Genomic DNA, 56,799 nt, shown 5'->3' with positions numbered 1-56,799 from the left:
GTAATTTGTAAATCATATATGACGTCAGTAATAAAAACGCTAACTGTAGTATATAAATAAAATTTTAAAAAGGGAATTCCCTCATTTAAAAGTTCTGGTCCAGATCGCACACATAAATCAATTTATCACAGTTTGAGAATGTCTTTATCACTATAGTAAAATTGAATAGGTAATGTAATAAAAACAATTTGTTCATACCCAGATGAATGTAACAGAAATAAACAATACTTATAACTAAATTTCAATCAAACTTGCTAATAATAACACTAAAAGTGCATACTTTATTTTGAATTATTTTTGGTCCATAAACAATAACGCTCAATAAGAGAACTTGCCATTATAAAATGACGTCATCAGATATGATGTTCCCTGACGACATTCATCGAGATATGAACAGACTCCCATTGCTATGTCTGGACCAATGGGATGACGTTATATTGTAAGGAATGTAAGAGACATTTAATTATGACAACTTGCCATTATAAAATGACGTCATCAGATACGATGTTCCCTCACGACATTCATCGAGATATGAACAGACTCCCATTGCTATGTCTGGACCAATGGGATGACGTTATATTGTAAGGAATGTAAGAGACATTTAATTATGACAACTTGCCATTATAAAATGACGTCATCAGATACGATGTTCCCTCACGACATTCATCGAGATATGAACAGACTCCCATTGCTATGTCTGGACCAATGGGATGACGTTATATTGTAAGGAATGTAAGAGACATTTAATTATGACAACTTGCCATTATAAAATGACGTCATCAGATACGATGTTCCCTCACGACATTCATCGAGATATGAACAGACTCCCATTGCTATGTCTGGACCAATGGGATGACGTTATATTGTAAGGAATGTAAGAGACATTTAATTATGACAACTTGCCATTATAAAATGACGTCATCAGATACGATGTTCCCTCACGACATTCATCGAGATATGAACAGACTCCCATTGCTATGTCTGGACCAATGGGATGATGTTATATTGTAAGGAATGTAAGAGACATTTAATTATGACAACTTGCCATTATAAAATGACGTCATCAGATACGATGTTCCCTCACGACATTCATCGAGATATGAACAGACTCCCATTGCTATGTCTGGACCAATGGGATGACGTTATATTGTAAGGAATGTAAGAGACATTTAATTATGACAACTTGCCATTATAAAATGACGTCATCAGATACGATGTTCCCTCACGACATTCATCGAGATATGAACAGACTCCCATTGCTATGTCTGGACCAATGGGATGACGTTATATTGTAAGGAATGTAAGAGACATTTAATTATGACAACTTGCCATTATAAAATGACGTCATCAGATACGATGTTCCCTCACGACATTCATCGAGATATGAACAGACTCCCATTGCTATGTCTGGACCAATGGGATGACGTTATATTGTAAGGAATGTAAGAGACATTTAATTATGACAACTTGCCATTATAAAATGACGTCATCAGATACGATGTTCCCTCACGACATTCATCGAGATATGAACAGACTCCCATTGCTATGTCTGGACCAATGGGATGACGTTATATTGTAATGAATGTAACACAAATTTTAATTATTACGTACTTAAATATCACTTTGTTGATTAAAACTTTTAAGTGTGGTGTTGTTACTTCCAGTTTCAATGTCAGGTTCATTGAGACTACATCCGGGTTTTTTTTACGTCCAATTTTCACCAGCCTTTATTTCACATGGAATACAGCTTCACAAATTTTATTCATATATTAAAATAAAGTATCTTACAGTATTTCGTCTGAATAACCCAACAGAGGGAACTCTGATACATACACAGAGAAAGAAAATAAACGAAATGAATACAAATAACAGATCAGAGAATGGTTTGGTTTTTTTGGGTCATTACCTAAAGCTGGATACAGATGGCCAGGAGCAGCAGGAAGACAACACAGAAGGAAGACGACGACAGTGTAACACCTTGACTGACATCTACAACAGAAACAAACATGTGTCCAATATCATCGTCATCAATAAACAAGCATTTTCACAGTACTGCCAAAGCAATACCTGGCTTTTAGACTGCATCAAAGTCATGGCGAAAAACGTCATACCTGAAATGCACATGCTTAAAACAATCGCGCCCATATTAAGTACAAACGTGCTGACCTCAAAATATTTCACCTCAAAACCACTGAAATGTTAAGGTTAATTACATGTACATTAAAATAACTTGAAATACATTTCTGAGTACTGACGACTCTACAGCATGTGTTAATGGAAGTACTGAACTATAGGTAGTACTATACCAAATAACTTCCAGCTGGGTCAAAGTTCGAGGTGCACCCAACTTTTGATAGAGAAGTGAACACCACAAGTCCTGTGATTGGTTATAAATGTGAGTGTGTTGGTTGTAAAAAATAATAGTTTCATCTGGGTAAAATAAATGTGCAATTTTATTTCATCTAGTACCAATGTGTCAAGTAGCCTTGTGCTTGAAACATGTATGGGGTACCTGTGAAAAAAAGTACTCAAATTTTGTGCGAAACTAGGGTAGTCATAGACGCTACCCGTTATCTCAGAAACGAGCAGCTTGACCCCCATTTTTTTCTGATTCACTTTAAGTGTAAGGGGTGGTAGTATTTATATCTGTGGTGTTTATGTCGGTTGATACGTTGCAGGTAGGAGTTTTAGCCGCATATGTTACTATTGTCGTCTATGGGATTTGATTTGGTAGTATACACCCTATAGCACATATTCAGTGCATAATAAAAAATATTATGATTTTGTCATTTTATTTAATTAAACTATACTGGTTGATTAATTAGCCATCACTCGATCATGCAAGTTCACAATGACCTTGACCTTGACAATAATCTCTGTACATGGCTCTGAATGGAGTTTGAATCAAAGTTAGCACTGAAGAAAAGTTGGTTTGGCCTATAATTCATACTGTAAAGATTTCAATAATTTCTTTTTACATGGTATTTGACTTGCCATATACAACTGCTCTTAAATATGGTATTATATATAGGCAACCTGAACTAAGATTTTAATAGCAATTTATTTTTATATTAAAAATAGCATGTGCCAATAGTGGGTTAATGTCTTTAGTTTCCATTAACATTGTTAATTTTTTATGTATGAAATTCTGAAAACTCAAATTTGTAAAGAAGTTGATTTTTATTGTCATTTTGACATATTTATAGGGTGCTAAGTTATATTTTAGACAAATTTGTAGTTTTATGCAAAATTTTAAGTAAATTTGAAGAAAAAATTTACCAAAAACATAATTAAATTTGTTGTCACTATTGTGCCTTCTGTTCTTATTTGTACATAACAATAAGGTTGTTAAACATATACTTAGATCTCCAGATCATTTTTGTTTCTTAATAATCACTTAGTTAGCTCTCATGAAAAGCATTTTGAGTTTATACTAGATTCAGAACCAATTTTTTCAGATTTGATTATCTGCCTTGGATTAAGTTGATAATTTATTTTATTGTTAAATCTGTATTACCTAATGTTACTAGCTAAATAAAATGCTGGATTACAGATTGTAGGAATACATCTAATGTACATATTGTATTCATCCGGATTAGAAAATAATGCAAGAAAATAGATGTTCGGGTAATTTTGTCATTTAAAAATAGTTTTTTTCAGTAATTAATCAAAAATAAATGTGTTAAAGCTGCATGATTATTCCAGATATCACAACTATTAAAACCTCCCAACTACAGTAGGCTATAAATAAAATATAGTCAGGAATATTGGTGGCTGCCAATGGTTTTGATGGTTCATTATGAAAATCAGCATGGCCGATGGATTTGAAATTCCCACACCGGGTAACTTGAAGACACCCACACCCAGCATACAGGATTTCCTCCCAACACTAATGTTCAGGACATTAAATCATTACTTCATACTGGTACAGTCATGTTTGTGTTTCCTTCCTCAGACAGTGTATTTTTTTAATACTGATATTTCTTTGATGTGCCTGTTAAGGTCTTCATAATCTAGGGGTCAATCAAGTGCATGTGTTTTAATGGCATTCTTTAAAGGGGTAGAGGTACTCTGACTATCTTTGTTGTCTCTACATATATACCTGAGTACACACACCCAACTGAAAGTAAATATCTTCAGGAGTTTTATTTTAAAACATTTTTTTGTTTAATATGACATATTGCATTTTTACAAAACTATATGCAATATATATGCTTTTTGAGGTGTACATTATATTAGGTTGCACTGTAGAAACAACACTTTCAGTGAGGTTGTCAGTTTATGTCAGAATACACCAGATGCTGGTTGTCATAAAGACACATAGCTGGACACTTTTTGAAAAATGTATGTTATCAGTATAGGTAGTACTATACCAAATAACTTCCGGCTGGGTCAAAGTTCGAGGTGCACCCAACTTTTGATAGAGAAGTGAACACCACAAGTCCTGTGATTGGTTATAAATGTGAGTGTGTTGGTTGTAAAAAATAATAGTTTCATCTGGGTAAAATAAATGTGCAATTTCCAATCAAAACCTATTTCCCATTTGTTTAAAATTTATTGAAGTTTTGTTTCATTTAACGACACCACTAGAGCACATTGATTGATTAATCATCGGCTATTGGATTTCAAACATTTTGTAATTCTAATACGCAGTCATCAGAGGAAACCTGCTACATTTTTCCTAATGTAGCAAGGGATCTTTTATATACAGACAGGAAAGCACATGCCACAGCCTTTGACCAGTTGTGGTGCACTGGTTGGAACAAGAAAAATCTCATTGAGCTGAATGGATCCACTGAGGTCGTTAGATCCTGTTATGCAAGCACACCAAGTGAGCACTCAACCGACTGAGCTAAATCCCGCCCCAAAATGTACTGAATGCGGAGTCCTAGCAATTTGTCTGATAAACAAAGAGAAAACAAGACTTTGAAATTTTTAATGTTAAAGTTCTATTTAAATTTAATACAAATTCAACATTATCCAATCAAAACTTTAGAAGATAAGACTTTTAAATTTTAAATTTAAATATCTATTTTAATACTTGAAAAATTGAATAAAAATTTAAACAATCGAAATTTCTGAAATATCTCTCTATTAGTTTTTGAAGACTGCCCTAGAGAAATATAGTACCAAGTTTTAGAATTATCGGATTAAAACTCTAAAAGATTATTGACTTTCTAATTCTATCTTTAATTTTTTTTAATTGAATAATTCAAAATTTCTGAAATCTCTCTCTATTAGTTTTTGAAGACTGTCCACTGGTGTAGGTAGAGGCAGCAATGATTTTTATATATTTATAAATGTATTTATTTATTTTTTATCTATCTTATCTATCTTATCTATCTATCTATCTATCTATCTATCTATCTATCTATCTATCTATCTATCTATCTATCTATCTATCTATCTATCTATCTATCTAATCTATCTATCTATCTATCTATATATATACAGTCAAATCTATCTATCTATCTATCTATCTATCTATCTAATCTATCTATCTATCTATCTATATATATACAGTCAAACCTGCCTCTATCTATCTATATATATATATATATATATATATATATATATATATATATATATATATATATACAGTCAAACCTGCCTTCGCGGCCACCTCCATATGGCGGCCACCTGTCCATGGCGGCCACCCTGAGGTCCCCCCAATGAATTTTACTATATATTTTACCTCTATATGGCAACCACCTGCTCAACGCGGCCAGCGGCCATACTTTTGTCATAAAAAAGCGAAAATGAACCTGCTATCGCGGCCACAATTGTTTTTTTAGTGCAAGTTATAAAGAAATGTCGGCAATCGTAAAAAAAAACGTAAGATGTTTTTGTTGATATAACCAATTGGCTTGATAAACAGCGGTCCTTCAAAGGTCGTTGGTCGCTTAGCTGTGTTCGTTAATTAACAAGTGTTTTTAATCTGGATTAACGGTGCGATGTACTAGTCATCGGCGGTGGTCATTAAACGCAGTTGATAAGAGGGTATTTAGCCTAAAACAACTGGAGTTAAATGTGTCAACTCTAGAAGGAATTAAATACTGCTGCAGTTTATTTCTGATATTTATTTTCAAAATGCCACCTAAACCCAGTAAGCAAGATATGTGACTTCTTTAGCAAGTGAACATTAAAGGATAATCAGTGACTTTAATGCGCAGAACAGTGCTCCATTATTCTGTTGTTTGTTAAATATTCTCTTTTTCACTTAATAAAATTTCATATAGATGATAATTTTTTGTCTTGTTTTTAATTACGTTTTTGCACATGTATATGCCTCCTAAATAGTTCTATTGCAACATACTTGTAATTGTTTTTAAAAATTCGGACTTATATATGACCTGCATACGGCGGCCACCTCTCTATGGCGGCCACTTTTGTCATGTCCCACTAGTAGCCGCCATAGACAGGTTCGACTGTATATATATATATAGTCAAACCTGCCACCCAAGGAACCTGACAAAAGTGGCCGTTATAGAGAGGTGGCCCTTATATATAAGTTCAAAATTACAACCCATATATTAAAGAATATCACAACTGTCATAAAAAAAAGATGTTGCATTTTTAAACCATTCCCACACTAGCTTGTTTATGTCATCATTGCCTGTTGCTTTCTTCTGCCTTTTTCTTTCGGCTGAAACATTATTGTCAAAATCGGCCAGAACATCAACTTTCCTTTTTTAAAATAGAATTAATCTGAAAACGTCCTACACCAAAATGATCGGTGATCTTTCGCGCACTTAAATTGCCTTTCTCAGATTTGTTAATAACGTTGATTCTCTGTTCTAACGTTAAAGCAGTACGATTTTTTGGTGGCATTTTGCATACAAATGTATTCATTGATATATTTCACAAACGCTAACATTGACTTGCAGAAGATATTTTGTGTAATTGAAGGTTATTACCCATGTGGCATGTTTGACCCGCTAATCCTTCAGTGGAGTTTGATGGTTGATTGGGCAATGGGCAACTCAATTAACGTGCCCCTATCCACAAGGGTTCAGGCACGCCCGCCCCGGATCTAGCCTCTGACTTCGCCAGTGACCACCTCCGGGGCGGGAGATGGTTGATTACAGCTGAATAAGATCAGGAGTCACTTAAATAATCTGAACACGGGACATCTGCAATGACCGCCGCCTTCAGCAATTCATGTTTATTTACCAATCATGTCTGGCTAGAAACAATGAAACACCTAACATAATACCTCATTTGTTTTGTTTCTCGAGAATCAATAGAGTGACCATACATACAGATTACATTATGTACAGCCAATGGGAAGTCGACTGAGAACCAATCGAATTACACCACCGATAACTGTGTGTCACGGAAGTTACTGAGTGTCCGTTTGTTTTTCAATTACGATCAGAGAATTACAATGGAACTTTACTTTGACAGAAAATAAACCCAAAGCTACAGACATGGCCATATAAACACATTTAATTTATAATTTTTAAGATAATTGAAAAAGTAAAGACATAACCAGGGTCAAAACATAAACCAAAAAACGTCTTTACGACGATCATCTTGTGACCGTTATAGCAGGTTCAACCTGTGATTTTGCAGTCCTTGGTTTTTGAAAATTATAGGCGAGTAAAAAATTGCACACCTCAATATGCTAAGGTGAGTGAAAAATTACTCTCCAAAATAAATAAAATAGGCAGCGTAGCTCCGACTGGATTTTGACTGGTACGTCTACAAAATTGTCTATTAAACCAGTATTTCCCGATTTGTTCAATACAGAGAAATACCAGTTTAACGACTGCATGGAAGCCACTGCCATGTTTTTAATTTTTATTGTTTTAATAAAAGGACCTTCCTATCAACTGAATGAGCTATGAAAACTGTTGATTTTTGTAAACAGTGGAAATAAATACATGTACACCCATCTATTTTACGTGCGCCATTTGTTGAGTGTAATGTGCACTGTTTTTTACATTCGTCAGATTGAAATTACGTGCACTGTACGAGCACGATTGCACCCGCACACCTTAAAAAGCAAGGTCTGATTTTGGGTGAAATATAGTGACCGCTGGCCGTTATGGACAGGTGACCGTTATGTACAGGTCAAATAAGGAAGGAAATGCATTGGGGGATTTATAGTGACCATTATGTACAGGTGACCGTTAGACCGGTGACTATTATGTACAGGTGACCGTTAGACCCGATTCGACTGTATGTTTGCGTGTATATATATATATATATATATATACAGCGGACTGTCTAAACCGGATTCTGTGTAATCCGGATCTCTACGTAAACCGATCCATTTCTAAAGTCCCGTCCAGCTACCGTTTATCTCTTAGGTATAAATCTCTGCCTAATCCGTACTCTGTCTACACCGGACTCCGGATAAAAAATCAAGAACGAAAGAACCATTCATGCATTAATTACCTCTGTCTACACCGGATTGGGATTTGACTGAACGACGGGCTGCTTAATAAGTTAAACAATGATCGTCAATTGCCAAGTAATCAGGACGCCGTCGCAAGATCAAATACAAAATGTAATCACACTCGTGTGAAGTTTACTCTTATTGCGGTAGGCCGTTAGATCAATCGGATTAACATTAGTGTGTGTGTTGATACCTAAATGATTTCACTGTTATGAATTCGGCGAGATATACTTGTCAACCTAAGGGACCGTAACAAAAGTATATTGAAGCCAGAGAGACTAAGTCACTTAGTCTGGGGGGAGGGGGTTTACGATTTCAACATCTCCATTTAGTCTTTTTATCACTTTTGGCTTCACTTGCTTTGAACTTGAAAATCATCATACAAACACAACCCAAAAGGCTTCAAAACACTGGCCAAGGTATTTATTGTCGACCTACTGCCCATGCAAACCAGGATATCAAGGTGGTTAGGTATGTATTATAGTCAACTCTCGTTATAACGGCCATGTTGGTACCACACAGGTCTTGCCGTTGTAACGATCGTAAAGAGTTGGCTCTCTTAGTATGATAAGTGGTTTGGCAATCATGTGTAACACTAATAAATAATAAAGTAATGAAACAAACAAAACAAAAAACAAACAAACAATTGTTGTTATACATCTTGAGCGTGTTTAGGATGATTTTCTTTAATAAGAGTCACTTCTCTTTTTTCACTTATCGAAATTTGCGTGTGGCGTCGTGTCGCGGGTGGGTGTGATATTTTCTCCCAAAAAACAGCGCATTAAAACATTTCACGATATATTGTAACTTCTAATTAACAAAAAGAGACTTGACAGGAACAACTCAACTCTGCATCAAGATATTAACAACAATACAAGTTGTTTAAAAATATCTACCTTGCACATCAAGCGCTGTGCGATCAGCCGTATACTAATCCGGTTGGTGCCAATCGTCTCTGGTCCGCATGCGGCCCGGTTCGGCTCAGTTTGGCAGCATATCAAAATGGGAATAAAATTTACAGCTTTTTTAGAGCAAGGGTCTTGCAAATTAGCAGTTATGCAGCCTTCATGTCCAACCTCTACAGACAAGGTGGACACAGTTTCTCCCCAACTCCTGATCCGTCTTTCCCAGACCATTACATGACATACATTGGTATGAAAGGTAATCCAGCTGATCCTGGAAATGTGGACAAAAACTGTCCATCAATTCGGGGTCATTGGGAAGCATGCACCTTTGGCTGCAGCTATGTGTTTTTGTCACCCGCTGAGAAAGACAAACACATAAAGGTATGTCACTACCTCCAGAATAGAGCCGAAAAATGGCAATTGCAACAGCAAAAAAGAAGAGAAAAGAAGCATAAATTATCTTAAATTGCTGGAAAATATGACTTGAGAAATAGGCCAACTTGGAGCTTATGTCATTGGCGTCTGATGAAAGATACCAATGGGCATATTGTCATTGAATGTATAGTTTAATAGTTACAAAGCCTTTCAGAGTGCCTTGGTTGGCCTCATATCACTGTTTAAAAACATTGTTTCACTATGTGCATTCATGAATAAATACTGTTTGTATCTTTTATATACTACTGTCTTCCTTTGTTCTGTAACGTCAATTTGGATGAAGCTAAAGTCAACTGCCCATTTAGTCTTTTTGAGGGGGGTGGGGGGTCAGAATCAAGACTAAGTGACTTAGTCTCTCTGGCTTCAATATACTTTTGTTACGGTCCCTAACGCATGTATAAATAGTTGCGAGTAGCTCGTATATTTTGTGTTATCTTATTTCATTTATAATGGCGGAACGACCCAAAAAAACTAAAGTCTAATTAATACAAGAATTTGATTCAAATCTACAGTCAAAACGAATAACAAATGGAAAGTTTGAAAATCTGAATGGTTTGTTGCACCAGTGATTTAATCAGGCAAGATCTAAAACTACCAATTTCCAGCCCAATTTTGAAAGAAAAGGCTCTTCAGTTCGCCGAGCAGCTTGGCATAACAGACTTTAAAGCATCAGAAGGTTGGCTGATGTCGTGGACAAATTGCTGCAAACTCAGGAATGTCACTTTAAATATATTTTTTTATGTCTGTGAAATAATCGATTGCAAGTCTGACTTGTATGACTGTGTTTCCAAACCATCCATGGGATCAAATGTCATTGTCGATCATTCAAGAACCATAACTCTGGGTGAACTCTGTCTAAACCGGTCCTCTATGTAAACCAGACTATTTCTACGGTACGAAGTGAGTCCAGTTTAGACAGAGTCCACTGTATATATATATATATATACTCTTCAAAAGAAGAAACGCAAAACCACATTGTCGTAACATTTGGAGAATTGATTTAATTATTGAATGGTGAGTCCGATAATTACCAAATGTTGCAGGATTGTTCACATTTCACTCTAGTCCATTGTGAGTAAGTGATAGGACACACCACCAAGGTCAAGGTCATCTGGAGTCAATACCGGGTGTGGCCTCCGCGTGTGTTGACAACTGCCTGGCACCGCCTGCCCATTGAAGCAACCAGAGTACGGATGACGTCCCGGGGGATGGTGGCCCACTCGGCCTGCAAGGCTGCTGCCAGCTCGGGCAGGGTCTGGGGCTGTGGTTGTCGCTGTCGGAGGCGTCGGTCCAACTCGTCCCATAGATGCTCAATTGGGTTCAAATCCGGTGATGGCGATGGCCAAGGAATGACATTAATGTTGTTGTTCTGTAGGAAAGCCGTTGTGAGACGTGCTGTGTGAGGCCTGGCGTTGTCATGTTGGAACACTGCGTTGGCGTTGGCCATAACTGGAACGATGTGTGGCCGGAGGATCTGGTCAATGTAGCCCTGTGCATTCAGGTTGCCCTGCATGTGGACCAGGTCAGTTCTGCCAGTGTGTGAGATGGCTGCCCACACCATGACACTACCCCCGCCGAATCTGTCCACTTCCTGCACGCAGTTTGCCGCATAACGTTCACCACGACGCCTATACACGCGACATCTTCCATCATGACGTCGGAGCAGAAATCGGGACTCGTCACTGAACCACACCTGTCTCCATCGCAGTTGAGGCCATTGTCGATGAATCTGGCACCACTGCAGTCGGAGTCGACGGTGTTGTGGTGTTAAGATGACACCTCGAACTGGACGTCTGGCACGAATTCCTACCTCACGTAGGCGGTTCCGTACGGTCTGGTCGGATATCCTGCGCAAACCTGGTATTGCTGCGGCTGTGGAGGTGGCAGTAGTCAATCGTTCCCGAAGGTGGCGTACCCGGATGTAGCGGTCCTGCCCTGGGGTAGTGACCCGTGGTCGACCGGATCTAGGGAGGTCACGTGTTGATCCACGTTGCTGGTAACGGTCCCAGAGTCTGGAGATGGTGCTTGGGGGACACATGGAATGCCCTGGCAACGGCCGTTCTGGATTCGCCTGCGTCTAGTCGGCCGATGGCATTGTTTCTCTGCGGTTCACTGAGACGTGGCATGTCCTGGATTGTCAACTGTCGGCCAGATACAGAGGCCAGGCAAGCGAACACCCTGCACTTTTATACTGTCGGTGTTCATGTTGCACGTGCAGACAACGCACGTGCAGTGGTGACATGGTTTGCACGTGGCTGCGTTTTTGCGAATATTCACATTTTGGAACTTTATTGTACAGTAGCTGCGTTTTATCGAATGTAACCGTAGGAATGTGTTTGGGACATGCAATGACCTTATATTCACAAAGCATGAACCGGTAGGAAACATAAAATCGGAGTTATAACCCATTTGTACCCTTTTGCGTTTCTTTTTTTGAAGAGTATATATATATCATATTTATCATATAATATCTTACATTTTCAGTGCAATCAAACTATGTGATATTTTTCTGATCACATACTTTAACAATTTGATAACTTTGCAAATTAGATGTAAATTAATGGAGGTCACGGCACTAGGTTTATTGACATTTAAGCAAACGCACATGGGTGACACTCCATAATTGACGCATGCATTTATAGTCATCAAATAAAAACATTTCAATAGCAATTTTACACTGAAAGCTGTCCAGCGTTCAGAAAACAAAAAACATTAGGCCCTAGTTTATTTTGATGTAAGGACATCCAAAATGACCTCATTTGAGTTTGACGTCATTTCCATTCAAAAATACACTGCGCCACATATTCTTACGTCATTTGAATATCGCGTAATGGCTGACTGGAATTAAAGTTGCGTGTACCGTTTACAAAAACACGTTATATTAAGCTTGAGATTATATGAGGCTCGCATAATACAATTTTTATTCCTAATATATGATATTGACGATACCGAAAAACACTGCTAATAACCTATATATATATATATATATATATATATATATATATATATCAGGGGTGGAGAAAAATAAAATTGTCAATCAGTCCCACGTGATGTCATCACTACCGGGGGGGGGGGGGGGGGGGGGGGGGGGGGGGGGGGGGAAGAAGAAAGGAATAGATACAAATTATAAAATCATTTAAAAGGTGATATTTGCCAAATAGTGTTTTAAAAATCATTGTGGCATTTGTATATTTTTATCTTTAATCATGAACGTGAAACGATAAACATCAAAATATGGAGAAAAAAAAATGTTTGATCACATCAGCGAAAAAAACAAATTATATATATTTTACATAATGTAATAAATAATATAAAAAAGGAATAAAAATTATGAATTTTAACTCCCATATATGTATAAAAAGTACCAGTATTCAGTACTGTCCTGCAAATTAATAAACAATAACACCATTGGAGCGTTTGACAACTTAAGCTAGCACACATTGCGACAAAGCAATTAATAACGTTGTCTCTGATTGGATGGCATTTGACCTCTACTGGCTCTAGAAATAGCCAGTTTAGCTATTCCAGATCACTCCCACTTGTAACAAAAAAGGTGGAAACGTTTTTTTAATTTTAAAGTCCTTTATAATTATTTGATACACTACATTGAACAGTCAACAAGAAATACATTTATAGATTATTTCAGTATATTTTATGCTATTTCAAACAGTTTGTATTTCACAAAAGCCTCTTGCCTCGGACTCTGACACTCGACCCGGCAGAGCTCCGTACACAGGCGTTGACATGTGTTGATTGTGACCAGTAGCAAACTGTGGGTCCTGTGTTTTAATTGGAGTGAAATACCTTGGTAACTTTATCACCAAGAATGATGTTATTGTTAACGGCTGTTTTATCTCGTGACCAGCTCAGCGACTTTGACAAATGTCTAGCCTAGTGGCAGTAGATTTACTGTAGGTCTGCCTTATGGCAGACTTTAAAATTACAGACGTCTGAAACACCAGTCAGTTTGACCACTATTTATTTATTTATTATTATTTTAAATCATGCACAAGATACCAATGTCTGGGCAGGCCGATCCAATTGGCGGATAGGAATTTGTTCCAATAATAGAAATGGATAGGTGCTTCGGACCGACAAGAATGACAAAAGTGGGACCGGCAAACGCACATTTTTTAAAAATAATTTCGGTCTCAGATATCGAGAATCGGTCCCAGACCGGTAAAAAAGGGCTTTTCCCCACCCCTGATATATATATATGCCCATTTTTCAGCACCTTCCTATACCCGTGCTGCCCCAGAGAATCATTGTACCAAGTTTGAGAATAATCTAATGAAAACCAATGGGAATGGGAATGGGAACTCTATTTACGTGCCCATATCCACAGAGGTTCAGGCACGCCCACCCCGGACTTAGCCTCTGACTTCGCCAGTGACCAATTTCGGGGCAGGATGGGAATGAAAACCAATGGTCAAATCGGTAGATAGGAAACCTATATATGCTGACAAATGTCACTGTAGAGCTACTAAAGACTGGTTCCTAGCAGGATTTATGTTGGTTTACTCTTGTAATAAATAGGAAGTCCGAACATTTACTACATGTATAACATTATGAGGGTACTTCCGCATCTTTATAATACTCATAATAATAATAATTTGTTATTGTAATAATTACTACTACTATTCACGTCACCGTTATGATCCTTGCTGCCCTGGTCCGACCTCTTCGGAGAGTCCGTAACGTTCTTCTGGTCCTTGGTATCTAAATGTAATTAAGGATCGTCCGTTATTTCTTTTACGTTCATCAGGATATCATAATGATGGGGTTGAAAATTAACATGAAAATTGTGGTCGCCAGCAGGGCCAGTTGAAGAAAAATCTTGCTGTCCCTTCTTAAATTCAACTAGCCCATCAATTATCACATTGAAATTTAACTGCACAGCCAAAATCAAAACTAGAATGTTCTTTGTTGAATAATAACCATGTGCTAACCCTATATAGTCCATTTGCGTCAAAAGAAAACTTGATGAATTGGCATTTAACTTCATAATGAATAAAGTTGAAATTCATATAAAAAAACTTGTCATAAAGTTTTAAACCATTACCAACTCAAAAAAAAAAAAAAAAAAAAAAAAAAAAAAAAAAAAAAAAAAAAAAAAAAAAAAAAAATCCTGTATAAATAAAAGTGTTACTTTACAAAGTACCATTAAATTATACATATTAAATCTCATTTTTTTATGGGGTGAAGTAAAAATGCTACAACAGCCAAGGTATGCTGCTTGACTTGCATTGTCTCTGAAGTAAAAGATAATGCAGTACAAAGAGACTAAAGGTAGAACTGCGCATGCTTTAGTGAACTAGTCTTGGAGTGGCAGTCCTCTTTGTGGCAATGCAAGAGGGATGGAATAAACTTATGGCACTGCCAGAAGGGTGACATCCCCAGTAAATGATTTCCTCGGGAGTGGCTGTTCTCCTATACACGAGGCACCAAAGAGAGACTCATGGAATCACCCACTATTGTGACAAATGCCCATTCGACTGCTTTGTGCAGAGATACGGCCCTGCATACAGTCAGCACATTCCATCTTCGAAGGAAGTCTTGACATGTTGCTTGTTGGTTGCGGAATGGGTCTTTTTCCCCACAGTATTTTCCTTCTCATAGGCAGCTTGTCAACCATGACTTACAAATGCTGCCTTTTCCGGGTGATTTTAAGGTTGGGAGTATACCTTCTCCTAGACTGGTTGCCTTATGCACTTAAGGTGATCTTAACACCAACATCGCTTCGTGGAACGGGACCCAGAAGTGGAAACCACATCACGTTCCTTCAGTCCAGGCGAGCAACCCTTGCAATTAAGAAAATGTCCAGGGCAAAAAAACAACCTGAATATAATCCAAGGTAAAAGGTTGCTGTGGAGAATTAAAACTCCACGGCATTGCCGACTGCTGTAGGCAATTGCAAGGGTAGCCGAGTAGAAATCACAGGGGTTATTTAAATGATACAGGTCCCACTGGCATTAATTCTAATCCTCCCGGTGACTTTTCTAGGCTGCTAGTATTTCTAGGTCAGTGGAAATATCAATTAAATAGAGGATAAAAAGTTACCAATTATTATAAAATTTATGTCCCAAGTAAAATAATGTTCAGTTGTCACAAACTTTAGCAAGTCACCAAATTAATGAAAATGATTTCACAATTGACATAAAGTTGCTAATAACTGGTACTGAGTTTATTATTCTACCTCAGTCATTTTTTCCTTTAAGAACCATCTATTTTCATTAAAACTACATTTATATAAAACAACAACTTTACACACTATTCAGAGTATTTCTGACTTTGTATTTTATTCACGATTGCAGATAATTTGTAAAAACTAATATACTATTTATTTTGTGACATTTTTTTTTAAGGAGTTGTATTAAAATAGCATTTTATTAAAATTTTAAAAATAAAAGCTGACAGATGTAAATGCAAATGCTTTCAAAGTATGTGACATCATTGTGTATGTTTGCCAAATCGTGATGACGCCATCTTTAGTACCGGCAAAGTCATTGGTTTGAAAGGGTCAAATCACCCAATAATGATGTATCTTCAACCAATGCATTATAATTATTTCTCAGTGAGAAAATATGATTGTTATTTCCCTGGTTACGAGTGCCCGCTGCCAAGGTAATAATATGCTAACTTGACCTCGTGGCGGGTGTTTACCTGGCGTTTCTATCTTCTGACAGTGCTGCTCTCTAATGATGACATCGTCCACCACCAGCTTGTAGCCTGGCTCACACGTGCACGTAATGTCTTCCGTTTTAGTGCAGTTCGTCGGAATTTGGTGTTCATGTGGACACCACTGACGACATTTCTCACAGGATTTTGCCTTTGTGTATTGTGAAGAAAATGTTCCATCAGGACACTCAATACATGTCCCTTCGGTGAAATGTAAATGACAATCTTCTGCCACATACTTTCCCGGAGGACACTTCTTACAGATGGTATTGTCTTCACTGGTGTATGTTTGAGAAACGTCCTGTAAACATATACACAGATCTCACTTCACCAACTCAATGTATTTATATCAATTACTCAAAGCTTTACATCTCACTAAAATGGGGGCAACACAGTCAGGGCTTTAAATCTCACTAATTTGGGGGCAACATAGTCAGGGCTTTAGATCTCACTAAAATGGGGGCAACATAGTCAGGGCTTTAGATCTCACTAAAATGAGGGCAACATAGTCAGGGCTTTAGATCTCACTAAAATGGGGGCAACATAGTCAGGGCTTTAGATCTCACTAAAATGGGGGCAACATAGTCAGGGCTTTAGATCTCACTAAAATGGGGGCAACATAGTCAGGGCTTTAGCTGGTGTAGAGTTGTCAATATTAAGAAATGCAATTCAAGTTATTTTAATCTAATTAACCTTAACATTTCAGTGGTTTTGAGGAGAAATATTTTGAGGTCAGCATGTTTGTAGTTAATATGGGCGCGACTGTGTTGGACACAGCGTTTTATCACCTCGACTTTGATTTAACCCTGATGGTTAAGTGGGGTCAATAAGACTGCCATTTTTGGAATCATGCAGCACCACTTCTGTCAACCCTTCCTTACCAAACATTCTGATTACTCTCGAGTACCAAATAAACGTACACCAATGTTTATTAAATTTGTGAAAAAATTTCGGTGTTTACGCTTATTCAGCACCCTACATTCAATTACATCTGAAAAAATGTTTTAACCCCCTACGCTAACTCGGTACCCAACGCTTATTACAAGTCTTAATTTATCAAATACTTTTAAAATTAGGGAGAAAAATTAGACAGAGTTACGTCCCCTAACCGCTTTCCGCTAACAGCAAGCAGAGCAGATTTATGAATGCCAGCCCTTGGCATCATAAATGTCCCCACCCATACTTTAAAAATAAACAAATGATACAGGCAAAAATTAAGTTGATGAAATTGTGTTTTGTTATAAATGGCCACGAGTTAAATATAGGAGACGAATCTAGCGAGTTGTCACCCACTCTGTTTTGGTTTTCCTGCATGGAACTTTTGAAAAAATTTCAAAGCTGCAATCTCGCCTCACTTTAATTATGTCCCAGGCACACGGACAACCAATTTGTGTACCCCTGATGCTAATTCTGCACTCAACTCTTTATTGGGTTTTTATAAAATTTCCACACCCTACGTTTAATTGAATTTAGAAAATCTTCCAGACCCTATGCTTATTCAGCCCCTATGTTTATTAGGCACTTGAGAGTAAATTATTAGGCACTTGAGAGTAAATGATGTTATAATATGGTGAAACAAGATTGCTGTTTTAAAAAGATTACATGTACATAAACATATGTGTGTGTGCAATAACAGCTTGTTCTGAATGTGTGTATTAAAAAGGATATAAGTACATATACATGTGTGTGCTATAACAGCTTGTTCTGAATGTGCACATTAAAACACTTGACAAACTTACCTTAATAGAACTAGGCGTCTCAACTGGAACACAACAAATAATTATTGCTGTTAAACTGACAAGACCTTTCAAACTGTTTATCATCTTCTGAAATGGATAAAAAAAATTTAATAAAGATAGTGAAAAAAACCCTAGTTTCATGTATTTTGAATATGCATACGAAACCATTAGTTAGGCAAACTGTACCCATAATTTTTCTTAATTCTGCAGAAAAAAATGTCTATCAAAACAATAAAATGATTCCATGTCACAAAAAGATGCATCTATCTAAAAAATATGTTAGTTCATCTCAATACATGTTAAACAAAAATGTTTAAATATATTAATCTTCACATTAATTTTATAAACTAAATTATTTATTACAGCCCACTGTTAATTTGTCCATCTCGGAGCCAGATGGCGCCTGCTTCTATTTTTATATATAGATACTACAGGGCTCCACTCCCATTACTAGTGATACTACAGGGCTCCACTCCCAGTACTAGTGATACTACAGGGCTCCACTCCCAGTACTAGTGATACTACAGGGCTCCACTCCCAGTACTAGTGATACTACAGGGCTCCACTCCCATTACTAGTGATACTACAGGGCTCCACTCCCAGTACTAGTGATACTACAGGGCTCCACTCCCAGTACTAGTGATACTACAGGGCTCCACTCCCAGTACTAGTGATACTACAGGGCTCCACTCCCATTACTAGTGATACTACAGGGCTCCACTCCCAGTACTCGTGATACTACAGGGCTCCACTCTCAGTACTAGTGATACTACAGGGCTCCACTCCCAGTACTAGTGATACTACAGGGCTCCACTCCCATTACTAGTGATACTACAGGGCTCCACTCCCATTACTAGTGATACTACAGGGCTCCACTCCCAGTACTAGTGATACTACAGGGCTCCACTCCCAGTACTAGTGATACTACAGGGCTCCACTCCCATTACTAGTGATACTACAGGGCTCCACTCCCATTACTAGTGATACTACAGGGCTCCACTCCCATTACTAGTGATACTACAGGGCTCCACTCCCAGTACTAGTGATACTACAGGGCTCCACTCCCATTACTAGTGATACTACAGGGCTCCACTCCCATTACTAGTGATACTACAGGGCTCCACTCCCAGTACTAGTGATACTACAGGGCTCCACTCCCAGTACTCGTGATACTACAGGGCTCCACTCTCAGTACTAGTGATACTACAGGGCTCCACTCTCAGTACTAGTGATACTACAGGGCTCCACTCCCAGTACTAGTGATACTACAGGGCTCCACTCCCAGTACTAGTGATACTACAGGGCTCCACTCCCAGTACTAGTGATACTACAGGGCTCCACTCTCAGTACTAGTGATACTACAGGGCTCCACTCCCAGTACTAGTGATACTACAGGGCTCCACTCCCAGTACTAGTGATACTACAGGGCTCCACTCTCAGTACTAGTGATACTACAGGGCTCCACTCCCAGTACTAGTGATACTACAGGGCTCCACTCCCAGTACTAGTGATACTACAGGGCTCCACTCCCATTACTAGTGATACTACAGGGCTCCACTCCCAGTACTCGTGATACTACAGGGCTCCACTCTCAGTACTAGTGATACTACAGGGCTCCACTCCCAGTACTAGTGATACTACAGGGCTCCACTCCCAGTACTAGTGATACTACAGGGCTCCACTCTCAGTACTAGTGATACTACAGGGCTCCACTCCCAGTACTAGTGATACTACAGGGCTCCACTCCCAGTACTAGTGATACTACAGGGCTCCACTCTCAGTACTAGTGATACTACAGGGCTCCACTCCCAGTACTAGTGATACTACAGGGCTCCACTCCCAGTACTAGTGATACTACAGGGCTCCACTCCCATTACTAGTGATACTACAGGGCTCCACTCCCATTACTAGTGATACTACAGGGCTCCACTCTCAGTACTAGTGATACTACAGGGCTCCACTCTCAGTACTAGTGATACTACAGGGCTCCACTCCCATTACTAGTGATACTACAGGGCTCCACTCCCATTACTAGTGATACTACAGGGCTCCACTCCCAGTACTAGTGATACTACAGGGCTCCACTCCCAGTACTAGTGATACTACAGGGCTCCACTCCCATTACTAGTGATACTACAGGGCTCCACTCCCAGTACTAGTGATACTACAGGGCTCCACTCCCAGTACTAGTGATACTACAGGGCTCCACTCCCAGTACTAGTGATACTACAGGGCTCCACTCCCAGTACTAGTGATACTACAGGGCTCCACTCCCAGTACTAGTGATACTACAGGGCTCCACTCCCATTACTAGTGATACTACAGGGCTCCACTCCCAGTACTAGTGATACTACAGGGCTCCACTCCCAGTACTAGTGATACTACAGGGCTCCACTCCCAGTACTAGTGATACTACAGGGCTCCACTCCCAGTACTAGTGATACTACAGGGCTCCACTCCCAGTACTAGTGATACTACAGGGCTCCACTCCCATTACTAGTGATACTACAGGGCTCCACTCCCAGTACTAGTGATACTACAGGGCTCCACTCCCAGTACTAGTGATACTACAGGGCTCCACTCCCATTACTAGTGATACTACAGGGCTCCACTCCCAGTACTAGTGATACTACAGGGCTCCACTCCCAGTACTAGTGATACTACAGGGCTCCACTCCCAGTACTAGTGATACTACAGGGCTCCACTCCCATTACTAGTGATACTACAGGGCTCCACTCCCAGTACTAGTGATACTACAGGGCTCCACTCCCATTACTAGTGATACTACAGGGCTCCACTCCCATTACTAGTGATACTACAGGGCTCCACTCCCATTACTAGTGATACTACAGGGCTCCACTCCCATTACTAGTGATACTACAGGGCTCCACTCCCAGTACTAGTGATACTACAGGGCTCCACTCCCATTACTAGTGATACTACAGGGCTCCACTCCCATTACTAGTGATACTACAGGGCTCCACTCCCAGTACTAGTGATACTACAGGGCTCCACTCCCATTACTAGTGATACTACAGGGCTCCACTCCCATTACTAGTGATACTACAGGGCTCCACTCCCATTACTAGTGATACTACAGGGCTCCACTCCCAGTACTAGTGATACTACAGGGCTCCACTCCCAGTACTAGTGATACTACAGGGCTCCACTCCCAGTACTAGTGATACTACAGGGCTCCACTCCCATTACTAGTGATACTACAGGGCTCCACTCCCAGTACTAGTGATACTACAGGGCTCCACTCCCAGTACTAGTGATACTACAGGGCTCCACTCCCATTACTAGTGATACTACAGGGCTCCACTCCCAGTACTAGTGATACTACAGGGCTCCACTCCCAGTACTAGTGATACTACAGGGCTCCACTCCCATTACTAGTGATACTACAGGGCTCCACTCCCAGTACTAGTGATACTACAGGGCTCCACTCCCATTACTAGTGATACTACAGGGCTCCACTCCCATTACTAGTGATACTACAGGGCTCCACTCCCATTACTAGTGATACTACAGGGCTCCACTCCCAGTACTAGTGATACTACAGGGCTTCTAGATTATGGTAGCTCCACTCCCAGTACTAGTGATACTACAGGGCTCCACTCCCATTACTACTGATACTACAGGGCTCCACTCCCAGTACTAGTGATACTACAGGGCTCCACTCCCATTACTAGTGATACTACAGGGCTCCACTCCCAGTACTAGTGATACTACAGGGCTTCTAGATTATGGTAGCTCCACTCCCAGTACTAGTGATACTACAGGGCTCCACTCCCATTACTAGTGATACTACAGGGCTCCACTCCCAGTACTAGTGATACTACAGGGCTCCACTCCCAGTACTAGTGATACTACAGGGCTCCACTCCCAGTTACTAGTGATACTACAGGGCTCCACTCCCAGTACTAGTGATACTACAGGGCTCCACTCCCAGTACTAGTGATACTACAGGGCTCCACTCCCAGTACTAGTGATACTACAGGGCTCCACTCCCAGTACTAGTGATACTACAGGGCTCCACTCCCAGTACTAGTGATACTACAGGGCTCCACTCCCAGTACTAGTGATACTACAGGGCTCCACTCCCAGTACTAGTGATACTACAGGGCTCCACTCCCAGTACTAGTGATACTACAGGGCTCCACTCCCAGTACTAGTGATACTACAGGGCTCCACTCCCATTACTAGTGATACTACAGGGCTCCACTCCCAGTACTAGTGATACTACAGGGCTCCACTCCCAGTACTAGTGATACTACAGGGCTCCACTCCCAGTACTAGTGATACTACAGGGCTCCACTCCCAGTACTAGTGATACTACAGGGCTCCACTCCCAGTACTAGTGATACTACAGGGCTCCACTCCCAGTACTAGTGATACTACAGGGCTCCACTCCCATTACTAGTGATACTACAGGGCTCCACTCCCAGTACTAGTGATACTACAGGGCTCCACTCCCAGTACTAGTGATACTACAGGGCTCCACTCCCAGTACTAGTGATACTACAGGGCTCCACTCCCAGTACTAGTGATACTACAGGGCTCCACTCCCAGTACTAGTGATACTACAGGGCTCCACTCCCAGTACTAGTGATACTACAGGGCTCCACTCCCATTACTAGTGATACTACAGGGCTCCACTCCCAGTACTAGTGATACTACAGGGCTCCACTCCCATTACTAGTGATACTACAGGGCTCCACTCCCAGTACTAGTGATACTACAGGGCTCCACTCCCATTACTAGTGATACTACAGGGCTCCACTCCCATTACTAGTGATACTACAGGGCTCCACTCCCATTACTAGTGATACTACAGGGCTCCACTCCCATTACTAGTGATACTACAGGGCTCCACTCCCATTACTAGTGATACTACAGGGCTCCACTCCCAGTACTAGTGATACTACAGGGCTCCACTCCCAGTACTAGTGATACTACAGGGCTCCACTCCCATTACTAGTGATACTACAGGGCTCCACTCCCAGTACTAGTGATACTACAGGGCTCCACTCCCAGTACTAGTGATACTACAGGGCTCCACTCCCATTACTAGTGATACTACAGGGCTCCACTCCCATTACTAGTGATACTACAGGGCTCCACTCCCAGTACTAGTGATACTACAGGGCTCCACTCCCATTACTAGTGATACTACAGGGCTCCACTCCCAGTACTAGTGATACTACAGGGCTCCACTCCCAGTACTAGTGATACTACAGGGCTCCACTCCCAGTACTAGTGATACTACAGGGCTCCACTCCCATTACTAGTGATACTACAGGGCTCCACTCCCATTACTAGTGATACTACAGGGCTCCACTCCCATTACTACTGATACTACAGGGCTCCACTCCCATTACTAGTGATACTACAGGGCTCCACTCCCAGTACTAGTGATACTACAGGGCTCCACTCCCAGTACTAGTGATACTACAGGGCTCCACTCCCATTACTAGTGATACTACAGGGCTCCACTCCCAGTACTAGTGATACTACAGGGCTCCACTCCCAGTACTAGTGATACTACAGGGCTCCACTCCCATTACTACTGATACTACAGGGCTCCACTCCCATTACTAGTGATACTACAGGGCTCCACTCCCAGTACTAGTGATACTACAGGGCTCCACTCCCATTACTAGTGATACTACAGGGCTCCACTCCCAGTACTAGTGATACTACAGGGCTCCACTCCCAGTACTAGTGATACTACAGGGCTCCACTCCCAGTACTAGTGATACTACAGGGCTCCACTCCCATTACTAGTGATACTACAGGGCTCCACTCCCATTACTAGTGATACTACAGGGCTCCACTCCCATTACTAGTGATACTACAGGGCTCCACTCCCAGTACTAGTGATACTACAGGGCTTCTAGATTGATGGTACAGGGCTCCACTCCCAGTACTAGTGATACTACAGGGCTCCACTCCCATTACTACTGATACTACAGGGCTCCACTCCCATTACTAGTGATACTACAGGGCTCCACTCCCAGTACTAGTGATACTACAGGGCTCCACTCCCAGTACTAGTGATACTACAGGGCTCCACTCCCATTACTAGTGATACTACAGGGCTCCACTCCCATTACTAGTGATACTACAGGGCTCCACTCCCAGTACTAGTGATACTACAGGGCTCCACTCCCATTACTAGTGATACTACAGGGCTCCACTCCCAGTACTAGTGATACTACAGGGCTCCACTCCCAGTACTAGTGATACTACAGGGCTCCACTCCCATTACTAGTGATACTACAGGGCTCCACTCCCAGTACTAGTGATACTACAGGGCTCCACTCCCAGTACTAGTGATACTACAGGGCTCCACTCCCAGTACTAGTGATACTACAGGGCTCCACTCCCAGTACTAGTGATACTACAGGGCTCCACTCCCAGTACTAGTGATACTACAGGGCTCCACTCCCATTACTAGTGATACTACAGGGCTCCACTCCCAGTACTAGTGATACTACAGGGCTCCACTCCCATTACTAGTGATACTACAGGGCTCCACTCCCATTACTAGTGATACTACAGGGCTCCACTCCCATTACTAGTGATACTACAGGGCTCCACTCCCAGTACTAGTGATACTACAGGGCTCCACTCCCATTACTAGTGATACTACAGGGCTCCACTCCCAGTACTAGTGATACTACAGGGCTTCTAGATTATGGTAGCTCCACTCCCAGTACTAGTGATACTACAGGGCTCCACTCCCATTACTACTGATACTACAGGGCTCCACTCCCATTACTAGTGATACTACAGGGCTCCACTCCCAGTACTAGTGATACTACAGGGCTCCACTCCCAGTACTAGTGATACTACAGGGCTCCACTCCCAGTACTAGTGATACTACAGGGCTCCACTCCCAGTACTAGTGATACTACAGGGCTCCACTCCCATTACTAGTGATACTACAGGGCTCCACTCCCAGTACTAGTGATACTACAGGGCTCCACTCCCAGTACTAGTGATACTACAGGGCTCCACTCCCAGTACTAGTGATACTACAGGGCTCCACTCCCAGTACTAGTGATACTACAGGGCTCCACTCCCATTACTAGTGATACTACAGGGCTCCACTCCCAGTACTAGTGATACTACAGGGCTCCACTCCCATTACTAGTGATACTACAGGGCTCCACTCCCATTACTAGTGATACTACAGGGCTCCACTCCCAGTACTAGTGATACTACAGGGCTCCACTCCCATTACTAGTGATACTACAGGGCTCCACTCCCAGTACTAGTGATACTACAGGGCTCCACTCCCAGTACTAGTGATACTACAGGGCTCCACTCCCATTACTAGTGATACTACAGGGCTCCACTCCCATTACTAGTGATACTACAGGGCTCCACTCCCAGTACTAGTGATACTACAGGGCTCCACTCCCAGTACTAGTGATACTACAGGGCTCCACTCCCATTACTAGTGATACTACAGGGCTCCACTCCCATTACTAGTGATACTACAGGGCTCCACTCCCATTACTAGTGATACTACAGGGCTCCACTCCCAGTACTAGTGATACTACAGGGCTCCACTCCCAGTACTAGTGATACTACAGGGCTCCACTCCCATTACTAGTGATACTACAGGGCTCCACTCCCAGTACTAGTGATACTACAGGGCTCCACTCCCAGTACTAGTGATACTACAGGGCTCCACTCCCATTACTAGTGATACTACAGGGCTCCACTCCCATTACTAGTGATACTACAGGGCTCCACTCCCATTACTAGTGATACTACAGGGCTCCACTCCCATTACTAGTGATACTACAGGGCTCCACTCCCATTACTAGTGATACTACAGGGCTCCACTCCCATTACTAGTGATACTACAGGGCTCCACTCCCATTACTAGTGATACTACAGGGCTCCACTCCCATTACTAGTGATACTACAGGGCTCCACTCCCATTACTAGTGATACTACAGGGCTCCACTCCCATTACTAGTGATACTACAGGGCTCCACTCCCATTACTACTGATACTACAGGGCTCCACTCCCATTACTAGTGATACTACAGGGCTCCACTCCCAGTACTAGTGATACTACAGGGCTCCACTCCCAGTACTAGTGATACTACAGGGCTTCATTCCCAGTACTAGTGATACTACAGGGCTCCACTCCCAGTACTAGTGATACTACAGGGCTCCACTCTCAGTACTAGTGATACTACAGGGCTCCACTCCCAGTACTAGTGATACTACAGGGCTCCACTCCCATTACTAGTGATACTACAGGGCTCCACTCCCATTACTAGTGATACTACAGGGCTCCACTCCCAGTACTAGTGATACTACAGGGCTCCACTCCCATTACTAGTGATACTACAGGGCTCCACTCCCATTACTAGTGATACTACAGGGCTCCACTCCCATTACTAGTGATACTACAGGGCTCCACTCCCAGTACTAGTGATACTACAGGGCTCCACTCCCAGTACTAGTGATACTACAGGGCTCCACTCCCAGTACTAGTGATACTACAGGGCTTCTAGATTATGGTAGCTCCACTCCCAGTACTAGTGATACTACAGGGCTCCACTCCCATTACTACTGATACTACAGGGCTCCACTCCCAGTACTAGTGATACTACAGGGCTCCACTCCCATTACTACTGATACTACAGGGCTCCACTCCCATTACTAGTGATACTACAGGGCTCCACTCCCATTACTACTGATACTACAGGGCTCCACTCCCATTACTAGTGATACTACAGGGCTCCACTCCCATTACTAGTGATACTACAGGGCTCCACTCCCAGTACTAGTGATACTACAGGGCTCCACTCCCATTACTAGTGATACTACAGGGCTCCACTCCCATTACTAGTGATACTACAGGGCTCCACTCCCAGTACTAGTGATACTACAGGGCTCCACTCCCAGTACTAGTGATACTACAGGGCTCCACTCCCATTACTAGTGATACTACAGGGCTCCACTCCCAGTACTAGTGATACTACAGGGCTCCACTCCCAGTACTAGTGATACTACAGGGCTTCTAGATTATGGTAGCTCCACTCCCAGTACTAGTGATACTACAGGGCTCCACTCCCATTACTACTGATACTACAGGGCTCCACTCCCAGTACTAGTGATACTACAGGGCTCCACTCCCATTACTACTGATACTACAGGGCTCCACTCCCATTACTAGTGATACTACAGGGCTCCACTCCCATTACTACTGATACTACAGGGCTCCACTCCCATTACTAGTGATACTACAGGGCTCCACTCCCAGTACTAGTGATACTACAGGGCTCCACTCCCATTACTACTGATACTACAGGGCTCCACTCCCAGTACTAGTGATACTACAGGGCTCCACTCCCATTACTAGTGATACTACAGGGCTCCACTCCCATTACTAGTGATACTACAGGGCTCCACTCCCATTACTAGTGATACTACAGGGCTCCACTCCCAGTACTAGTGATACTACAGGGCTCCACTCCCATTACTAGTGATACTACAGGGCTCCACTCCCAGTACTAGTGATACTACAGGGCTCCACTCCCAGTACTAGTGATACTACAGGGCTCCACTCCCATTACTAGTGATACTACAGGGCTCCACTCCCATTACTAGTGATACTACAGGGCTCCACTCCCATTACTAGTGATACTACAGGGCTCCACTCCCATTACTAGTGATACTACAGGGCTCCACTCCCAGTACTAGTGATACTACAGGGCTCCACTCCCATTACTAGTGATACTACAGGGCTCCACTCCCATTACTAGTGATACTACAGGGCTCCACTCCCATTACTAGTGATACTACAGGGCTCCACTCCCAGTACTAGTGATACTACAGGGCTCCACTCCCATTACTAGTGATACTACAGGGCTCCACTCCCATTACTAGTGATACTACAGGGCTCCACTCCCAGTACTAGTGATACTACAGGGCTCCACTCCCATTACTAGTGATACTACAGGGCTCCACTCTCAGTACTAGTGATACTACAGGGCTCCACTCCCAGTACTAGTGATACTACAGGGCTCCACTCCCATTACTAGTGATACTACAGGGCTCCACTCCCAGTACTCGTGATACTACAGGGCTCCACTCCCAGTACTAGTGATACTACAGGGCTCCACTCCCATTACTAGTGATACTACAGGGCTCCACTCCCAGTACTAGTGATACTACAGGGCTCCACTCCCAGTACTAGTGATACTACAGGGCTCCACTCCCATTACTAGTGATACTACAGGGCTCCACTCCCAGTACTAGTGATACTTCTATTTTTATATATAGATACTACAGGGCTCCACTCCCATTACTAGTGATACTACAGGGCTCCACTCCCAGTACTAGTGATACTACAGGGCTCCACTCCCATTACTAGTGATACTACAGGGCTCCACTCCCATTACTAGTGATACTACAGGGCTCCACTCCCAGTACTCGTGATACTACAGGGCTCCATTCCCAGTACTAGTGATACTACAGGGCTCCACTCCCAGTACTAGTGATACTACAGGGCTCCACTCCCAGTACTAGTGATACTACAGGGCTCCACTCCCATTACTAGTGATACTACAGGGCTCCACTCCCATTACTAGTGATACTTCTATTTTTATATATAGATACTACAGGGCTTCTAGATTATGGTAGCTCTACTCCCATTGCTAGTGATACTACAGGGCTTCTAGATTATGGTAGCTCCACTCCCATTACTAGTGATACTACAGGGCTTCTAGATTATGGTAGCTCCACTCCCATTACTAATGATATTCAACGTAGGGCTAGTAAATAACTACTATTGTCATGCCAGGCAGGCCTTCTAGATTATGGGAGTGGAGCTACCATAATCTAGAAGCCCTGCTGGCATGACAATAGTAGTTATTTACTAGCCCTACATTGAATATAACTAGTAATGGGAGTGGAGCTACCATAATCTAGAAGCCCTGTCTGGCATGACAATAGTAGTTATTTACTAGGTTAAACTCTTGGTTCCGGCCAACAGGATTTAAAAAAAACTAAGAAATTAATCTGTACTGAGACAACATCCTATCATGACAGGTGTAACCTAGTTTCACTGACCTCAGTGGAGGATTTTTCATTACCAGCTCCAACCCAGAGTGACTGTGAGTTCACCACCAGCCTAAATGGGGAGATGTAAGGCCATATACACATGGCCTAAGGATGAAACAATTCCACCCCCCCCCCCCAAAAAGATATTTCTAATGCAAGATTTTGCACACACCCCCACCCTAAAATATAGCACCCTAGGCCTGAGGAAATGTGGGCCTGTGCACTAGTAATAAGTAGTATGGTTGTGTTAAAGGTCAATGCTTATGGCATAGTATTAATACACAGTATATAAAACAAATACATAAAAATTACAGTATTAAAAAAAACCCCAAAAACCCCCATCCCAGTTATTAATAAAGTGGCTTTTTGAAAACGCTTGTGTAAAATAAAAAAAACACTGCTCAGTCGATTTGACCTACATCAGACCTGTGAATCAGCAACCAGCATTCTGTTAGTAGGTCAGCATGCTGACAGCAGAGAATGATTCTTTGAAAAACAGCCGATTCTTAACGGACGCTAGTTTAGACATTTTGGTCTTATCATCTACTCTAGTGGTACCTCAATTGGTGAGGAACTGGTTTATGAGAACGCTAACCTAGTTACCTACCTACCTGTGAGAAGCTGGACACACATTCAGTCCCGACTTTTGAAACTGAGATATTAACATTTGACTGTAATAAAATATGTGTTCAGATCAGAACGCATTTAAAACAACAAGCAAAAATAAATAACATTTTATTGATTAATATCACATAAAATAGGGATCTGAATTTATTGTTTTAGACAGATCGGTATGATGCAATGCAGGTATGAACACATACAAATAATAATCTAATTTATCTTGTTCATTGGTTATTAAGCTTTCAAAGAGGCACGATTGTTTCATCACACATTCTGTGGTGTCCTAATCACTGGGAAACTGCCATCATTGATTAAAAGGTGACCACTGGCAGACAGTAGAGGTATCGCATGTCGGTGTAGACAGCAGAGGCAATATCGCGCACCGATGTAGACAGACTAATTACTACATGGACCGTTCTTTTGTTGTTGAATTTGCACCCGAAGTCCAGAATAGACAGCAGAATTTGTTTTCCTAATAAATTAACGGTAGCTGAACGGGACTTTAAAACTGTGCCAGTTTACACATAATGTCAGTTTGAACAGTCCACTGTATGTATGTGTGCATGCGTACATATATATATATATATATATGTGTGTGTGTGTGTCTATATATATATATATATATATATATATATATATATATATATAATATATATATATAATATATATATATATATATATATACAGGCTTCGAAATTCACGACGGCTCCACGGCATTTGCCGTACTGCCTTGTGCCTTTGCCGTGATGCCTCAAAAATACCAGTTACTTTACGGCTATAAATAACCGTGCCCTTTTTATTACCTGCGGTGGTGCCCCTTTTGTGTATGTTTGTTTTTTTAAAACTTGTATAACCCTAACTTTTATTTTAAAACATTAAACATGCACGAATTCGATGTTCCTCGGTAGTGTTTGTATACAGTTTCTTGGTCATGTATTATAATTGCACATCGAAATCCTCGATTGTTTTGTTGAGATCGCGCGTTGTTGTTTTTGGAAAATAAACCTACAATGTATGAGATGACTGGAGTTAGATAATACGATATATTTTCCTCTATAGGTCTACAGACTAGTAGTACAGTATTTAGCAGTTTGTAATAAAAGCCGTTTAATTGCCACACACGTTACCATACTGTCATGCGATCTCGTGTGTCACCAATTACGGTGGTACCTAATAAGAGCACGTGTTAATGATTCCCATTTCAAACAAATTAGTTATGCTCATATCCATTCAACGTCCAGGTATGTCTAGTCTGGGTCCAGTCTCTAACAACGCCAGTGATTGGGTCCAGGGCACGGCGTAAGAAGGAGCCAAAAAGTGGGGTGGGGGTGTATAAAAACCATCGCTGCTGCCCCCCACCCACACCCCCCCCACAACCTCCATTTAACACACACACACATTAAAAATAATCCATAAATGCTGAAAACATACTTAAGAAAATAGGCCATGGTGTCCTCCGACAATGTTTACGTTTTTGTGGATACGGTCACATGACAGAATGGGATTTCCCTCCACATTTTTTATTCTATAATTAAATGGGTCATTTGGTTAATATTGTTATTACAATCATGTTTGTTGGAGAAAAAGTTGAAATTAGGGTGGATTTTTTAAATTATTGTTAAATATAGAATTTAGAACAAAAATAATATAAAGATTAAATTTTTAAAAACCTAAATGATTTGGTTTGAACATTTATTTATTTAATTATTTGTATTTCAAACAATTTAACACTGAACATTTCATCCCTTTTCCTAAAGCTTTGATTGTATTGTTCTGAAACGTAATACACATATTCTCTTGGTAGTCTCCACAAAATAATAAAGATGTCTAAACTTGTAAAAACTTTTTTTTGTTTTTTGTTTGGGTTTTTTTAATTAATGAGATTGTAAAATTGAAACAGAAATCTTGATTGGTTAATTCTGAAACTTAGTACCTGTATTCTACAGTGATTCTGTGGAGATACCTTCACAAACTAATAGATAAAATTAACATATCTACTTTTATTATAGATTATTTTATTTAATTTCTTTAATGTTAAGACTTTAACATAACTGTCCAGCCATTCAAATATAATTTTCTTTCAGTCATACTCCATCTGCTCAGATGGTCCGAAACCAGTGGACTTTGATCCATTACCTGCTGTAATGAGATGGAACAGCAGCAGTGTTTGTTCAAGGAGACCAGATACGTCATAATCTCTCTCCACCAAAGTTGTCTTTAAGGACACCACAAAAAAATTAAAATACTGTTTTGTTTAATGACACCACTACAATACTTTGATTTATTGATGAATGACCAATTTAACAGAATTACAGATAAAGGTTTTTTTTTGGTTAAATTGACTTCCTAAAAAAAGACTGCCTTGGTGCCCTTTGAAAATGTATGAACGTAGCCTTTGTGCCCTTTTAGGTTAGCCTTGGTGCCCTTCATTTCCTAGATTTTTAAAGGCTATTATAGCCTGCCCTTTTAACACCGAATTTCAAGGCCTGTATATATATATATATATATATATATATATATATATATATATATTCACATGTATGTATATATGTATACAGTCAGACCTCGTTACAATGACAACGTTCGTCCCTGGGTCACTTTGTCGTTATATCGATTTATTAATCATCGGCTATTGGGTGTCTATAGTAGCAATTGATCATTTATATGCACCATCCCACAGACAGGATAACACATACCAAGGCATTTAATATACCAGCCGTGGTGCACTGGCTGGAATGAAAAATAGCCCAATGGTCTCACTGACAGAGGTGGATCATAGACCATCATTAAATACTAAGTATATTATTATTAATCAAAGCGCATTCACAATCAATCTAATCGATTGGTACCTACTTCCTATACAAAATGTCATAAACTAGTAGACTTGATTGTTCGAAGTTAATCCTTTAATTGAATGACGAAAGGCTTATGTTCAAAAGCAATACACGTCTACATAGTTAGCTGACATCGGTAACTCCGACATCATGTGACACTGTCGGCTCACTACGAGATCAAGAATGCCAAATGGCTGTGTGTATTGCCAACGTACTACGACATCTGTGATTATGTAATGTCATTGTAAAGAGGTGTTTTTAGATGTTGGGTGCACGTTTGTTCCTAATTTGCTCTGTCAGTGTCAGGTGGTGTGAATTCCGGTGTAATGAACAGAATAACATTGGTGTACATTCGTTCCCGACAATTTATTGTTGGATGGTGTAAATGTCGTAGTTACGACTGTTGTTGTAACGAGGTCCGACTGTACATACATACACACACACACACACAAACTTTGTATTTAATTATGAAATACTGGCCCAATATGGTTTTCACACATCACGAGTTGACATAAAAATTGTATTCGGAAAACACCATGAAATGGTCTATTTATTATATACATATTTCCTAATTTTTGACAATATCTTTCGCTTTTTGGTAATATTTTTCACTTATCCTATCGAAAACATGATACGGGAGGGGGGGGGGGGGGGGGCAACCCACACTATGTATATATATATATATATATATATATATATATATATATATGTGTGTGTCTGTATGATTTTATAAAATTTAATAGTTTTAAAAGTTTGATGGAGGTGGGGGCGAGTTCTCTGGGGCCTCCTCCCTACGCCGCTGCAGAGGTGGCACATGGCCGTACTACTTTTAAAAGAGGCACTTTTGTGGGTTATATTTGTTGTATCTGTGAAAATGTCCTTCTCAATTGAATTTGAAAGAATAGTCTGGCAACCTAGAGACGTACAACTACATTTTACATTGGCGGTGGGGATACAGGCTTGGAACAGAAATGCTTAAAAAATATAGGTGTCATATTTATCGACCACCTTAAATAATTGTGGTAATCCCCAGGGATGAAATCAAATCAAATCATTTATTTATATATGAATCATATAAACATGGCATGGTATACATTGGACAACATACATAATTAGAATATAAAATGGTAAGATCAGACACACTGCAGATCCTATCCCATCGTGATGGTCCGTTCCATTGCGCACGGGTTCAGTTTAATAATCATTTCCATGCAAACCCAGTATTGTCGGTTTGTTTAAAGTTCAGAAAAACTGCTGCTTTGATACATCCTAACACTAAACAATGGTTCACCATATTTTACATTTGAAAACCATCTCCAAAAGAATATTCCATCCATACAATTCAATAGAATAACATTATCGGGTTTTAAAAATACACATGTTCCACCTTCCCAGTAAAATGTGTGAAAGGCTGTGAATCAAGTGAACATGTTATGCCGGTTAGCGCGTCATGAGGTCACGTGACTTAGGTCTTGGAATCGACAGGCGTTTTGGCAAGCGATGGGAAAAACACAACCTTTTATTGCGAATATATTAAAAACGGGTAAAACATTTTACATTTATTTTATTGATACTTCATATATATTGTGAAAGGTATACGTAGATACCAAACAATAGTGAATTACGTTTTTGATAAATGTTGACCGTTAATATTACTGGTAGTAGTTATCAATGCCTTTTAGTTGACCCTCCAGAAGATATCCCAAAATACAGGTGACCATCAGCATTGTAGGACTTCCTTCCAACAGGAAACACTTTTTTTGTCTAAAGTATGGATACAAGTTATTTAAGGGCAGGATGTATCCCAGTGGTAAAAAGCTTGCTCGATGTGCAGTCAGTCTGGGGTCGACTGCTATATCAAAGGCTGCTGTATGTGCTATCCTGTCTGTGGGATAGTGCATATAAAAGATCCCTTGCTACTAATGAAAAAATGTAGTCAGAGATGTCATTAATAGCCGGCACTCAGCGACTTTTCGCCAACTATCGAATCAATTGTCGCCGGGTATCCAACTTCCAATAAACAATGCTTCTCGACTTTTGTTGATTACAGCCAGCCATGTGTTTCAAAATTTGCTGAACTGTTGCTTAAGCTACTCATTAAACCGAATGACCACTTCATTAAACAGGCACATTGTAACGGGAAATGTTTAGCGAAAAAGGATGACTATCTGAACTCCCGATTTTTGATAACTGCCATACGAGGTTGAAAAATTGTTCGTGGATTGGACTACTAATGAAGGGATGGGGGAGACACAATCTAAAAATAGATTTCGCTTTCAAGAACTATCATTTATGATTGAATAGTCTCCATATCTGTCAAAGTCCTTAAATGTTTTCTTAAAATTGTCAATTTCATTAATTTTGTGTCCCCTGTCAAGGGCTTTAAATCTCACTAATTTGGCACAACAGCCTTTTTTGTCTGTTTAGGGCACACCCAGGTTTTTTTAGTACAGTAATGTTCATATTAGCTAGTGGATAGTTGTATACATATTCAGAAATGCATTTCAAATTATTTTAATCTAATTACAGCTTAAAATTTCATTGATTTTGAGGTGAAATATTTTGAGGTCAGTATGTTTGTATTTAATTTGGGCGTACTTGTTTTGGGCACATCCTTTACTGCCTCAGTTTAGGTGCAATCTAAAATCCTGCCTGCTAGTGCCAGAGATGGGATTTACTAGAGTATTATATAGAAATGCATTTATGATGCAATTTCTTCACAACTACTAGACCATTCCCAACTAAAGTTGGAGGAAAGCTGATTGAAATGCATCTTTAAGCACATAACATGATTGTCACGGTACATGCTCTTAAATTTGTTTCGCCTGTGGCGATTTTAATTGTGTTAGAGGGCCGTGTGCAGTTTATTGCCCGTAGTCCAGATGGGCAACTTGTTACGTAAGACTTCTGCGCGACCGTCCTCGATCGGACATTCCAATATGCACTTAGCCAGCTGCGGAGGCCATGTGGCTAGTAGTTACGTAATATCTCCGGTAGTGCTGTTTATGGCCAGGAGATTGCTCGCAGTTTGGCGACAGCCAGACTGACGATCAGAGAGAAAAATGCCAACTCTAGAGATGTAGAATATGAGATGATACGTGAGGTACCGCCTTGTTCCCCCAGACCAATTCTGATTTTGGAATAAATAGCTAGGATTTAGAGATATCTAGGAGAACGAATTAGGACGGCTCGAGGGGATCACGAACGTAGTCCGTTAGGACTTGGTAAATATCATTTCTGCTCTGTGTATAACCTTGATGTGATTGATGTGACTTAATATTTTAATACTGTATTATACCAATATTCTTTAGACAGTGTCTTCGGTCATCTGACGAAGTAAATCGTAGATTTCTTGTTCTAACATTATACGAGTATTTGGTAATATAAAGCTTAGCCAGTCATCCTAGACGACCTGGGTAAACTGTAGGTTATTGTCTTTATTGTGATAAGTATTAAATTCTGTGTTACAAGGTTACTGAATGAGTAGTTAGGGTTAATTAAAAATTAACCCGTTAGGAATAGAGCTGTAATTCCTTTATTAATTAAGTTCCCCAAGAAGCGTTCCTAAATTATCACATGTTACTGAACGAGTAGTAAGGGTTAATTAAAAATTAACCAGTTAGGAATGGTGTTGTAATTCCTTTATTAATTAACTTCTCCTGTAAGCGTTTCTCAATTATCATACGTGTGGGTGTGGTGTAACGGTGAAGTGATTCGCATATTGTGTAACTAGACACCTAGAGATTAACTAATTAAGTGATCAGTTCTGGGTTGTTATTATTGCTGTTATTAATTTACTACTACGGCTGTACATTTGTCAGCGTAGGATAATACAGATTCCAAAGTGTATTGTGTTTTGTTGTGTTTCTAGTGAGCTAACGTGCTATAATAATATATACTTTATATAAGATCGTATCTCTGATCATACCTAGAGACGAGCCATACTAGGGTTTAACAGCCTGTTACAGAGAGATCTAATAGATATACAGTTAGGAGAGATATTTTGATAATCGTGTTTTATTCAGTTACGGGAATTATAGAATCCCCGTGACAATGATATTGAAGTGTTCTGGGGAGGACCCTAATTAGTGTCTTTTCTGTTATGATTATGATTATGATAATCGACCCACATGAAAAGGATCTAAAGACTAATTATTCACCATCTGGTCTTTTTCTGCATCATGATTAATGGCCACCTATAATTTGGTATTCACCTGCTATTTTTAATATCATGCACTGGTAGTGGGTTTCTTCTCTAAGATTATGTCGAAATTACCAAATGTTTGACATCCAATAGCCGATGATTAATAAATCAATGTGCTGTTGTTAAACAAAACAAACTCTATAAAGTTATTTATTTTTGAGACGATAGTTTTTTTTAAAATTGCACCATAGGTTTTCGGGTTGGGTTTTTATTTTATTTGGGGGGGGGGGGGGGGGGTATTTCCAAAACAGTTTTACGTTTCTTCTTAGAAGTTAGTCAAACCAAACTAAAATTATATACAAAAAACGTTTTTTTAAGATGTCAATAGTTCTTTAAAACATATTCCATCATTTAACTAAAACATCACCGTGATTGTCAATCTGCGGCGTAATATAAAAAAATATTTCATTTCGAGGCGAGATGATGTAATCGGCACATCAGATGATGGTCGGAAATAAATTATTTATTTTATAGTCCGTCCCACAGAGAACAGCTACCCACTCCCGTAAACCTCTAGCATTCAGACTACGAAGTTCAAAAACAATAATCATAACAAACAAACCATCACTCCTTCCAATGCTAGTTCTAGATGTTTCCACGGAGTGGTCTTCCATGACAAGACAAAATACCCATCTTACACCAGTTCCGGGTGGAAATTAGCTCCTTTTGTGCACCCGTTTTTGATGACGTTTTAAACTATCATCCATTAATTCACCGGTTATTATTTTAACACATATGTATATTTATTATATACATAGCAATGAAATATATAGATATACGGAACCATAAAAGTCATATCCGGTGAAAAGTCATATTTTCACTGTATTTTAGCTACAGTGAAAATATAGAAATCGTATTTACTTTTTTGTAGAAGCGCATGATTAAATTATCTCCCTTTATCTCGTTTCTTCGTATTTAAATTTGATGATTACCAATGCATCTGACCGAATGTAAAAAATAAAAAATGTAATTTAAACAACTGTACCCATGAAAAAGGGATACGAAGTGCAATTACGACAAAATATCTAAAACGAATTGAATACGAAGCTGCATAATAATGACACAATGTAGTGTCATCAAGTGTAAGGGTAAGAATTTAACGGCGTTCGACTCGTTTTGTTTTTGTGGGAGTTTTTAGAGGATCGCGTTGTCAGGTATGTTTGCACCGCAGTATTGTTAAATAAATGTTAATAAAGATAAATTTTATTCAAATTTCTTTTTAAAAGTCTATGGTCAAGAAATATATCATGACGTTACGTGTTTTCGATAGGATAAGTGAAAAATATTACCAAAAAGCGAAAGATATTGTCAAAAATTAGGAAATATGTATATAATAAATAGACCATTTCATGGTGTTTTTCCGAATACGATTTTTATGTCAACTCGTGATGTGTGAAAACCATATTTTCACTCATTGCTTCGCAATTCGTGAAAATATGGTTTTCACACATCACGAGTTGACATAAAAGTCGTATTCGAAAAAAGCCATGAAATAGCCTCTATATAGAGAGGATAATAAACGAGTTACAGGTTATTATCAAATTTATGTCCCGAGTGAAATAATGTTCACTTTTAACGAGCTTTAGCGAGTGACAAGTGAAACTTATATTAAGAGGAAATTCCGTCACTCTGATCGGAAATATCAGTCAAATTCCGTATGTCTGTGCGTTAAGTACCGTACTGAATATATTTTTAAAATCCCTGGCTCCGTATTCATAAACGTATTTAAGTCAATGTATGATACTTATCTATGTACTTTAAGTATGTATTTAGGTAGCATACACTGACTTAAGTACGTTTATGAATACGGAGCCAGGCCGTACCCTGATCACCGAAAAGGTCTGAGCGTAAATGAGGTTGAATCTTAGTTGCCAAATCTATTCCGATTTTGAAAAATGTTGATGTTCTTATTAACAGTGTTAAAGTCTGCGCCATTGAGAATTAGGGGTAGTGATAACTAAAATGTCGTAAAACTACGTAGCCTATATCAGGGTATTCAACAATACCCTCAGACATTTTGGACCTTTTCGGTTACAGGACTCGAGTACCCGTACAAGGTGGAATACAATGATCAACTATAATAAAATGGACAATGTAGGACAATAATTTCAGCAGTAGATAATCAACGATATAAGTTGCACAATAATTATATAATCATGCGCTAGTTTCTCTTTTTAAACTGGCTGTCCGTCAGTCACAACACTGGACGTATTAACCGGTTTCTAAATGCATGTCACGGGGATCCTATAATACCCGTAACTGAATAAAACACGATTATCCAAATATCTCTTCTAACTGTATATATTAGATCTCTCTGTATCGGGCAGTCTAATACCCGAGTGGCTCGTCTCTAGGTGTAATCAGAGATAAGATCTTATATAAATATATATATTATAGCACGTTTAGTTCACTAGAAAACACAAAACACAATACACTTTGGAATCTGTATTAACACTACGCTGACAAATGTACTTGCCGCAGTAGTTAATTAACAACAACAAATAATAACAACCCAGAACTAATCACTTAATTAGTTAATCACTAGGTGTCTAGTTTACACAATATTCTAATCACTTCACCGTGATACAACACACACACGTGTGATAATTGAGAAACGCTTCCAGGGGAACTTAATTAATAAAGGAATTACAACTCTATTCCTAACTGGTTAATTTTTTAATTAACCTTTAAATACTCATTCAGTAACCTTGTAATACAGAATTAATACTGGTACCTGTCACAATAAAGACAATAACCTTAAGTTTACCTAGGTCCTCTAGGATGACTGGCTAAGCTTTAATTTTTTAGAACAATGAAGCCTACTATTTACTTCGTCAGATTACCGGAGACACTGTCTAAATAATATTGGTATAATACAGTATTAAAATATTTAAAGTCACATCAATCACATCAAGGTTATACAACAGAGCAGAAAAATATATTTACCAGTCCATTCGGTCTACGTTCCCCGGGAGCCTTCCAATGTTTCTCCCCGATATATCTATAATTCTCTCTATTTGTCACGGGGATCCTATAATACCCGCAACTGAATAAAACACGATTATCCAAATATCTCTCCTAACTGTATATCTATTAGATATCTCTGTATCGGGCAGTCCAATACCCGAGTGGCTCGGCTCTAGGTATATCAGAGATACGATCTTATATAAAGTATATGTAATATAGTACGTTTAGTTCACTAGAAAACACAACAAAACACAATACACTTTGGAATCTGTATTAACCTTACGCTGACAAATATATTTGCCGCAGTTAATTACTTACAACAACAATAATAATAACAACCCGGAACTAATCACTTAATTAGTTAATCACTAGGTGTCTAGTTTACACAATATTCTAATCACTTCACCGTGATACAACACGCACACGTGTGATAATTGAGAAACGCTGCCAGGGGAACTTAATTAATAAAGGAATTACAACTCTATTCCTAACTGCTTAATTTTTAATTAACCCTTAACTACTCATTCAGTAACCTTGTAATACAGAATTAATACTGGTACCTATCACAATAAAGACAATAACCTACAGTTTACCTAGGTCCTCTGGGATGACTGGTTAAGCTTTAATAATTTTAGAACAGTGAACAACCTACAATTTACTTCGTCAGATTACCGGAAACACTGTCTAACTAATATTGGTATAATACAGTATTAAAATATTTAAAGTCACATCAGTCACATCAAGGTTATTACAACAGAGCAGAAAAATATATTTACCACGTCCGGAGTGAACTTATATATTTCGTTCAGTGGACGACGTCCATTCCCCTGAAGCCTTCCTATGTTTCTCCCCGATATCTCTAAAATCCTATCTATTTATTCAAAAAATCTCAGAGACAGCGAATATCGCCTGGGGGCACAACGCGGTCCCTCACCTATCATGTGAATTTCCACCACTCCCAGAGTCGATATATTTTCTTAGATGACCAGACATACTGTCGCCAGTTCGCCAGAAATACAAGGTCGTAAAACAGAACTCGCGGAGGTATTACGTAACTACTGGCCACATGGCCTCCGCACCTGGTCTGGGTGTGTATTAGGGGGGTACGGTCGCGCGGAGGTATTACGTAACCACGCTGCACACGGCCCTCTAAAACAATTAACATCGCCACAGGCGAAAAGATAAGAGCATGTTCCGTCACACTATTTATTCAAAAATCTCAGAGACAGCGAATATCGCCTGGGGGCACAACGCGGTACCTCACCTATCATGTGATATTTCCACCTCTCTCAGGGACGGTATATTTTCTTAGATGGCCAGACTTACTGTCGCTAGTTCGCTAGAAATCCCCGGTCGTAAACCTCACTACCGGAGGTATTACGTAACTACTGGCCACATGGCCTCCACAACTGGTCTTGGTGTGTATTACGACGCAGCTCTACCACCGTCGCGCGGGGGTATTACGTAACCAAGCTGCCCACGGCCCTCTAAAACAATTAACATCGCCACAGGCGAAAAAGATAAGAGCGTATTCCGTCACACACCCCCACCTCAAAAAGGATATTTCCTCTACTCTAGGAATAGGGAAATATACTACATTTAAACAAAACAAGAGTGCGTTAACCAACACATCAGGTAATAAGGTGACTACCAGTAATCACACTGAGTCTCTGAGTATACAATAGTATATATAAAAACAAAAACAGAAATCAAGAACGTCAACACATTATCTCAACGTTCAACTTCGGGACAGGGCATCAGCGATTACATTGGATGTGCCCTTAATATGTTCAATGGTAATTGGGAATTCCTGCAGAAGAAGACTCCATCTCAAAACTCTCTGGTTGGTGGCTTTCATTCTGTGAATGAAGGTAAGCGGATTATGATCAGTAAAGAGAACCACTTGATGCAATGCCGATTTCACGTAGATCTGAAAATGCTTCAGAGCTTGTACCATGGCCAAATCTTCCTTCTCTATAGTGGAATAGTTCACCTGGTGTTTGTCAAACTTTTTGGAGAAGAAACTTACAGGATGGTCCAGTCCAGTTTCGTCTTCTTGGAACAGCACAGCTCCAGCTCCCACGTCACTGGCATCCACAGCCAGCTTGAAAGGCATTCGGTAGTCTGGTGCTGCCATCACGGGAGACGATGCGAGCATCTGCTTAAGACGGTTGAATGACGTCTCGCATTCGTCTGACCACTGGAACTTCGATTCCTTCTTTAGCAGCGATGTGATGGGGGCAGCTACCGTCGCAAATTTAGCACAGAAACGACGATAATAACCGGCCATACCAAGAAACCGGCGAATTTCCCGACGGTTGGTCGGTGCAGGATACTGGCTGATGCTTAGTGTCTTGGCCTGCAGTGGGGCGACACAACCATGTCCGACAGTATGACCTAAGTAGGTCACTGAAGCTTTCACGAATTCACATTTACCCAGGTTCACAGTCAAGTTAGCTTTCTGTAGGCGACTGAATATTTGTTGTAAACCGGTTAAATGTTCATCCCAAGTGACGGTGGCTAACACCACATCGTCCAGATACACACTGACGTTTTCTAAGTCTGATAACACATGGTTCATCATCCTTTGAAAGGCAGCAGGGGCAGTCTTCAATCCAAACGGCATCACTCGAAATTGGAAGAGGCCGTCAGGTGTGATGATCGCCAGAATGTCTTTAGCTTTCTCCGTTAACGGAATGGCATAAAAACCCTTCAATAGGTCCAGTTTGGTGATGTATTGAGCGTGTCCAACTCGGTCGATGCAATCGTCAAGGCGGGGTAGAGGGTAGGCATCTGCCTTCATGAGTTGATTCACGCGACGTAGGTCAGCACACACCCGAAAACTGTTATCTCCTTTTTGGATTAGTATAACAGGTGATGCCCACCGACTGTTTGAATGTTCCAGAATGTCGTGTTTCAGCATGTAATCTATCTCCCTTTTCAGTGCTGCACGTTTTACAGGGTTTATTCGATAAGCATGCTGTCGAATCGGTGTAGCGTTGGGTTCCAAGCGCACATCCTGGATTAAGGTATTGGTAACCGTTGGAAAGTCCTGACAAATGGAAACATTGTCTTGTATCAACGTAGTCAACTTTGCTCGCTGGGGGCTGTTAAGGTGCTGTAAATAAGAACTCAAGTCTGCTAGAATCTGGCTGTTGGTTAACTTGATCTCTACAGTCTTGACGTCATCACAGGAAATTGAGTGACTCTCAGTCTGGACAGGTAACACTGGAACTATCGGCAGTCTGTCAAAATAACCTTTTAGCAAATTGATGTGACAATACCTACTTTTCCTAACCCTATCAGGAGTGTTTATCACATACCCTGTCTCATTAACCCGTTTGTGCACAACATAGGGACCGAAATACCTGTTCTGTAATGAACCCCGTTTAATGGGAAGGTACAGCAGCATTTTATCCCCTGTTTTAAATTCCCGACTCCTAGCCTTCCTATGAAACACTGATTTTATTTTGCTCTGACCATAGCTCAGATGCTTCCTAGCCAGTTTGGTCGCCTGCCACAACCTATCTCTAACCCTCCCTACATAAATCAGCAGGTTTTCGGCATTATCCTTGTCTAACCAACTATCTTTTACCAATTTGAGAGGGCCTCGGGCTGAATGCCCATAGACCAACTCAAATGGGGTGAATCCTAGGGATTCTTGCTTCGCATCCCGTGCTGCGAACAACACGAAAGGGGTTGACTGGTCCCAGTCAGTACCGTTATCGAAACAATGGCAGCGGAGCATACTTTTCATGCTCTGGTGGAAACGTTCTATTGCGCCCTGGCTCTCAGGGTGCAATGCAGCAGAACGAATCTGTCGTATATCTAACATAGACAGTACTTGCTGGATTAACTTGCTCATAAAGTTCGTACCCCGGTCGCTTTGAATTTCACCTGGTAAACCCGTAAACGTGAAGTATTTAAGCAGCGCACTAGCTACAACAGATGCAGTAACCTTCCTTGAGGGAATCGCCTCTGGAAAACGCGTAGTTAAACACATAATTGTTAATAAGAATTGGTTGCCTGAACGCTTTTTCGGTAATGACCCCACGACATCTATCAACACTTTTGAAAAGGCTTCCCCAACTATGGGAACCTTCTGCAGGGGATAGGGAGGAATTAGCTGATTTGGTTTCCCCACAACTTGACACACATGACATGACATACAATGCTTACTGACATCTGCAAACATTCCCTTCAACAAAACTCTGAAGCAAGTTTACTATGAGTCTTATTCCGCCCTAAGTGGCCAGCATAATACGTCCTCATGTGCTAACAATAACAATGACGGACGGTACTTAGAGGGCACCACAATTCTACATCTTGTCACACCTTCCTCACAATCAGGCACAACCTTCTCCACACTCTTATTCATTAATACTCCATTGTCCATATCATAACCTGACATCTGATCCTCCATCTCGCCCTCAGTTAACAATGTAGTGCGAGCTGCCAACAAATTTGGATCAGCCCCCTGCTCTAGTATTAACTCTTGTCTATTACAAGGTAAGGCCCCTCTATCAAACACAACTGGTTCATTTACCCTCTGCGGGAGGTCAACAGGTTCCACCACATTTAGTTCCTCAGTTGACTTATCTACCATTTTACTGATAACCTCATCCACTCTAATTTCATGGCTCACACACGTATCAGACAAATCACAATTTTCCTCTGGGTCTCGTGCTACCCTTTTGTCCATAGCCCTAGTCATTACACACGCAGGATATCTAATCTCATCAACCTCACACTCTTTCTATTGGTAAAGAGCTGTCTTCAATTAACAATTGGTCAACTTGCGGCTGGCAACACTGACTAGTCAAATCGTTACCCAACAAATCTCCTATGTTTTCAAAAGGCAAGTCCTTCACAACACCCATAATGACTGGTCCCGTCACAAACTTCGAACACAAGAAGACGTTATGTAACCGAACAACCATATTTCCCCCAGTAACTGAGGTTAAGGCCAAACTACGTCCTGTATCTGAATTTTGAATACCAGCTAAACAATCTGACGTTATAAGAGACTGGCTACACCCTGTATCTCGATAGATTGATATTGCCTTAGGACTCAACTATTGTTTTACATCACAAACCATACCAGTGGACACATACGGATTTACTTTCTCTGCCATGGGACTAACCATTAACTCTCTCGCTAACGGAGCTGACCTCACTAAACCGACCACGTGCGCATTATCGCGTTTCCTTTTAGAACAGTCTCCGACAAGATGGTTATCCTTTTTACAGTAACTGCAATGTGGACGAAAAGTTCGTGCATTGGCTGATAATGCAGGTTTATCCTTACTTTGCCCACCAGGTGCATTCCTTGCGCAACTAGCTGACCAACTAGATGACTCTCCCCGATAGTTACTTTCCCGGGAAAAACCTGGCTGAAATTTCTTCTTATCACCCTGTTGTATAGAGCTACCCTGTACTGCCTGAGCTTTGTGTATTAACACGTAATCATCTGCCGCTATGCCTGTATCCTCTATCTTTTTGATATCACGATCTTCTAAATGAATACGTAAGCTAACTGGTAATCCATTTTTATTAAGCATTTTTAATGTCCTGTAAGATCAACAATTCCCGTAACTCGGTATATGACCCTACCTGATGAGAAACCACCCATTTATCAAACATTCCTGCCTTCTTAGCCACAAACTCACTATAAGACTGACCCTGCGTTTTTCTCAACTCGCTATACCGTAAACGATAATCCTCAGGTCGTAACTCATAAGCCCTCAACACTGCAGACTTAACTAGGTCGTACTGACTTCCTCGCTCATCACTCATTAAATTATAAGCTACGCTAGCCTTCCCCTTAAACTTAAACACGGCTAACAATGTCCACTTAGACTGCGGCCAATTTAGCTGCTTAGCGGCCCGTTCGAAAAGTTGGAAGAACATATCTGCCTCCTGGTCGTCAAATACAGGCACTGATCTATACGCCTCCGACATGTTAAACCCATTTCCTGCCTCTCGTCTAACTTCTTCAGTATTCAACTTTAACTCATGTTCCACTTTTAATTTTGCTAACTGGAATTCTCTATCCCTATCTCTCTCTTCTCTCTCTCTCTCTATCTCCCTACTCTATCTCTATCTTCTTTTTCTCTATCACTCTCTTCTCTTTCTCTCTCTCTCTCTCTCCCTCTCTTCTCTTTCTCTCTCTCTCTCTCTATCCCTCTCTCTCTCTTCTCTATCTAATGCACGTTCTTCTCTTTCGTACTCAAGTTTTTTAAAGGCTAACTGTTGTTCCACACTTAACTCATTTATCTCTATCTCTGGAACAATCTCACTGTCTTCCATAACAGGACTATCACCAAAAACTTCCTGGATAATAATTGTCCTTATATCTCCTAATGTTTTAGCTGATGTTAAATCAATTTCCCACTCACTTGCGATTTCAACTAATTCGGCCTTACACGCTCGCTTAATCTCCACTACACTGAGCGTAGGCCTATCCAGCAAATTCTTATCCATGTTTAGGTATGACACACTTATTATTATTTTTTTCTAGTGAACAACGTTGCTACTTCTAGTAATTTGTAAAAATAATTTATAAAGCCCCCATTTACAAACAATACTTTTTAAATATGCATGTCCCGTTTCAGATCCCAGACGAGCCCCCAATTTTTACTCCTGTCACGGGGATCCTATAATACCCGTAACTGAATAAAACACGATTATCCAAATATCTCTTCTAACTGTATATATTAGATCTCTCTGTATCGGGCAGTCTAATACCCGAGTGGCTCGTCTCTAGGTGTAATCAGAGATAAGATCTTATATAAATATATATGTTATAGCACGTTTAGTTCACTAGAAAACACAACAAAACACAATACACTTTGGAATCTGTATTAACACGACGCTGACAAATGTACTTGCCGCAGTAGTTAATTAACAACAACAAATAATAACAACCCAGAACTAATCACTTAATTAGTTAATCACTAGGTGTCTAGTTTACACAATATTCTAATCACTTCACCGTGATACAACACACACGTGTGATAATTGAGAAACGCTGCCAGGGGAACTTAATTAATAAAGGAATTACAACTCTATTCCTAACTGGTTAATTTTTAATTAACCTTTAAATACTCATTCAGTAACCTTGTAATACAGAATTAATACTGGTACCTATCACAATAAAGACAATAACCTACAGTTTACCTAGGTCCTCTAGGATGACTGGCTAAGCTTTAATCTTTTAGAACAATGAAGCCTACAATTTACTTCGTCAGATTACCGGAGACACTGTCTAAATAATATTGGTATAATACAGTATTAAAATATTTAAAGTCACATCAATCACATCAAGGTTATACAACAGAGCAGAAAAATATATTTACCAGTCCAGTCGGACTAAGTTCTCCGGGAGCCTTCCAATGTTTCTCCCCGATATATCTAAAATTCTCTCTATTTATTCAAAAATCTCAGAGACAGCGAATATCGCCTGGGGGCACAACGCGGTACCTCACCTATCATGTGATATTTCCACCTCTCTCAGGGACGGTATATTTTCTTAGATGGCCAGACTTACTGTCGCCAGTTCGCTAGAAATATCCGATCGTAAACCGCACTACCGGAGGTATTACGTAACTACTGGCTACATGGCCTCCACACCTGGTCTTGGTGTGTATTACGACGCAGCTGTACCACCGTCGCGCGGGGGTATTACGTAACCAAGCTGCCCACGGCCCTCTAAAACAATTAACATCGCCACAGGCGAAAAAGATAAGAGCATGTTCCGTCACAATGCAATACAATGGCATGATTTGGCATCCATGTTCAGTGCTGGAGTTAAGATGTACATTATGCTATTTTACTTTATTCCTTAAAAGGACATTCCCGAGTTTGCTGCATTGTAAGATGTTTCCGACTAATAAAATATTTCTACAATTAAACTTACATGTTAAATATATTTTCTTGTTTTGAATATCAGTGTCTGCATATTCAATGTATTTCTGGTCGTCTTAATATTTATATTTTATGCAGAAAAATATATTTGATATGTAATTACAGTCGTCAAAGAGTCTCTGTTAGTCGATAACATCTTAAAAATTGCAGGAAACTCAGGAATGTCCCTTTAATCTCATTTTCATCATCTAGTGTAAGTGCCGGATACTCGTATATCGAGTCCGGGTCGAGTTTGACTCTCGAGTACTCGAGTTGAATACTTTAGACTCGTAGACGCCCTGCTTGTAGCGAGTTTCATAGTATAAAAAAAATACGTTCCCCATGGGTCAGACTATTATTATATTGTTTACATCATTTTGCCATATGGTTGCCACCAGTTATATTAGGCCTATAAGGCTATGGGGTATGAAGGGAAAACACAATACAAGTTGAATGTAGAAGAATTACAATAACAGGATTTGGCATCCATGTTGAGCACAGGCATTAAGATGCATAATGCTATTTTACTTTATTACTTACTTTATGATCATCTTAAACATTGGCGTAAGAAGCGGGAGGGACGCCGACACCTGCACCCATGGCAGGCGTGCGTTACCACAGCTGGCTCTGAATGTGCACGTTAAACCACATGACATGACATGATGGAGGAGATGGTGTAAGTTGAAACCTGCACCCATGACAGGCGTGCGTTACCACAGCTGGCTCTGAATGTGCACGTTAAACCACATGACATGATGGAGGAGATGGTGTAAGTTGAAACCTGCACCCATGACAGGCGTGCGTTACCACAGCTGGCTCTGAATGTGCACGTTAAACCACATGACATGATGGAGGAGATGGTACAAGTTGAAACCTGCAACCCTGACAGGCGTGCGTTACCACAGCTGGCTCTGAATGTGCACGTTAAACCATATGACATGATGGAGGAGATGGTACAAGTTGAAACCTGCACCCATGACAGGCGTGCGTTACCACAGCTGGCTCTGAATGTGCACGTTAAACCACATGACATGATGGAGGAGATGGTGTAAGTTGAAACCTGCACCCATGACAGGCGTGCGCTACAACAGCTGGCTCTGAATGTGCACGTTAAACCACATGACATGATGGAGGAGATGGTACAAGTTGAAACCTGCACCCATGACAGGCGTGCGTTACCACAGCTGGCTCTGAATGTGCACGTTAAACCACATGACATGATGGAGGAGATGGTACAAGTTGAAACCTGCACCCATGACAGGCGTGCGTTACCACAGCTGGCTCTGAATGTGCACGTTAAACCACATGACATGATGGAGGAGATGGTACAAGTTGAAACCTGCACCCATGACAGGCGTGCGTTACCACAGCTGGCTCTGAATGTGCACGTTAAACCACATGACATGATGGAGGAGATGGTGTAAGTTGAAACCTGCACCCATGACAGGCGTGCGTTACCACAGCTGGCTCTGAATGTGCACGTTAAACCACATGACATGATGGAGGAGATGGTGTAAGTTGAAACCTGCACCCATGACAGGCGTGCGTTATCACAGCTGGCTCTGAATGTGCACATTAAACCACATGACATGATGGAGGAGATGGTACAAGTTGAAACCTGCACCCATGACAGGCGTGCGTTACCACAGCTGGCTCTGAATGTGCACGTTAAACCACATGACATGATGGAGGAGATGGTACAAGTTGAAACCTGCACCCATGACAGGCGTGCGTTACCACAGCTGGCTCTGAATGTGCACGTTAAACCACATGACATGATGGAGGAGATGGTGTAAGTTGAAACCTGCACCCATGACAGGCGTGCGCTACAACAGCTGGCTCGGGGGGGGGGGGGGGGGGGGTCCGGACCCCATGGACCCGCCCTGGATCCGCTACTGCACGGACCTAATGTAAAAATGTGGCAGATTTCCTCTCCAAGAGGCTATTTCTCGTTCTGGCCAGTGCACCATGACTGGTATATCCAGTAGCAACAACGATGGTTTATATTTATCACTCATATGGTGTACAATTATAAATGGTCACATAAATATCGTATTCCCCCCACATTATATCTTTATAGCACACAGCACCCGTCTGAGTGACGTCACTGGAGTTGCTAAAGTAGCTACATGCTTGCGGTCTGGTTACCATATAATAATACCATGCACAAATATGAAATACAAGTTCAACTGCGCTTTTGAAAAAATCGTGTGTGTTAGCTATGAACGAAGAACATCAAAAGTATACCCTCGATTCGACAGCCTGTTGTCAGTTTCAGTTAACACGTGCGTTTGCGGATTTGAAATTGTAGGGTTCGTCTCAAAAAATTAAATGAGAAATATTGCGCTGTACAAAGAACGTTCGGTTCAGGATACGTACCATTCTTTCGTTAAAACCGGTTTTGATCTTGACAACGTATGATCGACAATCGTACCTTCCTATTTAAGAATTAATATTTTATAAAGTGTTAGTAGAACTTTCAAAGTTTAGTTTGTATAACACATTGATCATGTATATATTTTTAATAAAATATACTAAAGTAGAAAAGAAAAAAAACGTTTTTAATTTTACGTTTGTTAAAATCGACAAATTCAAATAAATATTATTTCGTTTGGAAAGGGTAAAGTTAGTTTCTTTTGTTTAACGACATCAGTGTTAGAGCATATTGATTTAATAATTATCTGCTTTTGGATGTCAAACGTTTGGTAATTTTGACATATAATCTAAGAGAGGAAACGGGCGCATGTGCAGAGGGGAGAGTATTGGTGGTCGAAACCCTTACCTGACCAAGATAAAAAAAAAAGTTGAAATATATTTTCTGGGGGAACATGGCCCCATATAAACTTCGCTCAACGCAGTCTATAACCCCCAAGCCCGCTGAAATCCCCGCACACGTGCCTTGGAAACCCGCTACATTTAAAAAAAAAAAAAAATTCTTTTAACAAGGGATCATTTATATGTACCATCCCACAGACGGGATATCACATACCCTGGCCTTTTATATACCAGTCATGGCGTACTGGCTGGAACAATCCCGCCGATGGGGATCGATCCAAGACCGACCGTGCATTAAAAAAACCCACACCACTTTTTTAGGTCTAAGTAATGAATCAAAATAACATAGTCTTCATAAATGTTAGTATATCGAACATACCGCCCTCTTCCTCTACCCCTGGAGCGTTACGTAATTATTAACACCCCCTTACATGTAACGTGTATGCCAACCGCTGGTCACTGTCAAAATTTCAATGCAAATCCCCCACCGACCCCTGGAAAGGTATTGTACCATACCTCCATGGATATAAATATATTTTGGAGGTATGAGACGACCCCTCAATCAAGACAGTTAAAGGGACATTCCTGATAGTCGGGGTGCCAAATGCAAATTTTGGGCTGAGATGTGCAAAATTTGGTGCATAGTTGTTCTCTGCGGATTTCGACTCTCTAGGGGGTGCACATCGATAATCCACCGGGTGCCACCCGAGCACCCTTGAGGAATTTGAGAAAATCAAGATGGCGTCCAAGATGGCAGCCAAATGAAGGAAATAGCTATAACTTCTTTATTATTTGACAAAGAACAATCATTTTTATGTCTACCCCATGGTTTTATGGGCCAAGGAACCCATTGGTGCCATCAAAATTCAGATTTGATAAATGGGTCGCGTAAATCCAAGATGGCGTCCAATATGGCTGGCAAAATTGGGGAAATGGCTATAACTTCTTTATTATTTGGCACAGAATAATAAGGTTTGTGTCTACCCCATGCTTTTATTCGCCAAGGAAGCCATTGGTGTCATCAAAATGCAGATTTACTAAATGGGTTACTTAAATCCAAGATGGCGGCCAATTTTTTATTAGGTAAGAAATGAGGCTGCCCATTCGCTTTTGCTGATATTCGTCCGTAAACAGTTTAATTTGTTACAGTATCTCAACACAGTTACATGCACTTTCCCTATGGTGATGAAAGCTAATCCATTTCAGTTCTGTTCTTGAACACTAGGTGTCTCTCCTGATTAGTTCTTTTGTTTTAAAAGGAGAGAAAGTCATTTTCTCAAGCACATGTTTTCAGTTACAGATTTGGCATGTCCAGAACTGGACCTTGAGTGTAGAATTCCTTGATTCCTAGTTTGGCCTAGGTATAACAGACCATTATTTGTCGCAGAAAGTACAGTAGCTTACAGGTAAGTATAGGGTAACATATTACTTCAACAGTATTAGAGCTGATTATCAATCAAGAAAAAGTTCCATATTGCATCTAGAGTGCCACATATTGTCCAAATTGGAAATTAATATTGGTCTTCTGCAAACTTTGTGCATTTTCTTATGAGCTTTGTAGGTTCGATAGGAGTCCTTATGGCAGACAGCGGTCTCGAAGAAGTGATGAAGTCTACATTCGGCGGGGTACCTAGAACGCTGTTTGGGAAGAACTTCCCACAAAATACCAGAGCATTGCGTCTTGTCGTAGAGGAGGTACTCCGTAGTACATTGGGAAATGTAGAGAGTCATGGAGATCTGATGACTGTATTGGAATCACAGGCCACTGAAAATCGCACAGCAAAGCTTTGGTTGGAGAACCTGATCAAGCCAGTACTGCTCATAATGCAATTTGTTCGATCTGAAAGAGGGTGAGTGGGCATTACACCTTCTTGCTGTGAAACATATGCTACCCTACTTCTTTGCAGCTGGGCATATCCATTATGCTCGATATGGGCTCTGTTACCTTCGATGCATGGAGAAGTTGACTGTGAACTACTAGAGAAGTTTCTGAAAGGACAGCATGTGCAGCGACATCAGGCTGGTATCTGGAACGGTATTTGGACGGACATGATGATCGAAAGTACCTTTATGCGTTACGGGCATGGTCCAGGAGGTATAGTAGGGATAACGCTCAACCAACTTGCTGTACAACGTTGGGCCTTGAGTCTCCACACCTGCAGCAGGTTGATGAAAGACGTAGCAGAACTGATGGAAGAGTCCAATGTTTCAGTAACCACGCACAAAGAAGAGCTGCCCTCGCGAATAAAGGCTGACCAAAAAGACAGACAAGCCATTTGGGGTAAACTCGATCAATGCTTTGGTCCATTTGATGTTAGTGAGGGTGACAATGAGCTGGTCAACATCGTGGGTCTTTACAGAGAAAACAAATGTTGAGAATGCGGTGGACATTGGTGCGAAGCAGTTGGAGGACTTTGAATCAGGATGGCCCGATAGTTTTCATCAAACTATCTCCTGCAAGGTCGTAACGATGGCTGCCACCAGGAAGCAAGCGAAGCATGTTCCTACAAGCCACATTGATACAGGACAGTTGTTCTTAAGGGTTATGGCACTTTCAGTTTCACGAGATATTGATGTGAAAGAGTTGTTCAAGTACGAGCTAGCCCCAATACCAACCGCAATGTTTGAAGAAAAGGATGGCTTGCTGTCTCTTCGAATTGCAAAGTCCAAATCTACTTTAAAGAAGAAACTGCAAGTTGAAGTGTCGTCAAGGGTGGCAGCAAAGCCCACTGCTATCATTCTGGATGGATGTGCTATACTCTGGGTGATTCACTGGCCAGCTAATGGAACTGTAAAGGACTACGTCAATGGCTTCATTCAGTATGTACTAGATAGGATGCACAAATGTAAACATCTGCATGTGATCTTTGATAGATACCAAGACTACAGCATTAAAAGTGGTACTCGATCTTCACGGTCCTCAAAGTCATCAAGGCAGTATCACCTGACACTAGAAATGCCACTCCCTCCACAGTCCGTTATACTGACAGGGTCCAAGAACAAGGAACAACTGATAGATCTTATTTGCATCGATCTGTCCAAGAAAGTTCAACTGGGAAACTACTCAACGTCTGTTGTCGTGACAGGAAAGGCTCTGGTTCCATTGGAAATCAGCGAAGGCTTTGTCAGGGAGCGTCATGACTTGAGAACCACCCATGAAGAGGCCGATGTCATTATCCCCCAACAAATGATGAAGTTAGTGGCTGGTGGTTGCGCATGTATCCAGGTCGTCTGCGATGACACCGACGTCTTTGTGCTCCTTTTGTACTTCTACCATGCTCACTATGTGAATGCAACGATATTCATGGAACCTACCAGCCCTCAGCGGGTATCCGTGAATATCGGGGAGACGGCCAAAAGGCACAAGGACATTGTTGCAGATGTGCTAGCAGCACATGCATTAACAGGTTGTGACACAGTAGGAGCCTACTATGGTTTTGGAAAAACGAAAGCTGTAAAAGTCCTGGAATCTGGATATACGTTCGAATACGTTGGAAATCCAGATGCTGACATGAAAGCAGTCATCAGTGAAGCCACCTCCTACATTGCTGCCTGCTACGGCACAGCAATAAGACCAAATTATTCTATGTCAGATGTTCGCTACAGAGTTTGGGTCGCAAAGAAAGGGGCCTCCATACAGACGAAATTGCAATCTCTACACCCATCGTCACAAGCATTCGAAGAAAATGTCAAACGGGCTCATCTCCAGGCATCAATATGGAAAGCGGCGCTTGAGCCTGAACCGCCGGTGATGAATGCTTGCGACTATGGGTGGGTGAGATATGAACACTTCAAATCCCTACAGCCGCTATCCGTCCAACAGGAAAGGCAGTTTGCACCTGAAGAGGTAATAAAGATGATACAGTGTTCCTGTGCCGCCGATCAACCCTGTTCGTCAATGAGATGTAGTTGCACTTCAGCACAACTTGGTTGTTCCATCTTCTGTAAGTGTGGGGGTGAAGAAGGATGCTTCAATCCACGAACCCTGAGTCTGAACACAGAATACATTGACTCCGACGCTGACACTGACAATTAAAGTGAGCAGCTGACATCCATAGGCTACCATGTTCACTTCACACCACACCATACAACATACCCATGGCCGTGATCTTTAACATTCCATTGGATTTTAAAAGTGGTCAATGAAGTCACTGTAATACAGGGTGTCCCAGAATTAATGCCACATTCAGCAGTTCAATATTTTTGGTCAGGTATCCTTATTTCTAACTATATATATTGGTAATTAATAACCATACACAGATGTTCAGTATGATACATGTATCTACTTGAATTTCTAATTGTTCTAGCTTCACCCCTTTAATTCCCTCTGACATTGAATACTAGTATCAGATTTGACTCAACTAGTGGGTCTGGCATTCTTGGAACCCTGTAGTGTTACATTATTTCGTCCATGACAAAGTGAAATTATGTCACTCACCAATCTTTAAATCAACATATGTTTCAATCTTTTTTCAAATATACCTTTCATGAATATATGAGTTTTTTAACGTTTAACAGTTCTATACATGGGTTCATTGGCCATATTGTATTGGCTGCCATCTTTGATTTGCGTGACCCATTTATTAAATCTGAATTTTGATGGCACCAATGTCTTCATTGGCCCATGAAACCATGGGGTAGACACAAAAATTATTGTTCTGTGACAAATAATAAATAAGTTATAGCCATTTCCCCAATTGGGCGGCTATATTGGACGCCATCTTGGATTTACGTGACCCATTTATCAAATCTTAATTTTGATGGCACAAATCGGTTCCTTGGCCCATAAAACCATGGGGTAGACACAAAAATGATTGTTCTGTGTCAAATAATAAAGAAGTTATAGCCATTTCCTTCATTTGGCGGCCATCTTGGACGCCATCTTGATTTTCTCAAATTCCTCAAGGGTGCTCGGGTGGCACCCGGTGGATTATCAATGTGGACCCCCTAGAGTCAAAATCCGCAGAGAACAACTATGCACCAAATTTTGCACATCTAAGTGGTGATTCCTCCCGACTATGAGTTTGCTGCATTGTAAGATGTTTCCGACTAATACAATGTTTCTACGATTAAACTTACATATTAAATATATTTTCTTGTTTAAAATATCAGTGTCTGTATATTCAATGTGTTTCTGGGCGTCTTAATATTTGTAAGAAGTCCTAACTGGATTTTATCTTCAAATAATTTCGTAGTACGAAAAAACAATATTTTACGAAATAAAATGAAATTTAACCTAGTACAAATATCAGAACGATCAGAAATACGTTTAATATACAGTCACTAATATTTTATGCAGAAAAATATATTTGATACCGGGGTATGCAATTGCAATCGTTAAAAAGTCTCTGTTAGTCGATAACATCTTAAAAAGTGAAGCAAACCCAGGAATGTCCCTTTAAATGTATTCAAAATCACGTGAGAAGATCAGCGCCTGCGTAAATCGCATAAATTCCCAGTTCTACTTGCGTCCCGCTAATTGAAGAAAAACAAGCTGGCAATTGGGTTTGCAATTGACCTAGATAATGTAGATAAGCGAGCATTGCGAAACTATAGCGATGTGGTCGGCCTTTTATGTACCAAACAGAACTGGATCATCTATTCTAAATGCTTAAATAATAAAAATAGTCCAGACACTGCAGCTTTAACAGTATTCCCCCGTCACCCTAATGGACAACGCTGACTTTTATTGACTTGATTGTGAAGCGATTACATTCATATTTAACGTTTGTTATAAAGAACACTTTCGTTCAGGGAATAGACAATTCCCAAACTCGTTTCATAAATTGCATATGGCACTCCCGCTCATGTCATTCTCCCTCCTTGTCTCTGTCTGTCTCTGTCTTAGTCAGAAAGAAATTTTTGGGTATGGCGCTATGGAATTGAATGCAACCGCAGTCCACAGGATGTAAGGGGGGGGGGGGGGGTCCCCCAGAAAGAAAATGGGTTAAGTTTAGGGTTAGTGTTAAGAAAATCATACCATAATGATAAGTCATTCATTTTGTCTAAAGGTTAACTTAAAAAAATAAAAGCTGCAAAAGATTTTGGGTATAGCGCCATACCCGTGTGTCTGTGTGTGTGTGTGTGCGTGTAAGTGTAAGTGTGTCTCTGTGTGTGTGTGTGTGCGCGTGCGCGCGCGCGCGCGTGTGCGTGTGCGTGTGTGTGTGTGCGTGCGTGTCTGTGTGTGCGTGTGCGTGCGTGTGTGTGCGTGTGCGCGTGCGTGTGTGTGTGT

The 56,799-nt window shown here is 40.7% G+C and overlaps 1 protein-coding gene across 1 annotated transcript; it reads right to left on the bottom strand.

Moving 5' to 3' along the window:
* Positions 1 to 1,906: 1,906 nt before the first annotated feature.
* On the bottom strand, positions 1,907 to 37,733 carry LOC121389857 (tumor necrosis factor receptor superfamily member 6-like). The gene is made up of 5 exons (XM_041521505.1): positions 37,483 to 37,733; positions 18,162 to 18,248; positions 16,408 to 16,723; positions 14,395 to 14,463; positions 1,907 to 1,989 (listed from the first exon to the last, which is right to left on the bottom strand). The coding sequence occupies exons 1-5, from the start codon at positions 37,483 to 37,485 to the stop codon at positions 1,907 to 1,909; spliced, it is 558 nt and encodes a 185-aa protein (XP_041377439.1). The 5' UTR covers positions 37,486 to 37,733.
* Positions 37,734 to 56,799: the final 19,066 nt, after the last annotated feature.

Source organism: Gigantopelta aegis, chromosome 15 (assembly GCF_016097555.1).
Source record: "Gigantopelta aegis isolate Gae_Host chromosome 15, Gae_host_genome, whole genome shotgun sequence".
Classification (NCBI taxonomy): Eukaryota; Metazoa; Mollusca; class Gastropoda; order Neomphalida; family Peltospiridae; genus Gigantopelta; species Gigantopelta aegis.
Note: the sequence above shows the minus strand (reverse complement) of the source record. Positions and strands in the feature narration are given on the sequence as shown.

Bases quoted from the DNA above. Each gene is read 5' to 3' on its own strand.
- LOC121389857 (XM_041521505.1), bottom strand. The intron at 16,724-18,161 runs GTAAGTTTGTCA...ATATGTTTACAG, and splicing joins AGACGCCTAGTTCTATTAAG to GACGTTTCTCAAACATACAC. The intron at 1,990-14,394 runs GTGACGTGAATA...TTTCTGTTGTAG, and splicing joins GGGCAGCAAGGATCATAACG to ATGTCAGTCAAGGTGTTACA.